The 69,655-nt window shown below is 41.2% G+C and overlaps 2 protein-coding genes and 1 long non-coding RNA gene across 7 annotated transcripts; 2 read left to right on the forward strand and 1 right to left on the reverse strand.

The window, feature by feature from the left end:
• Window positions 1-10,083: 10,083 nt before the first annotated feature.
• Window positions 10,084-14,998, forward strand: LOC148127017 (uncharacterized). Its single transcript, XR_015741823.1, has 3 exons — window positions 10,084-10,271; window positions 14,400-14,443; window positions 14,774-14,998. It is a non-coding gene; the product is annotated as an uncharacterized LOC148127017 (long non-coding RNA).
• Window positions 14,999-18,196: 3,198 nt separating this feature from the next.
• Window positions 18,197-31,101, reverse strand: CANT1 (calcium activated nucleotidase 1). 4 transcript variants are annotated; one of them, XM_026701811.2, is made up of 4 exons: window positions 30,296-31,101; window positions 26,074-26,731; window positions 23,887-24,090; window positions 18,197-23,274 (listed from the first exon to the last, which is right to left on the reverse strand). In XM_026701811.2, the coding sequence occupies exons 2-4, from the start codon at window positions 26,708-26,710 to the stop codon at window positions 22,904-22,906; spliced, it is 1,212 nt and encodes a 403-aa protein (XP_026557596.2). In that variant the 5' UTR covers window positions 26,711-26,731; window positions 30,296-31,101; the 3' UTR covers window positions 18,197-22,903. The 4 variants fall into 4 exon arrangements, with proteins under 4 accessions (XP_026557596.2, XP_026557595.1, XP_026557598.1 ...); XM_026701810.2 differs by lacking the exon at window positions 30,296-31,101 and adding an exon at window positions 29,207-29,336; XM_026701813.2 differs by lacking the exon at window positions 30,296-31,101 and adding an exon at window positions 29,021-29,333.
• An 8,766-nt stretch (window positions 31,102-39,867) lies between these two features.
• C1QTNF1 (C1q and TNF related 1) lies at window positions 39,868-56,158 on the forward strand. Of its 2 annotated transcripts, XM_026701809.2 has the most exons (4): window positions 39,868-40,068; window positions 44,481-44,622; window positions 49,663-49,790; window positions 54,752-56,158. In XM_026701809.2, the coding sequence occupies exons 2-4, from the start codon at window positions 44,492-44,494 to the stop codon at window positions 55,300-55,302; spliced, it is 810 nt and encodes a 269-aa protein (XP_026557594.2). In that variant the 5' UTR covers window positions 39,868-40,068; window positions 44,481-44,491; the 3' UTR covers window positions 55,303-56,158. The 2 variants fall into 2 exon arrangements, with proteins under 2 accessions (XP_026557594.2, XP_087781064.1); XM_087924938.1 differs by lacking the exons at window positions 39,868-40,068; window positions 44,481-44,622 and adding an exon at window positions 49,348-49,571.
• The last annotated feature ends 13,497 nt before the right edge of the window (window positions 56,159-69,655 follow it).

Below are 69,655 nucleotides of genomic sequence, written 5' to 3' on the forward strand. Positions count from 1 at the left end.
TGTTCTCTGTCCCCACCAACACTTGGATGGTCTCCATTAACCCACCTCTCCACTGTAGCTCTCTGACATTTATATGTTCTAAGAATAACTTTGAGGTCTATGTGGAACACAGAGGCATTAAATAGCTTATTGCACCCAAGAGGTTAGCTTTACAATTCCCCTCTTTTTTTAAAAAAAAAAGTAAAGCATATTTACAATATCAACTTGTGTAAGGCACTTGGCAGGCCCCAAGAAAGGATGTTGAAGCACCTTGGTGTTCAAAGGACATCTAAGCTATCTGTAATAGATACCTTATGTTGAAAACATAAGCTTCTAATCTGTTCCGATCTCCCACTCTCAATGAAAATGAAGGAATTGCCTGCCTAGAGTCTGGTTAGATTTATCACATTAAATTATGATTTCACATTCCTTCTAATCAACCTAGTGGTCCCTTCTCTCATGAATGAATTTACTTTTCGAAGAGAACATTCTCTAAAGTATATCAATTTTCCTCTTACTGCTTTTCCATTTCCTCTTGAAGCAAAAAATGTTGGGGGCTCTCCAATAAATGCCTTTGCATATAATATACTATAATCTACTAAATATAAAGAATTAAATAATTATCCCTTGTGTTTTCATATTTGTTGAGGTCTTTCTAGATACTGTGTTTAATCTACCAAGGCTTCAGAACCCTTATTGGTCTAGAAAAGGGCTGATTACACTGCAGTGGACTCACTATTGGTGGACATCGAATTAGAAACTATACCTCCTCATTGGAAATATCACTCTTCTACTGCTGTGGAGTGTATGGCAATTGTCCTTACATTCTCATATTTGCATTGGCTAAAATTCCCTTTAGCCACCAATGAGAGAGTGCCAAAAGGAGATTGGGCAGCTTTGTACCCTATCTTAATCTTTACTTCTCAGTGTTGCCCTTTTGCTGTTAGGAAGCAGCAGAGGGGGAAATGGAAGACAACCAGAGCACCATGGTCTCCTGGCTTCTGGATAGCCAAATTAGGACGTGGTGTGAAGCAAGAGTTCCTATCAAGCAACTATCATCGCTGCATGGATTAACTTCTGGGGTTCATCAGCTTACACTTTCAAGAAGGTTAGAAGTGCACCTTGTGGGGTCATAGAAGGGTGGCGTTGATCTGAAGTGGGCAGTATCCTCACACATGAGTGTCTGATTCTCCTACCCTGGAGAAGACAACAATTGTAGGTCACTTGCAGCGATGCTGATGGCAAGTAGTTTAAGACTGTCACTTGCTTATGCTATCAAATCTGGATTGCAAAACTCTGGATCAGGGGTGTCAAACTCATGTCGTCACAGCGATGTCATGTGATATATCAGGATTTTTTTCCCTTCACTAAACCAGGCGGGGCCCGGGCCAGTGCATGATACATCCGGCCCACAGGCTGGGAGTTTGACAGCCCTTATCTAGATCCTACATGGCTGCTGTGTTTGTAGTTATTTAGCAGGCATCTAGTGTTTTGCAAACCAGCATTGGAAGCCTGTCATCATATTATTGAAATATCAAAACAATTAGAATACCCTGCAAAGTTTAAATTGTTTTCCTACCCCCCACCCCATGTACAATATGCAGCGTGCTCAGCTGCTGCAATTCTTACTCAGAACAGATGCAGCAGCAGCATTTAGAAGTCATAGATGAGGAGGTCTTCTGAAGAGGCAAGCCTCTTGCCTTTCCCATAGCATCTATTCATAAGAAAATGTAACCATCCATCCGTACAGCCTAAGCACAGCGAAATGTAGCAATACAGCAAGAATTTCTGACTATGTATTTCCATAAACCCACACAATGGCACAGTCCAGTAAGATTCCAGTTTAGACAAATATTTTGAATCTTTTAAATAAATATGTCAGAGAATGGAAAAGGGAAAGTATTTTTTCCATGGATCAAAGCTAGATCTTTCATGCTAATTTTCATCTTCCCCCTTGGGGAACTGCAAAACATCCAGATTTCAGGGAGTTTTTTAGGCATAGAGCAAGTTTTAACACTATAAGAATATAATATAATGAAGTTTTAAAAAGTGGCAAGTTCCAAAATTTGAAATAGTTGGACAGTTAGGGATTTCATGTCATGGGAAGCTTATGCAGGGAATCTTTCCATGGTCTGGAACTCATAAATGTATTAAAAAACATAAACAGAAACTCGTGTTGCTTCCCAATAGATCATTTGCAATTTATTTTCTGATTCAGAAGTAGAGATGGGCACTGAAAAATAAATGAAAAATCAATGCCTCTGCACTGCAGAATTAATCTGAGATCATTGTAACCCACCAACCATTTTTCATAACCGTGTCAAGCTTTCAAACCAATATCAATGTGTAATAAAAGAGGGTAAAAGAAGTAAAATGGCAAGCAAAACTATTACATTTTAGTTAAACTAATATCTCCAAAACTATCTACACAAACAGGAGATTATTGTGATAGTTAAAATGGGGGGGGGGGGGACACACACACCTCCTAATCCAAAACATACAAGAGTTGTTTGAGTTAGTGTGAACTTTTAGACTTGGTGCCATGCAGTGATATCTCATAAGATGTTTTTCTCTTTTCGGTTTCATTTTTATTTATTAAATTTATTTTACCTTAGGAAATGACACTGCATAGCATCAACCTAAAGTTCACACTGGGTAATATTTAGACTGCTCTTGTACCTTTTATGTGCTGTCCCAGCCAGTCTATGGGAATTGGATAGTTACTTAGGAATTATGAGCTGTCCCCTTAAGGGAATGCATCATGGTAAATGTCGTTAAAGGTATCCTCATAACTCACATTTATGACGAAGTTCTTCTTTAACAACCAATCCTTTGTATATCTGCCTTGTAGTAAAAGATGGTTATCTCCTAACCCATCTCATAGCGATAGAAAGAAGCTGCCATGAGTTCGTGAGTTCAGGCAAGAATGAAGAAACTCCCCCAACCCCTCGAGGGTCAATTTAGTGGCCAATCAGAAATACAGATGTGGCCACGTGACATGAACTACATTTCCCATGATACTTTAACTACATTTACTGTTATGTCCTGAGGACTCAAGGAGTTCTCACTCAGGTCCACTCACTTTGTGTGGGCGTTATTCCCCCATTCCCATTGGTCAGTTCTCCCCAGCAGCCAGCTATAAAAGCAGGCTGCGGGGTCCAACTGGCTGCTGATTGCTGCGAGCCAGTTCCAGGCTTGGCAAGCACGGTCAGCCCTTTATTTGTAAAATAAAGTACTGTTGCACTCATGCTCTGGTTCAGCCTCTCATTGCTCAAACTTAACACTGGCGACGAGGGTGGGATGGCTACCAGAAGCACCTTGCAACCGCTGAGTCACTAGCCACCGATCTACAGCCCAGAGAGAGCGATCGGCTGGCAACAAGGGAAACGCTGATCCGCAGCCAGAGAGAGCGGTCAGCTAGCAAAACGAGCGATCAAAAAGAGCAAACGCAGATCCGCAGCCAGAGAAAGCGGTCTGAGTCAAATAGTTAGAAGCGTCTGTAGCCGCTTGTTAGCCTCGCTACGGGGAAAGTGAAGCGCTGCGAGCCGCAGCCGCTCTGCATTTGGCGCGAAATTCAAACGGGTGTCATTTGAATTTCGAGCCAGTAGGAATCACAGCACAGCGCTGTAGAGAGTCACTAACGCCCACTTTTTTGGCGCGAATCAAGACACCTCCATCGGCTAGCAGCCAACGTGGTAACCCAGAGAGAGAGAAAGAGAGGGTAGCAAAAACCTCTCCAGAGCTGATATCACTAGTAACTCACGAGCGTTCGTAGTCCCAGAGAGATTTCTCCCGCAGGTAGCCCAGCCGTTCCAGCACCATGAGTTCCAATCCAGTATTCCCGGCGTTTAAACCAGACGAAGAGAAGTGGGAATCGTATAAGAACCGTTTCAATCATGACATCGATGCGGTCGGCCTGTCGGATGCGGGAGAGCATCGGAAAAATCCTATTTCCTAATCTACTGCGGAGCCACCGTTTACGATACCGCTGCAGCACTCGTGGCGCCGAGAGAATTAAAAACGTTCCGTGGTCCGAGTTGCTTGAGATCCTCACAAACCACTACGCTCCCAGGCCTTCACAAATCGCCAGGAGGTTCATGTTCCGAATGAGGAAGCAATCAAGTAAGGAGACCATCAACCAATATATGGCCGCCTCAGAACAGCAGCCCTGCACTGCGGGTTTGGAACATACCTGGAGGACATGCTCCTCGATCAATTGGTTTGTGGGGTCAAGGATCTCAACCTACAGAGGCGACTGCTAGCTAAAAAGACCTCAACCTCGCGCAAGCGGTAGAGGAGGCCCTAGCAGCCGAGCTAGCAACGAACTCAGCCACCGAAATTCAGGGCCCAAGCACCAAGCTAGCAGCGTTCCCAGTCCATTCCGAAGAGGTGGAAGCGGAGGAAGGCCACAACGATGAGAACGATGTCCATCGCCTCACCAATGACAGACGGTCGCAGGTAGGGGCCAAACAAGAATACACCGGTCCACCCAAGCACATCACCCTGTGCCTAGCCTGTGGGGATCACATCAAAGGGCCACCTGCAAGTTTAAAGGAGCCGCTTGCAACAACTGCCATAAGAGGGGGCACATTGCGAGAGTCTGCCAAGCCCCCAAAGCGCTGCACAAAGACCCCGTCCTCGCACTCGGGACCACAGAGGCAAGTATTAAACTGTCGCACGCACCGCCTTGCCAGGCGACTTGCCACTCTGTCAGTAAAATTTCTCTCTCCGTTTCCCTAGAAGGTAAACCGTGCCACATGGAGGTTGACACAGGGTCAGCGCTCTCAATAATCTCGTGGAACACCCTCAAGAGACTCCACCCCAGCCTATCTACTACCCGGCTTCAGAGATGCCAGTTCGGTCTGAAGGACTACCAGGGGAAGGCCATTCCCGTGATCGGCAGAGGCAAGTTCTTTGTCAGTTTTAGAGCTTTTAAAGGCCACCTACCTCTAGTGGTAGTTAACGGCAATCTACCCACCTTATTGGGGCTCGATTGGTTTCCCCACCTCGGCCTAGGGTTAACAGGAGTCCATGCTGTCTCAACCTCAGACACTGACTCCTTATTCGCTGACTACGCAGATGTGTTCAGCGAGGAGCTGGGGTGTTATAATGGAACCCCCATCTCGCTCACCGTTGACCCCCAGGCAGTCCCAATCAGATTAAAACCACGTAGAGTTCCATTTGCTATTCGACCAAAACTAGATGCTGAATTGGATAAACTACTAAAACAAGGGGTCATTGAGCCAACAGATTTCGCCAAGTGGGAGACGCCCATTGTCACACCCCTCAAAAAGATGGTAGCCTGAGAATTTGCTCGGACTACAAGACAACAATCAATAAATATTTACAAGTTAGCGCCTACCCCGTGCCCGTCATTCAGCACTTATTGCACACATTCGAACCGGGCAGTATTTTTGCTAAATTGGACATGTCTCAAGCATATCAACAGTTCCCTGTTGATAACCAAACAGCGGAACTTCAGACCATCGCCACTCACAGGGTGCCTTCCGATGCAAGCGTCTCCAATTTGGCGTAAGTGTTGCCCCGGTATTTTTCAATCCCTCATGGAGCGGATTTTACAGGGCCTCCCTGGTGTAGTACCCTACTTCGACGACATCTTGGTCTCGGCCAGGGACAGACCCCAACTCTTCCAGAGAGTGCGAGCAGTGTTAGAGAGGTTCAGACAGCATGGCCTCAAGTTAAAAAAAGAAAAATGCGCCATTGCCACTAGACAGGTGGACTTTCTGGGTTATAAAATTGACGCCTCTGGCATTCACCCCTGGAGTCCAAGGTCAGGGCGATCCACGAAGCTCCCACACCGACCTCCAAAACGGAGCTACAAGCTTTCTTGGGACTCCTAAACTTTTATGCATCCTTTTGCCCCATAAAGCCTCAGTAGCCGAACCCCTACACAGATTATTAGACAAAAAGTCACCGTGGCACTGGGGGCACAAAGAAGACCAGGCGTTTAACGCCGTCAAATCACTACTTACGTCAGAGGCAGTGCTCATCCAATTCGACCCCAACCTTCCTTTAGTACTGGCAGCAGACGCATCCCCTTTTGGAATTGGGGCGGTCCTTAGTCACCGACTCGCCAATGGCGCCGAGGCCCCCATCGCCTTTTTCTCCAGGACGCTCTCGCCACGGAGCGAAATTACAGCCAAATAGACAAGGAAGCCCTAGCAGCTGTTGCAGCCGTGAAAAAGTTTCACGAATTCCTTTTTGGCCACTTCTTCGAACTGGTCACCGACCATAAGCCCCTCCTGGGCCTACTGGCCGGCGACAAACAGACACCTCAAGTCCTCTCCTCGGATGACAAGATGGACGCTTTTCCTAGCGCCTACTCATACAAACTTATCCACCGCCCGGGCAAAACTCTATCCCACGCTGACGCACTCAGTCGCTGCCCCTTACCCGCTCCGGCTGAAGACCCAGCTCCTGTCAATGCCATTTTTGAAATCACCCAGTTGGACCTGCCCATCACCGCCTTGACATCGCCGCCAAAACCAAGGCAGACCAAACGCCGCCCAGGTGCTCGACTGGGTGAGGAGGGGTGGCCGGGAGGCAACGTTGATAACAAATTCGCACCCTTTAAGACTCGCATGCAGGAGCTGTCCAGTTTGCAGGGTTGTCTACTGTGGGGCACTCGAGTGGTCATCCCGACCTCGCTGCTGCACCGAGTCCTGGAAGCGTTGCACCCAGGGACACCCTGGCATTGTGAGAATGAAGGCGTTGGCACGCAGCTACGTGTGGTGGCCGGGTCTCAGACGAGGACATTGTCAATTGGGTAAGTTCCTGCAGCATTTGCCAGGAATCCCGTCCTGCTCCCCCATCGCCACCCCTACCAGATGGGAGAGCGCCAGCGCCCTTGGTCTAGAATCCATATCGATCTGGCCGGCCCGTGCATGGAAAGATGTTCCTAGTGGTCGTGGACGCTTATTCCAAGTGGATAGACGTGGCGCAGCTATCCACGACCACCACACTAGCAATCACCAATGTGTTAACGCGCCTGTTCGTTACCCATGGACTACCCGACTCCTTGGTCTCCGATAATGGCCCACAGTTCGCATCAGTAGAATTCAGCCGTTTTGCAGCCAACCTAGGCATTCGCCACATTTTCACAGCCCCATTTCACCCTGCGAGTAATGGGTTGGCTGAAAGGGCCGTCAGGACCACCAAAGAGGCCCTCACTAGGTTTGGCAGAGATGACTGGCACCACAAACTCTCACGGTTCCTGATGAGCCAGCACTCAACCCCCTGTGCAGTCACCAATAAGTCCCCAGCGGAACTTCTGATGGGCCGGCGCCTGAGGACTGTATTAGATAGACTGCACCCACAATACTGCCCTGACTCTCCCCTCGCTTCCACTTCGGGGGTTAGACATTTTATGTTACAGGAGCCGATATTCGCAAGGAATTTCGCTGGGGACCCACTTTGGATTCCGGGCGAGGTCATCGCCGTCACCGGGCCGAGATCATATAGAGTCAGGCTGGAGGATGGTCGCGCCTGGAGGAGACACATAGACCAACTCAGAAGGCGCCTCAGCAACCTCGCAAACAAGAATCCAGAGTCTCCAGTCGAAGGGGAACCGTCCCATCCGCCACCCAGCCACACCGCACCCAGTGACCAGTTCTGTGCCAGCGGTCGCCCGGTCAGCCCAAACTCGGACAACAGCGCCCAGAGAGTTGATCAACCGGATCCAACCCACGAGAGTTTGACTCAGAAACCAACCCGGTGGTTTCCGAGGATGCCCAGTCCAGAGAGAGTGTTGGCGACACTATGCCAGCTCAACCGTCACAGACTGATACCGAACAGTCAGACAATGTTCCCGAGTTGCGCCGCTCCGGGCGCCAACACAAACCCCCCATCTACCTCAAGGACTATGCGTGTTCGCATCTGGGGGGAAGGGGTGTTATGTCCTGAGGACTCAAGGAGTTCTCACTCAGGTCCACTCACTTTGTGTGGGCGTTATTCCCCCATTCCCATTGGTCAGTTCTCCCCAGCAGCCAGCTATAAAAGCAGGCTGCGGGGTCCAACTGGCTGCTGATTGCTGCAAGCCAGTTCCAGGCTTGGCAAGCACGGTCAGCCCTTTATTTGTAAAATAAAGTACTGTTGCACTCATGCTCTGGTTCAGCCTCTCATTGCTCAAACTTAACATTTACCATGATGCATTCCCTTAAGGGGACAGCTCATAATTCCTAAGTAACTATCCAATTCCCATAGACTGGCTGGGACAGCACACTTTGCATCAAAAGCAGAACTTGGAAACTGTTTTACATTTTTAGCACATTCCACAGTACTGGGAAACAGTAGAATACCCCTAGTGAGCAATTCATATATGCAGATGGGAGGCAGCTTACTAGGGCATGGTTTGAGAGCATATGATGTATGAATAGGTCAACAGCTTTGATGATAAGTCTGAGAGATTCACCTGTTGAGCACAGGGCATTCCACACATCAGCTGAGAGAATAGCCCTATTCAGCGGACCTCAGGCCTTAAGTAAAAGACTAAGAAAGTCTCTACTCTAGCAACATGGAAACTAATTTAGATTCTAAAGTGAAGCCAATCCAATTGCAGAGATTTCTATAACTTTTTCAAATCTGCTTTCAGTCAATTTTGTTACAAGAAAAGCTGAATAATATTGCTTTTTGCTGAAATGAATGGTCAGGGTTGGGGATGTCTGGCTGTCTGAAGAATTCTGAGAGTTGAAGTCCAGAAGTCTTAAAATTGCCAAGTTTGGAGACCCCGGTCAAGAGCCCAAGGGTGGCTGAATAAATTCCTATGCATTTCACAATGGAAAAAATTTGAATATAAAATAAATAAGTATTTGTACATTTAAGCAGGCCTCTCAAATAAAGATGAATGGCGTTAAGTTCAAGTGAGACGTTTTGCTTTTGGTCACATGGATGAAACTTGGAAGAATCAGTCCACAAACTGGCTGCTACTAGTTCCCTTAGAGCAGTTTTTCAACTTTTGTCATAATGAGTTCTAATTAAAATGATACATGACGTTATTCAATGCTATATATGAGAGAAAAAATGCCACTGCCTAACAGGCTTAGAAGGAAATAGCTTCATAGTTACTCTGCATCTGTCTACATGCAATGAGCTAATTGCCAACAGATGCTTGGATTAAGGTCACACTGATTTTTAAAAAGTATCATTTTTAGTGTCTATGCTAATCAGAAGGAGATATACAATCATGCCTCCTTCCTATAAATATATCTATGTGGGTTTGTAGATAAAGATTACAGAACATATCCAATGATAAGGAGCTATGATGAAAACCTAATTTTATGTGGCATATATCAATAGTGTATATATGTGAATTAGAGAAGGAGAATGAGTATGGGACAGAGAATGGACTTTTATTCTAAACTATTTTTATTCATGAACAGAGGTACTGGGGAGTTGCAACATTGATCCTGACAAGCTTCGGAACAGAAGTAGAACATAAAAAAGTTGCTTTTATAGACCATTAATTAAGCATCTGTTCTATATAATCTTTCATGTAACAACTTGTAGATACCATCTCTTAATCTGGCAAGGGTTAGGTGAGTTTACAACTAGGGTGTGTGTGATATGTTCATGTAAACTGAACAAGAATCTTTCTGTTCTGTAGATTATATTGTAGCCTAGGTGATAAGAAGGCTTGCTTTAGCAAAATGTTAACCATTGTTTTGACCATTGCAAATATGCAGCCATTTCAGAAAATTTAATTTCAAGAAAATGGTGAAAGAACCCTGCAGCTTTTTGTAACATTAGGAATGAATAGTGACAATGTAATTTTTCAAACTGAAGTGTTTTTATCTCATACTTGAATCCCAGTCTAAGGTAAATAAAGATTCACCGCAGGCATAAACATCAAAGATGCAACTGAATGCAGCTTTTAAAGACAGTGTAGCACCTGAATATGAGGCATGATGTGAATAATCTGAAAATAAGTTTATTTTCTCCCATTGGCACGATGCATATTGCACAGTATCTACCGATTGCTATAAAGATTAAAAAATGGAAACAAATTATATTCACTTTGGATTGATTTCTTTCTTCTAAAATAGGGGTGTTGTTCTGGTTAACTGGCAGCAGGTGCAGATGGCTGAGGAGACCGAGGACTCTGATGAAGGGCCAGGACCATCAGGGAGTGGACTTCTGCCTTCAGAGATTTTGGGGGCTGGCAGCAGTGATGAGGAGGTTCCCGAGGAGCCTGTGCCAAGTGCACGGGCACGAAGGATTGCTCAGAGGAAAGAACAATTACAGCAGCACAGGCGACTCAGGAGTAAGGCTGCAAGGTAATGGCCCCTCCCTCAAGAGGATAAAAGCCAGGTTTGGAAAAGCATTCTTTGCAGACAGCAAAGAAGCTCTGAAATTCAACTGGTGGACATCTTAGTTTGTGTTTGGAGAATCTTGTAAATTAGTTCTTATCTCTGGGTTTTTGGCAGCCTTGACAAACAACTTGGCAAGGCTCTTTCTTGTCAGAGATAATTGTTGGAAAGCAGCCTTTTATTTGTACAGGAACAGAATTGTGATTAAACCTTGAAAGGTGGGGGCTGCTGCCTTTGTCTGTGTTTGCTCTCTGGAAACCCGGTTGGGTCAGAACAGGTGTCAAACTTGCTTCATCACAGTGTTATCACGTGATGTATCATGACTTTTTTTCCCTTCGATAAATTGGGTGTGGCCAGCGTATGACACATTCGGCCTGCGGGCTGCGAGTTTGACAGCCCTGTTCTAGAATATGTCGCTTCTTTTCAATACATAAGTTAGGGTCTACCAGATGTTTTGGAAGAATTTCAGATTGGAGGAAGGTAACTTAAATTATAAAAACATTACTTAAGGGAGTACAAGAAGATAATGACAAGTTTGAATTGTGATACAGACTTTTACCGATGGTATATGACTTTCAGTAGTCAAACTTCATTGTATCCTGTAATAAGATGCCCCTCTCTAGTGCTATCTTTTCATGCACTATATCCTCTAAACTAGGGTATACTGAAGAAAGGCAGGAATTCCACAAAAAGAGAATAAGATATTAGAGGCACAGGGTATCTTTAGCGTAAATTGCACTGTATGTGTTAAGGTTCATGGAAAAGTGGGAGAACCCCTGACCTATCTAAAATATTTTACCAGATTTCTGCATTGTTCCTCTCCAGAAATGGTTTCAAGGAGATTGGTAGCTGTAACATTTGAAAGAGGATATTTACTTACTACCATGATAGCAACTTTTTCTCGTTCAAAAAAACCAGTAAGGGTTGTTTACTCTGTGGTTAGCAGCAAGTCTAAGTGGCTTTTTAAAAGGTCACACAAGTTGAAGAACATATGTTCATAGTCTCTTATTAATCACTTAATGCTCCAATTAGAAACCAATGAAATTTATCTTTCATATTCATTCATTCATTCATTCTTTTCCCCATGCCATCACTCTGCTAAATATCTAATTGCCACAACACTGTCTATGCTCTGGGATGCCAAACCACATAGTAGGGCTGTATTACTATTAGCCTTCTCATTTTTCCTGTTACCTATTTCCTTATCTTCTTATGACTATAACTTTGTTGTTTGGATCTTATGATTTATGTTGATTGCTTTTATTAGTATCCTATTATGATGTATGTTGAATCAAATCAGTGACTGTGGGCAAAGAACAATCATAAAAACAATTAAAAGAGTCAAAACATCATACAAATAGCAGTCAGTAGGTATTATAATCTGTCAATATAGCCAGGAAAGGGGCCCTTCACACACTCAGGACTCCTGGCCTGGGTACATAGCCAGATTTTTAAGGCTTCCAGAAGGCTAGCAGGATCAAGGTCAGCCTAATTTCAGGAGAGAGGATGTTCCAGAGGGCATATGCCCTATGGCAGACCTCCTGGTGCCTGCCAGCTGACGTTCCTTGGTTGACAGGACCCAGAGCATGCTCATTCTGCCAGACTGGATTGTAAGGATAGAAACAACAGGAAGAAGACAGCCCCTCAAATATTCCTGTCCCAAGCCATGAAGGGCTTTAATGATAAGAACTAGCACCTTGAACTGCACCCAAAAACACACCGGCAACCAATGCAGCTCCAGAACAGTGGTGGTGCATGTGCCAATTACTGCAACTATTTACATCCTCATTCTGTACCATCTGAAGCTTCTGAAGTTCTATATTAGATAGAAACTTAGTCAAACAAATGAGTCAAAAACATACTTGTTTATTGATTTATTGAGGAAAATGATCCAAAACTACATTATGTGTGTTTGGGGAAAGTATGTGAACTTTTGCTTTCAATAATCGGCCAAAACTGCCAAATCACTAAGTTTCCAATAACTGTTGTTCATTCCTATGCATCAGCTTTGAGGAATTTTAACCCATTCCTCTTTGCAAAATAGCTTCAACTCAGGGATGTTGGTAGAGTTCCTTGCATGTTCTGCCCACTTCAGGTCCTTCCACCACATTTCTATAGGATTAAAGTCAGGACTTTGACTTGATCATTCCAAAACATTAACTTTCTTCTGTTTTACCCATTCTTTGGTCATTCGATGTGTGTGTTTTGGGTCATTGTTTTGATGTATGACCTACTTTCTCTTGTGATTCAATTAATGGACAGATACCCTGACATTTCCTGTAGAATTTGCTGGTACAATTCAGAATTAATATAATCGATGATGAAAGCCATTCTGGTTCAGGGGCAACAAAGCAGGCCTCAACCATAGAACAATCAACACTTTGGTTCACAGATGGGATAGGGTTTTTATGCCGCAATGCAGGGTTTATCTTTCGCCAAACATAACATTTTTCATTCAAGCCAAAAAGTTCTATTTTGGTCTCATCCGTCCACATTCTTCCGAAGCCTTGTGGCTTATCCATGTGGTCTTTTGCAAACTGTGGATGGGCTACATTTTTGGGAGAGTTGTTTCTTGTAAGCTCGTTGTGCACACCATTGTTATTCAGTGGTGGTCTCATGAATATAGATGTTTGCCAATGCAAGAGAAGCCTATAATTCCTTATACCTTACCCAGGGTTCTTAGAGACTTCTTGAAGGTCTTGTTCTTAGTGGGAACTTGGTTTGTCAACCACTCCTGGGGAGGATAATAATGGGGTTGCATTGCCTCCATTTGTACACAGTCTTCATGGCAGTGGACTGATGAAGTCCAAACTCTTTGGAAGCCATTTTGTAACCTATTCCAGCCTGATGAACATCAACGGCTTTTGTTTGGGCTATGACATACTGCCAGATATCTGTGTTGTGGACACTAGACTTTGATAGTGAATGTACACACAAATGTGCAGCTTTAGATCATTTTCCTCAATAAATAAATAAGACTAATATTTTAAAACTTGTTTAATTGGGTTTTATCTAATTTTAGGATGTGTGGAGAAAAGACCACATTTTAAGTAATATTCATGCACAAATTCTGAAAATTTGAATGGGTTCACAAACTGTTAAGCACCATCTGTATATATTGCTATACTGGAAATCAGAACTCCTTGAATTCATTTAATTAGCGTTTATTACTTATGGTTACTTCAGACCAAAATAATCTTTGGTGTATTTCATAATAACATGCCCAGGACAGTGTGTGTGTATTATATATGTGAAATACATAATAATCAACTTAGATATATTGCAGAGAATGTTTCAGATAGGAACAGATGGAAAAAAGAAAACGAAGTTGTTTTAATATTTTTTGAATTCCATACCAGATCTCAGAGCCTTAGCTTTTTCATTTGGCCAAGTGAATAGCTAATCTTAAAGTAAGCACTTTAATTCATATATTGGTTACTTCTCAAAGATGCTTTTCTAAAAGGCAACTGGACTTTGTTTTCCCCTGAAGATGTTTTGCTTCTCATCCAAGAAGCTTCTTTAGTTTGGGACAACCACAACCTGGATGACTGAGAATCTCCATAGACATTTTGTTTACTTTTCAGTTGTCCTGTGAAAAGTGTTGCAGGGTCTGCCTGATACAGAAAAAACACCATGCTCTGAGGTTGCAATTAAAAATGAAGTTGATTGGAACTTCCTAGATGTTAGCAAGTCCTAGCCAGCTTTGGCTGACACTGAAAAAGCTAAGCAGAATTGGCCCTGGTTAGAATACAAGTGGAAGAGTGCCACAAAATATCAGGACTATAAGGCTAGAAAGTTTTACCTCCTAGAACAGGGGTGTCAAACTCATGGCCCGCAGGCTAGATGTATCACATGCTGGCTCTGCCCCCGCCCAGTTAAGCAAAGGGGAAAAAAGTCCCGATACGTCACGTGATGACGCTGTGATGATGCGAGTTTGACACCCTGTCCTAGGAATCAATGACAAATCAGCTCATGTTATGCCCATGAATTACCCAAACATAACATTTTATCAACAGGATTAAAACTTGACTCAAAGACTTTCATTTAATCCTTTACCCTTTCATCTTTGTTTTATCTTTATTTCTATAATTTCAGGACAAACTAGCTGAAGTGAAATGGGAGAAATCCCTCCAATTGAGGTAAAATTATAAGCAATAATTTGCAAACGGTTTTTCTTATATTACAATATGCATTATTTTTAAGATTGGCTAATTGTTTTAATCTCCTCAATATTCTATGAGATATTGCTGTTTGAGCACTAATTTTAATCTTACTGGCAGTAAATATCTTATTCCATCCAATTGTAATATGATCACCTAAAGCCAAAATACAGGATTACTGTAACTGTTTAGCTTTATGCGCATTTGGACAAGCTGAAAGAAAATTCTACTCTCTTGTTCTCTTTTTCTTATTTCTAATAACATTGACTTTTAAATCATAAGATGGATTATTTGTTTTCATCTCAACAGGAGAGATGGTAGTGGATTTTTGTCAAAAGAAACATTTTGAAAATGGCAACAAGTCAGACAAATTGAAACTTACTTATTATAAAGAAATATTATTATCCTGAATAATCAGTTAGATTCAACAGTGTCAAGAACTTATTTTCTCATGGAAAAAATTAATCTTGCTCTATAAAAAAAGAAACGACTAAAGCAGGATTTTCTCAGCCTTGACAACTTTGGACCACATGACTGGGGGAATTCTGGGAGTTGAAGTTGAAACTGCGTGGAGAAAATTCTGGAGTAAAGTTCTATTGGCTGGGGAATTCTAGGAGTTGAAGTCCACATGTTTTAAAATTGCCAAGGCACAGGACTAAAGCATACATATCTATTTCCTTACTGAATGCAGACTACAAACATTTATGTCATTACTAAGAAAATAAATAAATGGACTTTACTGAATTAATACATTATACAGATTTGTAACAACTGGATTTGTTACAAAAACATACATACAGATACAGATAATCAGTTGGAAGGGACCTTGTAGATCATCTAGTCCAACCCCCTGCCCAAGCGGGAGGCCCTACACCATTTCTGACAAATGGCAGTCCAATCTCTTCTTGAAAGTCTCAAGTGATGGCTCTCCCACAACTTCTGAGGGAAAGCTGTTCCATTGGTCGATTGTTCTCACTGTCAGAAAGTTTCTCCTTATTTCCAGGTTAAATCTCTCCTTGTTCAGTTTCCATCCATTATTCCTTGTCAGGCCAACAGGCGCTTTAGAAACTAGCTTGACCCCTTCCTCCCTGTGGCAGCCCCTCAAATATTGGAAGACCGCTATCATGTCTCCCCTAGTCCTTCTCTTTACTAGACTAGCCAAGCCCAGTTCCTGCAACCGTTCATTGTATGTTTTAGCCTCCAGTCCCCTAATCATCCTGGTTGGTCTTCTCTGTACTTTTTCTAGAGCCTCAACATCTTTTTTATAATGTGGTGAACATAATTGGATGCAGTACTCTAGGTATGGTCTTACTAAGGCTTTATAGAGTGGTATTAGTACTTCCCTTGATCCTGATTGTGTCCCTCTGTTAATACAACTTAGGATTGCATTAGCTTTTTTGATGGCTGCTGCACACTGCTGCACTCCGCTCATCCCGCCAGGGCCGCACCAGAGCCGTGCCAGGAAAGCAAGCTGTGGGTGCGCGCCCGCCTGCCAAACAAAAGAACCAGGCCGACCTGAGCTTGGCTTCCTTCCCAAGTCCCTCCAGAGCGGCGCAGGCCGTCGCCTTGCCTCCCTCTCCACGGATGGGTGGGCGCTATCATTGCCTCGGGCGGCCTATCCCGGTGGCCCCTTTGGGTTTGGGCTGGAGGGACTTGGGAAGGAAGCCAAGCTTGGGTCAGCCCGGCTCTTTCGCTTGGCAGGCGGGCGCGCACCCGCGGCTCGCTTTCCCAGCTCTGCCCAGCCCACACAGCTCCGGTGCGGCCCTGGTGGGATGAGCGGAGGGCCCGGTGGGGAGGCACTCACTGCCTTGGTGAGAGCTCTGCCGCCAGGCAGGAGGGCCCACCTGTCAGCTGTGCTGAGCACCCCAGGCGAAGCTCTTCGCGCTCTGCCCGGCGCCAGGCAGGGATGGCGGCTGGGCACTTCTCCCGAGGTGGGCAGATCCTGCGCTGCGGCTCTGGGAGATTCACCTCCCCATGTGGTGTTGGTCTGCCCTCTCGGGCAGGGGAGGCTTTGTTGTAGTAGGGTGTTGTTTTTAAAAGAATTCGCTTTACCTTCGAAGGCAAAGGGAAGGCGGCAACGGGAGTGCCTGAAACCAAGTGTCTCCGCAGGGCTCCGGTTGCAGGGAGGAGCCCTGGCTGGCCACACGTGGCTGCACCAAACGCCACGGCGTTGCTCTAACGCCGCGGCAGCAAGGGAGAAGGGAAAACAATGGTGGCGGAAGGTCTCCCGATATGAAGTGCCCCACCAACGCAGGCAGCACCATATCCGGGCATGCAACAAAAGCACTTCCTAACTGCAAGCCCCCCCCCCCCGCCATTCCCCCCATTTCGCATGTTTAATATGGGCCTTAATTTGGGTGGAGGGGCTTAATTTGATTTTATGCCAATAAAACATGGTGGGGCTTCCTATTGGTGGAGGCCGTATTGTTGGAGAAACACAGTAGTAAATGGTTTTTATCACAATCATGTACTATAGTGAAATTTGCCTGCTTATCTTTGTTGGCATTAGGCTCTGGAATTAAATTAGCAACCCACAAATATAAACTGAAAATATATACTGATGATGATGTACTTACAATAATTCAACTGAAATAGCCACAAATACTGTATTTAGACTCGATAATAGAGTACACATGAACAGCAGTATATTTGGTCTAAACATTAGATCAATAGGGAGAAAACTCAGTTGTCATGAAATATAACTGAGGAAGGAATTTTGGTCACAAAATTATTTTTTCATCACTGTTGAAACTGTAAATGAGCAATAAATAGGTCAATCGTTAAATGAGGACTACCTATATGTAGGCATGATTTGACAAAAATAGTATCTTTTAAAAAATGATTACTCGGTCATCTGAAAAAATATAACAACTAATAAGTTAAGATGGAGAAAGTAAAACTGTCTTTGGTTAGGAAGAATTACAGCCATTACAATGAATATTCTACCAATGATTAATTTTTTTGTTCTAAATGATTCTCATAAATACTGAAAATAAAGTAATACATTATTGTCAGAGGCAAGTTACACAATTTGTATAGTTCCATAAATTACCAAAGATTAACTTTACAATGCTACAGGATTTGAAAGAACAAGGTAACCTGGCAGCTGCAATCTTTTAAACTACATTATCAAACTGGTTGTTTAACCTGGATTACTGTTTGGATCATATCACCTGTACTGAGGGAGCAAGACTCTCAAATGGTCTACACAAATATTTTTGGAATATACATAGAAACAGAAATAAACATCTGTAAGACATTATGCAATAATTAGCAACTTATTTAAAAAATTTGAATAAATTCAGGAAAAAAATAAAATTATCATCTCTCACCTTGTTATTAAATATTTATTTTTATAAAAAGCAAAGCATTGCTCAGTGGAAAGGTATCAAATGAGATAAACTGCAAGATCTTATTTTTTATAAGGCAAACATAACATCTTTTTGAGAATGGCCGGAACTACTTTACTAGTTTTAGAATTTTAAATAAGCAATAGTTTAAAAATTATTTCCAAAAACAATGTGGAACACTTGATTGAATATGAAAACCTAACATAGGTTTTCAGAGATTTGTTAGACCTTACAAACTATCGATGAAACATGAGTCAGAACAATGAACAAATTAAAGACTGTATGGTTAAATGGATTCAGAATTTATATACAACAATAAATTTGCAATAATACAAATGTTAATAGTGGAATGACATTAACACCAAATATTAAAGAAAACTGGTGGGTTTTACATGAGTTTATTATTCCAGTATTAGTCGCTAAAACAGACAATTCATTTTCTAAAAGTTGGAAATGTAACAATCAAATTTGTTTATTTTTCCATATTTTCCATATTGCAATTTAGTAAAGTCTAACAATTTTAAGAAAATTACAACAGAATGACAAAATTAAAAGCTAATTTTTCTCTTAAATTTGTTATTTTTAAAAAAGTAAATAATTACTTATAGTTATAATTACTAATAGTTATATTCCCATGAAGTATTCTTAATTATTTTTCCATATAAATAACTATTACAAGAATACCTTATGACTCTTTACGCAAAATATGTACACTGTCTTCTGCGGAAGAATGCTAATTAAATTGTGGGAGTCTGCTTCAGTATCCAAAGTAACATCCTATCTTAAAAGTAAATTTGACACTGAATTAAATTCAAATTGGAAATCATTTTTAAACTGTAATTCTATATAGAGGCTTATATTACAGTATATCCAGATTTAGTTTTCTCTTAACATAAAGTCTTAATATTTTAATCTTCAAATAGATCTTCAACTGCTCAAGCTGACGTTATTACAATTCCTAATTTATTTTATGATCTATATTCTGCTGATTGCCATTGATATTTATACATTATTTGGATCTTAATAATGATCTGGAGTTTTAAAAATAATATATTCAATTACTTAAAACTAATTCGACACTGAAAAATATAACCTAGTCATATAAAGTTTATAAATGCCCTTTATTCACGTTGGGTTCTTTTTTTCTTCCTTTTTCAGCAATGTGCTCTGTGTGTGTGTGTGTGTGTATTAAAATATAATATAAATAAAATAAAATAAAAACTAGCTACATGCCTCAGAGTTACCAAGACCAGGAGTGATGCTAGAGTTCACTATATTTTCTGTCTTATCATTATCATGCCATGCCATATATGGGTAAATTACTCAGATTCTGAGACAGGTGCATTTCTTTACAAGCTAATCTCAAGGGTAAGAAATTAGGATAAGATACTTCTTTCTTCCATAAAGGTAGAAAAGTACTACATAACCTATAACCAGAAACTATACCAAGATAAATGGGAAGCAAGGCCGAAAGAAAGGCAGGATTGGGAAGGTTCAGACTGCTTCTGCTATCTGTCAATAGGTATCCCATCTTCAACCATGCTGTCTGAACCTAGGATATTGCAAAATACTGAAAACAGGAACCAACACATCCTGTTCATATACCTAAATGGTTAGCCAATCCCCCGGTAAAACAAGAGAGAGGTGGAGATCAAAGGCATTAAAGAAAGGCCCACCTCAGCACACACAATGATACAAGTAGTCCTCAACTTAAGACCACATTTGAGCCCAAAATTTCTGTTGCTAAGTGAATCATTTAAGTGAGTTTTGCCCCATTTTATGACCTTTCTTGCCACAGTTGTTAAGTGAACCACTGCAGCTGATAAGTTAGTAACCCAGTTAAATGCACCCGGCTTCCCCATTGGCTTTGCTTGTCAGAAGGTTGCAAAAGGTGATCACAGGACCCCGGACACTGCAACCATCATAAATATGAGCCAGCTGCCAAGCGTCCGAATTTTGATCACATGAGAGATGGGGATGCTGCAATGCAACATATGTCAATTTTTTTCGGTGCTGTTGTAACTAAATGAACTGTTGAAAGTCAAGTACTACCTGTAAAAGGCAGGACCAAAGTACATATATAATCCTATTCACAATAATCTGCATTGTAATCTTTCCCCTTGCAATAAATCTGATTAACAAAATTTTAAAAAAACCTTTTCTCTTAGGATACTTGGTTATTCTCTACTTCTATCTTTTTTTTAAAAAAAATCGTCTTTTAAAAATAAAACTTCCATAGAGAATGCAATGCTGTATCGGGGGATATAAGGTTATTTACAGAGAGAGGAAAATGCTGCTACAGTAGAGGGAGTAACTTTTCCCAGACTTTTCCCCTCTATTATCAATGATTTCCAAGCCAACACTACCATTAGTCATGCCATATAAAGCTCATGGGAGATGGTTTAATAAATCTAGAGGGCAACAGAGTAAAGAGATCATAAGAGGAAGGAACCTGGTAAATTCATACAAAGAGGGTACAGCCATGTGAAAAATCGGATTACTGAATTTGGAACTTCCTTAAATAACCCTGAACTTAAATTTAAAAATTTTGAGCAAAATCGCATAGAATATAATTTTGGACATACAAGGATGGGATTAAATCAATGGCTCAGGAGCTTAATCAGAAGTCTATCTTGTAGATTAGCTGTCTTGACTGCGTTTGGGCTGGCTAATTCAGCAGAAGTCAAACATCCATGGGGCAAAGAGGCAGCCAGCCTCAAAGCAAAAAAAAGAAAGAAAAAAATTACCACGACATCCAAATTAGACTTTAATTTGCTAATTTGCACAGAGGTGAGGATGTTTAACAATTAAACAGTATTTCTGCCAGTTTTAAATTAACTAATATGTAGGGTCCTTTGTGAAGTGCTTGAAAAAGAATGAAATCTTTTCTCCTTCTCTTAGAAATCAGAAATATATTTTGTGTTTTTCCAAAATTCTGCCATTTTGCTCACAAGAAAGTTTCTACTAAAATTCAAATCATTATTTTTGCTTCTTGTTATCAACCGCTTAATAACAAAGACATGCCACACAAAGAACTAGTGATGCTAATGAGCTCATATTTGAATATTATACCTGGGCATCCAAGAAAAAAAAAATCCTTAAATTGTTACTAAGTAATCATTTTAACCAATTTGACTCTTATTAGCAGATTACAAAAAACAATTCAACTTTATAGGCAATACTCTCAATACAAAATGGGAGGCAGTTATCAAAATCTGACTTTGTGTGTCCAAATTCATGTATTATTTATGAATGTTTTGGACTCTTACATTTATAGATCTAAGTCTTAAATATACCTAACAACAAATGCCAACACACACAAACACTGATTGGACTTGACACATTTGATGTAAATGCTAGCCACGCCCCCAGAGTGTTCTGATCCTTTCAAGGGAAGCAGATAAAGCTTTTTATGTTATGGCTATGTCACAAATAAGTACAGTAGCACCATCTAGTGATCAGCCTTTCTGAATTTCACACACTATTCAAAAGGAATCATTATTTCTATTACACCCAAGTAAAGTATGCTTCACTTTATGGTTTATGCTCTAAGATACAAACCAAAAGTATTGGGTGGAAGAGTTTGGGAAACATCTACATAAATCTCCAACTAGAATTGCATCTGATTTTATATGATGGTCTGTGAAAGAGAAACTGCCATTCAACGGTAAGGGCGCATATTTTGCATGCAAATTAGTTTAGCGTCAGTCTCTAAAGGGAATTACCAATTAGAATAGGGAATATTGAGCACGATGAGCACAATGGTTTGGTATAAAGCACATTTCTTTATATTCACACACACATTTATGGCACAGCCTTCAAATGTATACATTTTGGCATATCCAAAAAATCATTACATTTCTTTGGAGTTTCTGTAGCTCGTCTTCCTACACAGGTGTTCCTTAATATTTGTGTTTCTTAAACATATATTTTTATCTTATCTGCTTAAAAGCTGGGACATTATGACTGTCAACACATATTTTTTTTTTCATTTCAGGTAATTAAAAAATATAGGTAAGTATAGATAAAACATAGGTTAGTTCAGGTAACTTTCAAATATAAACGCTGTTGATAATTTATCTGAAAAATAAGACAGAACGCTAGGATTGAAATAAGACTTCCAGAAAATGACCAACAATGAGGAAGGCATTGGAAACAAAGTAAGCTCACTTGCCCATTTTATTACACATAAAGGAGGAACGATGAATACTTAAAATTCTGCTGCTAGAATAACTTTAGAACCCGATTCCAGCTACAATATTTTCATAAGATCTTGTTTCCTAACACTGAAAACAGTGCATTTTTTAAAAACTGAAGGATCATGGAAAACTATGTCATGTGTGTATGTATATATATATGCTGATGCCATAACTTGGAACTTTTTGGAACAAAAGTCTCATCTTCTCTCTCTGTATTTCTCAATATTAAGATTACCAAAAAGAAACTCTTTGCCTTTAGACACAATGGCAGAACCGAAGATGAGCCTTTTGTTCCCAAAAGTTCTAAATCGTGGCATCAGCGCCTTTCCTGCTGTTATCACAAATTTCCCTGATTAGAGGCCAAAGTCTCATCTGCAATTTCCTATCAAAAAGAGGTATCTGTGCAGACAAGGTTAAAATGACTGTTGCAGGGATAGCCAGAGTCAAAGGGAAGCCTTCCAAATGTTTGACTAATATCTTTGCTGAATAACTGGGTTTGAAGACTTTCTCTTCTCAGCAAAGGCACATGTGAATAGATAGGGGGCAGGAGGGGAGGATGGAAGAATAAGGCAATTCATCAGGTTTGCTCTGCCAAATTAATAGCCTGATTGAACAAAGGAGAGTGGGCTAAGTCCTAGGATGCTATATAGAACAGAGAAAAAAAAGCTGTACAGGCTTTGTACCACTAGGGGTCAGCACAGAAAAAAGCTACAAGTGCCAAGTAGTTTTTACAGAGGCGAAAACTATGCCAAGAGAAGCATTTCAACATCCCATAATGTCTCTGCAGCAAAAGCAGAGTAATAAATGGGAATAGAACTTACGCCACCTCTCAGCAGTTCATCTGACCTCCTTAAAAGTATGACTTCTTTCAATTCGATAAAATCTTTTAATTAGATAAACTCAATACCCTCATATTTGATGGAACCAATGCGAGTTTCGGGTAACAGGCAACGTCCATCCAGCATGAAGGCAGTGATATAGGTGGCCACATGTCCAGCATCCTCCTCAGATTTCAACGCCACAATGATCTGATCATCGGTGTCAGGGACAAACTTGAAGGAGGAGAAGCCGTGGGTGGGAATGATGTCACCAATATGGCTCACAGAGATATCAGTGAAGTCTGGTGTGGAACTAAGAAGCAAGTTGGTGCCCCGATGCTCATCCTCCTGCTCATTGTAGCGTCCATGGCTGGCACGGCGAGGCAAGAAGAACCAATGCTGCAGTCTCTCACTCCAAGAGGCAGACTCGTGGATCAAGTAACCTGGGAAGCATATAGAACCAAGATCGATATCCTCAAGTATAACAAGACAGACTTACAGAAAAGCAGAATGGGAAGAATGGGATCTTAGATGGAGCCCATTCTAGTACGAATCTGTATTGTTGCCAGGGTTGGGGTGTGGGGGAATTATTATTCCTTTTCTTTTTATTTCTTTTACATGGTGTTTTTATATCCTTGTAAGCCACCTTGAGTCGCTATGCGTGAGCAGGCGGCAATATAAATTTTCTAAAGAAATAAGTCTTCTAGTGCAACTCTCTGTTCAAGCAGGAAAACAACACAACACCAGCTGACAAAGTTCTAAGGAAGAAGAACCATAATATTACAAGATTAAACAATGATGGTAGAAACTTTATAGGCCTTGATCTGGGTAAATCATAGCCAGCATAAGAACAGATATTATACTCGCCTTCTCTTAAGGACACTCATACTTTTCATCCTTAAAAATCCAAATCCTCTTTGACTTTTTAATTCCAACAATTAAGTGTGTATAAGCCTCCATTTCACAAGAAAGGAAGTATCAGAAGTAGAGTTATGCAAGTATTCAGCTGTTGGCGGGTTTATTATACTGTTAACAGAAGCTAGTGCATTGCTCACCTGGAGATTTGATCCCAGCTGCAGTCCGGAGTGCATTGTAATTGGCCACCCAGTTCTCGTGAGCCACGTCACCTTTGTATCCAATGACTTTCACCCATTCTGGATTTTGATTGAGCACCTCTCCTGTAGTTGTGGTCCATTCCTTGCCCAGGCCCCCCACATAGAGGTGCTCATCCTTCACTGCCAACCATTCTGCCTTAAATCCTGAACAGAATGTGAGACAAGTAAGTAAGGCAACACTTATCCGATCGGGGCTACCCCTCCAGAAAGGTCCCTTAAGACAGGCGCCAATTTCCCCAGTAGGTTGAAAAGGGTCTGTCTGATCTTTAAGAGAAAAATTAAAACTTCTCAGGATTTTGTTCAAAGCAGGAGTAAAATACAGATTGACCAAATGTCTACGGAGATTCTCAAACGTCCCAGTCACGATTGTCCCAAAGGTACTTTTTCCAAAAGGCAACTGGGCTTTGTTTTTTGTTTTGTTTCAAAAATATTTTGCTTCTGAATCTTTCCATTTCCCCATCAGTCGTTTAAAACTGAAGAAGCTTCTTGGATGAGAAGTGAAACATTTTCAAACAAAAAACCCCAAGAAGGTCCAGTTGCCTTTTGGAAAAAGCACCTTTGAGACAATTTGACCAAATTACCTTAAGAATTATTTTCTTCAACATAAACTTGCCTCCCCTACCACCAGCCTGTCTCTTATTTGTCGGATGCTTCCAGACAGTCTCTGATATTAATAACTCTTTGTTCTTCCAATGCAAGTTACAAGTGTAGCTAACTATCTGCTGCTGTTTCTGAATCTTTATATCAGACGTTTCAGGGGCCCACAGGATCAAATAAATTGTTTTAAAATTTCTCAATTCTAATTTGTAACACAGTATAAATAGCAATAGATATAAACTACCTAAATCAAAACTCTTTGGTGTCCTCAATTATTTTTAAGAATTTATAGTAAACTTCAACTTACAACCGGTCACTTACAACCGGTCACTTAGCAACCATTCAAAGTTATGACAGACCTACTTGGTGGGGTACTTACAACCCAGATTTGAAATTCTGATAGTTGCCCCCCCCCGCCCCCCCTGTAGTCATATGGCTGCACTTTGGGCCATTTTATGGCCATTTGTAGCATTCTGCAGTCACATGACCAGGTTTTACAATGGTTTTCCTGAAAATGGACATTTACTTCTGGTTTTCAGCAAATCCAGCCCATAGCAAACCATGAGTTCAGTTAACAACTATGGCATTCGCTTAATGACTCCTGTAAAAAAGGTCATAAACTTGAGTTGGTCACGTGACCAATCCAATTTACAACCATTATGATTTACAACCATAATAGGCAGACTCTGTTACAGTTATAACTCAGGGACTAACTATAAAAGGGTCCTAAGACCAAAATGTTTGAGAACTGCTGATTTACATTATTATATTCTGCAGATAAAACATGTCTTTTTGTCATGATTTTTATATGGGTTATGATCTTGACATAGGTAATAATTTATAAAACATATCTACAGCAACTCAATAATTCTTTCAATGTTTTACAACAGACATCAAAATATTGGAAAACTGTCCCATCTTTTTCTTTTTGCAGTTTTAATAGTATTTTTATAAACTGCCCTGAATCATTAAAGATGGGAGAAACAAGACATGCTAAATAATTTAATATAACATGCTATAACACTCTTCCATTGAGATGTGCATGCATGTATATAAAATGGAAACGGAAGTTCCCACTGACCATTATTTTAACAAACTTGATAATGGAAAAAGCATTACAGCTGCATGAACAGTGCTATAACATTCTTTAATATAAACATTTCAATATTATTTTAATGTATTAAAAGCACAACCAAAACTTCCAAGTCAAAAGCACTTCAAATGTTATATTCTTATTTTTTTTCCCTTGCTTTTATAGTATATTTCATTTTTAAAAATTTTGAAGATTGGGGGGTGGGTTGATTTTAGGCCAAAAGGCAGACTAATTTTAAAATAAATGTTTCTTTTACCTCTAAAGAAGTTTCACCTCTACTAGACAAGGTGACAGAATGTTTGTTAGTAAATTCGATAAAAGAAGGCATGGTACTTAGAGAATTCTTAAAGGTTTTTGGTGGCATTAAGAAACTGAGGAACTACATGAAGGTTAGGGAACCTTCCAATATAAAACCTAGAACTTAAACCTGAGCTCACCTTTGTCAATTGTGCCATCTCCATCAGATAATATCACCCAAGGTACTACCCTGGTGTCATCAATCTGGTAGACCACACCTGTTCGATCATCCACGGCATAGAGTTTACCATTAAAGACTACCAGTTCAGAAAGCTCCATGCCACGTCCTTTTTCCGCTAGGTGAGATTCCAATATATGGTCCTTCGTATCCCACTCAACAGAGACATGGTCCCCACTGGCTGACAATGTGAGATAACCCTTCTTCAAGTAGCTGAACCAGGTGTGCTCACTGGGACCCTTGGAGTTTGTGTCAAGGTCAGCAATGAGTCCAATACGGTACCGCACACCTTCTGGGATCCGCTGGGGTGGTGACAGTGGGTAAGTGTCATTATATCTCTCACTGGGTAGAACATTAAGCCTCCAGGTATGAGCATTGGGAGGAACTGCCCTGTTCACAGGGGATGAACGCTGGAAACAAAGGAGAAGCAACACTACGACAAGGGCCAGAGTGGTCACCACAATGGCCTTCCAACGCAGGCGGAAACGGGGGTCAGCTGCCTTGGTCATGGACGCCAGCACTGGAAGACTGCCCACACTAATCCTCAAAGGATTCAGAGTATCATCCCATTGCAGGCGTGGACGAGCTGAGATGGGCATCAGCCTGAGGTTCCTGGGAACCTTAGAAAGAAAACATGAAAGGATAGGGATAATGAACACACCAATTGAGTACTGTGGTAATTGTCCATGTCTATGGGAGAAGGACAAGGAAAAAAACAAGGAAGATAGAAACAGCTGCAACAGTATAACAGAAATATCAGACAACTAACTGAGAAATTCTGCAGTGGAACAGGAAACAAGACTAAATAGGCTATGATCCTTCCAAGAAATACATGACTTGGATACCTGATGGAGCTGGAGGAAATTGCATATGAGAAACTGACACATAGAAAGCAGAACTGCCAAATGATTAAGGCATTTTTTGTGGTTAATGGATTTCTCTTTAATCATGAATTGGTTAACACAGTGTAGATTTAAAACCTTATTAAATGTGTTTTGTTAAAATAAAATAGCTTACAATCTATTAATTTGCCTTTCTTCCAAGGTGGTCAGGATAGCATTAGTACCATCTTCCATATTATTAGCAAAAAACACCCCCATGAGGTAGGTCAGGATAAACGATATGACTTGACCAAGGCCATTCATTAAGTTTTATCCAAGTTAAGTCCAAATCCTTTGCCACAGAGGCTGTTCACACACAAAATTATCCTACGCTGCTTGAAGATAATGATATCTTTAAAGCTAAACATAAGACCAAAACACAAAGAGCGGTATACTTACAAAGTGATCCCAACTCACAGAATTTGTTCTCAACAATTAAAATAAACTCATAATAATCAGTTAAACCTTTGCCGCTAAACTAATTAAAAGTGAAATTTCAACCCCAAACAAAATGGTGCTAGAAGGTGGCAAATGGGAATATAAAAGGTAGTGGGCTGAAGTTATGTAACACACATCCCTTCACCTCCAGCAATTTTTTCAATGCAATTTTCTTCTCCTTATCAATGAGTAAGTTCCTGAAAGAGCAGTGGCCAGCAGTCACCACCAAAGTTTCTACATGTTTCTTTCAGAAAACTTTAATACTTCTCCTACCACTAGGAAATATCCCCATTTCTTTTCATTATACTGAGTAGAAATTAATACCCCCTGACAGACCTGTTTGATCGCTCCAGAATCATATCTTGTTGGAACTTCAGGGAAGAAACTTTATTAACAGAATGCAACAGGTGGCAAAGCTGAACTCCTCAGAAGGATTGAGGAAATACAATCAGGAAATGTCAACAGGTCAAGAAGATTGCTGACTGGTCCAACCAGTTCCACTGACAGGCCCAAAAGGCATTTTTTTTTCTTTTCTGCTCAAATACCACAAACTCCACCCTCTCAGAACTTATGTAACAGTTCTCCCAATGTTACTGTACATTACTACCGGTAGATTTATCATACATCCGGGTCTAGATAAAACAGCACTGCAATGAAATAGTAAGGGGGAAGGGTGCTTTTTTTTTTTATGGTAAACATCCAAGTTGCACATGGAGACTGAAAATCAGATGTTAAATTTCCATCAATTGCATACCCAATGTACCCAAAGGAATCTCTTTGCTGGAAGTTATATGAAGAGCTGAAAACATTTTTCCATTGACAGCTCTCAGTTGGTGCAATGACAGTGCTGCATTGAAAGTCTTCCTGAAAGAGACATTCTTGGAAATAAAAATGTTTGATGAGGGATAAATTACTGGGGCATGATTTGCAAAGGCATGATTGGCATCTTTGTGCCTAGGCAAGTATCCTCCTATCAAGAGAAGTAATTGCTTCAGCATTTTACAAAATGCCTAGAGAAACTTCATAGCATTCCAGAGTTTTGAATATAAATTTCACCGGGACCCAGAGTAAAGCAAATGAATTAATGGAAGCAGGTCTGGCAGAAATGAAAATCATGTATAGACAGCTGTGCAAAGGCCCAAGATTGCCATTGCTGTTCTGTGCTTTCCTGCTCCAATTATGCATTATCTTTCTCTTCACTATCAACATGTTCCTGGTTGCAGCAGCATGCTCAGGTATTTCATTCTAGGGATGAAAAACTAGAGCAAACCGAAGCTTATTTTGAAAGGACTGCTGCTGTCTTCAACTCCTTACTTGGGGCAAGGGCACCAATGGAAAGCAAGTCAGGAAAGGGGCACAAAATGGACAAGAGTGATCAGTATCTGCATCACCAGGCCCCAATGGCTGTGACCTAAATCACAGAGGTCTGCTGCCATCCTATTTGTTTCTCCCCCCTCTCTGAAAGCTGACACAAGGCTTGCAGTTAAGACAATAAAATCACCCCACATACAGTGAAAGTAATACCATACATAGGCTGGCCCAACCTCTGAGGATGGAAAGAGTAATATGATTAACTGAAAAATGCCTTACCTAAACCCAGATAAAATGAATAGTTTGGACGCGGGGGAGGGGGGCAAACTGAAGCCAATCACATAAGAAAAAGAAAAAGGTGGGAAATGCATTTTCCTCTCAATCAGTTCTTCCTGACAATTTAGTTATCTGGCAAAAGCAGCAAAAAACAAAACCCACTTCATCTCCCCTTTTCTAACCACTCACCGACCAGGCTCCTCCCCACACCGGGAACAACCGGAGGAGGGAAGATCTTTCTGCAGCAAGCCCTCCCTCCAAAATGACTGCAGATCCCAACATGCACCACACCCAAGAGTTTACTACGGATCCCGACACCCCCTAGTCTATCAAGCGAATACGTATATATTCACTTCCTGTACACAGAAAGACTACATTTCCCACAATTCATTAGACCAGAAATAAACGAGACTCAAAGCAGTGAAATAGTACAATATGCCGTAATTTTTGCTTCAGTAATAATGTATTACACACCCAGATAGGTGTCATTTAAACACAGAAAAGGGGTACCTGAATCACAAACAAAATATGAAAGAATGAATACAAATTCAACCAAACGTATTTGGCTCCTCTTTGTTATGTGTGGCTGCTATGCCCATTCCTTCTGAAAAAAATTTATGTGAACATGGTGGATAGCTAGGTAAGCAGGGAATAAGCAACTGATCAGTCTTGAACAATTAACTAGCTTTGCTAACCACCATCATGAGGCCGATTTCTGTCAAATTACTTAGTCCATCTGTGCCAGGCACCTGGATCACGGCTACAGCTATGTCAAATGCTGCAGGGGCAGCAAACATAATGCTTCCTTGCAAAGGAATGCAGCCAGAATATAGTAATTGCTTGTTCCAGGATTTTCTCCCGTTTGCTTAGAAAAACACCAAAACGCTGCTGAAAATATCCTTTGAACGGTTTTCATTCAGAAGAAAAGCAGCAAAATATATTTCTGGAAAGATTTGATTATAATCATGCGTAAGGTATCTGTCCTTTAAAGACCTGCTCAAAATGGCAAGGCTTTCATCCACATCTCCAGTGAGCTGAATTACAGTAGTGAGATTCGCCCCTACGTTAAAATCTGGAAGACTTTAGCGTCTCCAGCACTTACACCAAATGAGGGCGATTATTGCATAAATATTTTCAGCTATATGTGAACCTCAAGAGATTTCTTTCATAACTTGGACATTTTTCATCCAATTCCCAATACCCATATGCATACACCCCCACACATCCCCTCCCGCAAATCTTTGCAGTTCTTCACTTTCTGCGCGTTGCTGGACTTACAGAGGGGCCTGGTAGCAGAGAACGGCACTAGAGCTTTTGCTGCAGATGGCACAGAAATCCTGGCGTTTGCAAAAAAAAAACCCAAAACCCCAGATATACTTTATTTCGCTTCCGCAGCTTGAGTAGCGCGCAAAGGGAGCCCCGCGAGGGTCTTTTGAGCGAAAGGCTCTGAGCGAACTCAACGAGCTTTCGAGCCGCGGACATTCCCCTACATCCTAGCAGTTGGCGAGGATCATCTGCCCGTCGACAAGCCTGCCCTAAGGTTCAAGAACGCCGGGACCGGGTTGAGAACTCCCGGAGCTTTTAACGCCAGTTCCAAACCAGGCGTTCGGAGCCATTCCCCGGGGCGGCTTTAGATGGATGAGGTTATAAATCTTTGAGTCTCTGAACTGAACAAACGCCGATCGGTGGCTCCCCTCGTACACACTCGCCTCACAAGCGAAAAGGCTTCTGAGGCTGGGGGGGTGGGGAGGGGGCGGGTGGGCTCACCACCATTTTTAAACAGCCCTCTCGCCCGCCATCTTAAGCTACCCAAAATACCACACGCTTCTAGGGCGGGTAGAGCATTTCGGGTAATTTAAGATGGTGAGTTCTCGTTGTCCCTCCGACGCATCCTGGCTGGTTGTCGTCTTCTACAGATTTCGTTGAAGTACTAGATGGAAGAAAGCGCTTCTCGGCGCTTTCAGCAGTTGCAGGTCTAGGCTGTTGGAAAGCGAAATTAGAATGCGTATCTCCCTCGGCGCCACGTGTCTTTAATTTCTCATGGATTTTACCGAAAAGAAAATCATATACCACTTTCAAAAGTGTCCCTCTGGCGGAAAGAAAAATGGTGTTAGTAATGGGTCAAGAAAGCCCACCATGCACTATAAAGCTGTAATTAACTCCTGATATCAAAACCGTTCTGAGAAATTAGAAATAGTGTAGGGTCTCCTGCTTTGGGGGTGGGGTGGGGGTTGGACTAGATGACCTACAAGTTCCCTTCCAACTCTCTTATTCTGTTAAATTGGGTCAACCTAAAATAGCCCACCAGGAGTAGTAATTTGTGTCAAAACAACACACACATATTCCTGAGGGGGAGCAGACATTGAAAATGTGTCTCCTGTCCACATGGCTGGTTGTTACTAAGGGCCACATCTGTTAATAGGTAGTCCCAAATGTGCTTTTTCAGGAGGCAACTGGACTTTCTTGGGTTTTTTTCTTTTGAAGATGTTTTGCTTCTCATCCAAGAAGCTGCTTTAGTTCAGAGCTGAAGAAGCTCTTTGAACGAGAAGCAAAATGTCTTCAAAAGAAAAACCAAGAAAGTCCAGTTACCTCCTGAAAAAGTAGCTTTGGGACAACCATGACCTGGATGACTGAAAATCTCTACAAACTTAATACGGTAGTGTTCTTCACTTATTCTTAGATTGGCAAAAAAACAAATTATCCAGTACTCCCCTGACATTTCTTGATTCCCATTGCTATTCCTAGTTGCATCTGTTCCCAGCCAGTGTCTCAGCCCCCTAACTAATTTTATATATTTCAAGAACAAGAATATCCTTGGATGATGTCAGAAGCTATAGTACTGTTTTAGTAGCTAAGTATGGTTTAAGCTTGTCTCATGCAATGAAATGAAAGTGTTGTGGAGATGCGGCAGAAAAATCTTGCGAGGTTGTTTTTTGGTAGATGCAGGTGGGGAAAAGCCTTAAGGGTTCCAAGTGGCAATGAGCCTGAATGTATATTTTTGCTAATATTACCAGGATTTCCTGGAAGGTGAACCTTACAGTATTAAATTTTTAGTATCTACTCTGAACAGATTGTTTTTGTGGTGTTTGTTATGCCTTGTATATGTAAGGTTATCTGATGAAATGTGTAGAACTCATTTCAAAAGAACAATTCCATACAAAAAAACCTCAGTCTAGGTAATTATCAGTGACAGATCTACCTATCAACAAAACTTAATGAATCCACTTTATTTGGATTCAAGTTTCAAGATCAAAGGTGATGAATCCATTTTGTTTGGATTCAATATTATTTGCAGACAGCATTAAACTGGCAGGAATAACCAACACCCCAGATGATAGGCTCAAGATCCAGATGGATCTTAACAGACTTGAGCATTGGGCCCTATACAGCAAAATTAAATTCAGCGTAGAGAAAATTCAGCGTAAGAAAAACCAAATATATAGGTAGACAGTAGGTGAAACCTTGCTCAAAAGCAGTAACTATGAGAGGGATCTTGAAGTCCTAGTGGACAGTCACTTAAATATAAGCCAGCAGTGTGTGGCAGCAGCCAAAAAAAGCCAATGCAATCCTAAATTACATTAACCGGATACGATCAAGTGAGGTACGAATACCACTCTATAAAGCCTTAGTAAGACCACACCTAGAATACTGGATCCACTTTTGGTCACCACATTATTAAAAAAAGGATATTGAGAGTCTGGAAAAAGTGCAAAGAGGAGCAACAAAGATGATTAGGAGCCTGGAGACTAAAACACATGAGTGGTTGCAAGAATTGGTTATGACTAGTCTAGTGAAAAGAAGGACTAGGGGTTTTGCATGAGACCATGTTCCAATATGTGATAGGCTGCCACAAAGAAGTGGGGATCAAGCTATTTTCCAAAGCACCAGAAGGCAAGACAAGAAACAACGGATGGAAACTGATCAAAGAGAGAAGCAACCTGGAATTAAGGAGAATCTTTCTAACTGCGAGAACAATTAACCAGTGGAACAGCTTGCCTTCAGGGGTGGTGGGTGCTCCATCACTGGAGGCTTTTAAGAAGAGACTACATAACCGTTTGTCTGAAATGGTATAGGTTTTGCTTGAGCAGGGGATTGGACTAGAAGACCTCCCAGGTCCCTTCCAACTGTTATTCTGTTAACTACTAAAAAGGCTTTTTTTTACTCAAAATTTCTTTTGGCTTAATTGTTTTTCATTTAATCTTTGCATATATGAATGGTTTTTTTAATTTAATAATGAGATTTGCCTACTGCCTAAAACCAAAAGGACTCTAAAGGCAGTATGCAGAGTTTACTTATAAAATGCAGTAAAGTCAGTATAATTAAAGCAGTAATCTAATTAAATCACATTTTAAATTAACACTAAAAATAAAAAGCTAAAATGTATTGAATTTGGCACTGCTGCATATAATTAATTCCCTAAAGCCTGCCACAACAGCCATATGTTCACCTGCTTCTGGAAGGCTAAAGGGCCATCCTTTACCTCAGGGCAAGCTATTGTAAGCTGCTATAACAAATGCCTGCAACTGTGCCCCCCCTCCCCCCAATTGATGGGGACTTTTAGCAGTTGTTCTCTAACTTTTCAAGTATAGAGCAAAAACTATAAGGAAATTGTGGTTTCTAAGTTACCAAGACCCTGAGCCATATAGGGCTTTATAGGTACTGATCTAATTTCTTACAAAGCAATTTGAACTACCTTTACAAACCTCTTGGTAACCAGGCATCTTCTGCACGAGGGATGTAATATGGCCATATTATGACTGACCACTGCCCCCTGTTCTGGACTATCTGAAGTTTCCAGGTGTTGGGCAGCCTCATGTGGAGTGTGTTACAGCAATCTAGAGTTGATAAGGTATCCTATTATAGATAAGGCCACAACTGGTATACCATACAAAACTGCAAAAGGCATTCTGGGTGCAATTGCCTTCTCTTCTATGAGCAAGAGTGAGTGCTGGAAGACTTTCAGATTGTGAGTCTGCTTTTTTTGTGGAGAAGCACAATCCCATTAAGAATTAAGCATAGTGTAGTTTTGGAATCAGACTCTGAGTCAACAGCCATTCCATTTTGTTCAGATTGAGACTGTTTTTCCCCATCCCCACCCTGAAAGTCTCCTAACACTTGCGATTTCTACTATATTTCACAATGGGCCTAGGATAGAAATGCATGTTTGGATGTCATCTACATATTGATGGTACCTCAAACCAGCCAATGACCTCTCCCGGTGGTTTCACATATACCAGAATAACAAAAATGACTGAATCCTGAGGTCCATAACAAGTTATCTGTGGATTAAACTTCCTTCCTCCAATAATCATTTGAATTCATTTGTTCAGGTAGAAGTGAAATGCTGTTCTAACTCTTGTAGTCCAGAAGGATACCTGTGATTGATAGTATTGAGGGCCACTGAGTGATCTAGGAGGAACACGATGGTTAAACCACTCACATCCAAAACCTTTTACTGGTCACCCATGAAAGTTACCGATACAGTTTCCATATGATAGCCAGGCCTGAACCCAGGTTGCCAAGTGACCAGATTATATTTATCCTTCAGAGCTTTCTGCACATACAGCTTCATCACTTATTGATTAACCTTCCCCCCAAAAGACAGACTTAGGATAGTGGTTGTCCCATTTTATTGGATACAACCACTTGAGGAGGTCTTTTTAATGGCATGTCATTGTCCCTCAAAAAGGCATTGATTAAAGCCTGATAATATAATTTTCTTCTGGTCACCTTTATTAGCCTAGTGGGGCAGGAGTCCAATCCACAAATGACAGAGCCATAGTGACAGAGGACTCTTACGTGGGATCTACAGCTCAAAAACCTCCCAGATAAGCCCAGCAGGCATCAACTTGACCATCTTAATAGACTATGTCCATTTGGTTTCCAATTTAGCATGAATATGATTTATTTATGAAAAACTGAAGCCAAGATATTCCAAAAGCAACTAGGACAATGTCCCAAATAAAATACATTTTTACCTTGTACTGTTTTTCCCCATTGACCTGTTACTTCTGAGACACTCAGAAAAGGTAAAGACTCAAACATGTCTCCTGATATCTTCATGAACACACCCATAGAGCTTTCTTGGCAATGGTACAAAAGCAGTTTGCTGTTTGTTTCTTCAGGGCGTTTTTTTAACCTTCCACCCCAAGCCTGGGATTTCCAGGCAGTCTTCCATTCTACTACTCACTAGGCCCAGCCCTCCTTTTTGAAGATCAGTCAACTTTGACTAAGTTCTGCCACCTGCTGTGAGATTGTAGAATGACTCGTGTTTTTGTATCCTCAGGTGAGCATTACCTTTATGAATATTAAAAAACAATGAATAGTGTAAACTTTTAAGCTCCCCAGAACTTCATCATGCCAAGCATTAAGAAGGATACAGTCATTGTGTAGAGTGATGGTCCACGACAGAGGTGGCATTCAGCAGGTTCTGACCAGTTCTAGAGAACCGGTAGCGGAAATTTTGAGTAGTTCGGAGAACTGGCAAATACCACCTCTGACTGGAGATTTTACATCTTCCTTCCCCTGCCACACCCACCAAGCCACACCCACAGAACCGGTAGTAAAAAAAAAATGAATCCCACCACTGGTCCACGGTTGTCAAACTAGTTGCCCATGGGCTAGATACGTCATACCCACACCATCTCCATGTAGGGGAAAAGTGTCATGAAATGTCACCCGATGCAGTGAGTTTGACACCCGTGGTTTAGACTGTTATGGTTATTTTGTACTTGTGGAAAAGAAATAGTAGTCGTTTAGGTTTTGTCCTGTCTGCTTCAAGAGGTACAGAGAGTTTGGCATGAGTAAGATTTTCACAAAGACGATTATACCTGTGATGGATTATTTTAGTTTGAGACTACTATCAGTCTTTTAAGTTGTCTCATTTTACACTTCTGCCAGTAAAAACACATACACCCTTGCAGCATATTGTTCTAGCATGTTTGTAAGGGATATCATGATAAGTACTTGGATTATACTGCAACGTGAATAATTAAGCCATCATTTTGCAGTCTTTGTATGGTTGAATCCCCTGGGGCTAGTGTCAAAGAGAGATAAGACTGAGTTTCTCCAGTTCTATCCACGTTGAATCAAAGCATTGACTTGTAACTTTCTACATATGGTGCACCTGCTTGTATGGAAAATAATTGGAGGGTGAACATTAGAGAGTAGGCAGACAGCAGTTATTAGCACACTTCCTGAAAATACACTTTGGTAGGTAGACTGGAGTAAAACTCAGAGTTTAAGATAAAAGAATCAGTGATGTGATTCAATGTAAAGTTATATAAATAACTATTCTTCAAAGAGCAGCTGTCAAGCATTCTGTTTGTTCCAGTGGAGAGATTCCATTTTTCTCCTTCTTTTTGTTTTGTTTATTTCAAATTTTAGCACATCCCTTCTCCAGTATATTCCCAACAGGATGGATTTTGGAATTTGAGGCTGGAATTGTGCTACAGTCTGTACTGCAGCTGGGGGTCAACTGCCAATCTCTGCAATATCTGGCCCTTCTACTATTTCTCCTAATGTTGTTGTCTGCCTGTCTCCTAGCCTCCTCTAAGCAAGTAGATAGCGAGAGGATTAGTAGTATTTCCACATGCAATACTTTCCCTCTGAGTTATACAGATTTCAGTCAAGAGAGGCAAACAAATAGCCAATGACAAGCTAAAAAGTGGGTACTGAGGGAGCTCAACAGAAGCATTTTTAATACCATCTTTGTTATCTTTATAAATAATTCAAGGCAGTGAACATACCTAATATTCCTTCCTCCTCCTATTTTTCCCATAACAGCCCTGGAAGATGAAGTGGACTGAGAGTGAGTGACTGGCCTAAAGGGTTTTGTCAAACTTGTAGGTGCCACTGAGGAAAAAAAAGCCAAAAGAATTAACAGTATAACGATTTGCTACCCTAGTTAAAACAAGATAAATGCAGATGAGCAACTTGCCAATTGGCAAGTGTGGCAGACCCTTTGAAAAATCTCCAACCTTTGCTGCTCATTAGACATTGTGGCAACATTCCTCCTGCCCCTCAGGTCACCAAATTCATTAATACAGATGAGTAATCTAAATGAGGAAAATCTTACAGCTTTATGAATTGGTTGTCTACATTTGGAATTCCTTAAGTCCAGTAGACAAGACTATAGATGAAAAACTCTGAAAAAAATTCTTATAGCCAGTGCTGTCTTTTATGTATTCAAGGAACTGGTACTAAGTGCATACCACTTCTGATCTTGGAAGTCCTTTTAGCCATCATTAGTACTACTTAATGGCTCTGCTTAACATGAATTTGTAATAACAGCCACATCTGATGATAGTGAATCTATAACCTAACTGGAGTGTATGCTGTATACAAAAACATATTTGATCTGAATGTCTGCCCAATGAGTTTCATCAAATGAAGTAAAGTTTCTAATGTCACAAGAGAGAAAGAAAATGTGTTCAAAGTACAAAGGTCCGTATTCTGGTAAAAAAAAAAAACTAAAATAAATGCTTAAGATAAACCGATTAAGGAAGTGGAGTAGATAATATCAGTTCAAAAACCACAAGTTCCTGGCATTGGAAAAGAAGTTTTTCTCCAGATTGTGGTGTTGCAGTTAATTAGCTTTGAACTGACTTAATTAGGTTTGTATTTAGCAAATATAATTTTGGTAAGATTCCTCCTCCTGCTGCATATGTATTTATTATTTTCCATGGACAGTGGTGAGGCTGGTAAAATAATGGTAATATAGAGGAGAGTAGTGATATAAGCGGTTCTGCCTTTTCTATTGTCCATTATGTCAGTCTTTTCCTAACAGTGAGGGAATTGGTCTGTTACTCAAAATAGAAATGTGGATTTCTATTGATAACATTAGTTCTGCGCATTAATGAACGGTGCAGTGCATTTCTTGGCTGGTAAAGGAACAATGAAAAAAAATAGGTAGGTCAATGGGACTTTAGCAAGTCTTCCTTGCTTAGATCATCAGAGGTTCCTTAACAAACAGAAAATGAATTTCTGTTCTGTAAAAAGTGATTGATATAATAACAAATAGTGAGATGTGAAAAATAATCATGGGGCACATTTTTTACAGCAGTATTTTTGAACAATTTTTTCTCTCAGGACTTGCTCCCACTTTTAAAAATCATGGAACTTTTGATATATTTATCAATATTTACCTTACTGAAACTTAAAATTAATGCATTCACTGCTACAGTTACGTGATTGGATTTTAATATTCTATTATGTTTCAACTTCGGTTGGCAAATAATTTGATTTTGTAGACCCATGAGAGGGTCTTGGAGGTTCCCCAGAGCTCCTAGGACCACGCCTTTAAGAAACACTGTCTTAGAAGAAGCCTGATAGTAGATAAGGTGACAAGGGAAAATTCCTGATACCAGCTAAAACCATCACTACCTGAATAGGCAATGCTGGACTAAGTAGCTCAGAGGTAGTATAAAGCATTTTTTTAATGCTCCTATTTTGGGGGGTGGGTGGAGGTTGAAGGAAATAACCAGGCTTAGAGAAGCTATGCCTAAAAGTATCTTTATTCAGCAGGAGCTGAGCCCTTGGATATGAGAACAAGGTGAGGAAATGAGGACTGGGTGAGGAAGATGCTGGCTTAATGTACTCCTAGCTTCGTTTCCTCTTTCTTGTATATTTGTGCCCAAGACCAAAAGGAAGCAATTGGGAGGTTGTTTGCTTCCTTTCCTTCTCTCAGACTGGGTTAGTGGAGGCTGCCTGCTTGCAGAGGACTCCTTGCTTTTTTATGTTTTCCCTGGCAGATCCAAGGACAGCAAACATGAGCCTCCCACCAGATTCTGGCATTCTGTTTTTCTATATTATCCTAATTTTGGTTCCCGGTACATTTTCTGACTTACGTCTCATATTCCCTCTGCAGACTTCATGTCTACAGTAAAGACTCCCAGAGTTCCCTGCATATGATTTATAAAATAAAGTGTTCCTTCAGGCTTACAATATGAAAGTCATGACACCAAAAGAAAAAAAGGCTGGGGAGGGAAAACAAAACAACCAAGCCCAGGCCAACAGTTCATAAAACCATCCAGGAGTCTCAATTATGACCAGCTGGAATGAGAACAAGTCAAGGAGCTGGCTGATATCTCAGCAGAACTGATGTGATGCCTCTCTATTTCCTACCATGTCTCTGAACTTTCATGGCTCTTTATCCTTTTGAACAAAGTCTTTCAACTAAATTACCTATAAATATTAGTTTTAGGATAATTTATATGGTCCCTGAGACTAAGAAAGCATAGGCTGTCTAAAGTTAATTAGTCAGAAGAAGAAAAACTCACACAGGGACAAAATAAAAACTAAGTTTCCAACCGCATCATGATGTACAAATTTATTATTCAGCGGATTTTTATCGGTCACTGACTTGCCATTTATATTCAGTATGTAAAGAAGCAAATTTGGGACCAACAGAAGAGAAAGGAGAAATAGTTGTGAGCTGGCAGCTTGAAGCACACAGAGATCATGCTAGGGATCTACTTGGTAGAAATGCATATTGCTTATCTCCACTTACATGCTGCTGCTTGTAGCAAATAAGCCAGACACATTTAAAAAAAAACAGGGAAAAGTAATGATTATGTAGTAATATAGAGAGACAGCACTAAAGGAATCAGAGTAGCTGATTCCTTGGCTTCAGAAATGCCTTTTCCCCACTCTTGTAAACAGTGACACTATCTTTCCTTTCTTTCCATGTTTCACTTCTTGGCTCTGGATCCCTAACATCTGGAGATACTTTCTGGCAGAGGAAACCTGTCTTTTTTCTCTCAACTGTGGGTGCTGGGCATACATATGGTTAATGGCAGCTGTGCTCACAACTGAGGGAGGAGGGCTGGCGGCGTGCAGTGTCTGCCCCTTTCTTTCCCTTTCTCTCTCTCTCTCTCTGTTTTCCAGAAAGCGTCTTTTCTGCTTGGCGCCTGAGATCTGAAGACTATAGGCAGAACTGCTGGGCTCGCCTTCTCACAGGGAGGGGAAGTATTTACGTGGAGGGGGATGCTGTAGACGTCCAAAGACAAACACAAGCAGTGGCTGTGGCAGCCTATCATCCTGTCCCCAAGGTAGGTGGCAGCAAGTTGGACAGTGCCAAGGGTAGGTACTTAGAGCTGTTTGAAACCATGCAAGCAAAGGGACAGGCGTTGATCTGAACAGGGGGGAGATGAGTGACCAAGTCTTTCTGGAGTCTTGTTTGAGGGTTCTTCTTCCAGAATGCACTGCGGAGCTTGGGCAGTAATGCTTTAAATGTTCCAGAGGGTAGGAATGGCCCGGGATCTTCCTGGAGCGCCTGGGTTCTATTACAGTTACAGATGGGTTGCTTTTCTCTCTTTCCATTGTACTAAATACTTCGTTGGTCAGAGATCTCTATCTAAGGTAGATGCACAGAGTTAGTCAAGGTTCCTATTTACAGCAGACAAGCCTCGTCCTCTAGTTTTATACAAATTCTGCTTTTGAGGAATTGTCAACTGAGAACCAGCTGGGGCAGTAGTCATGGATGCATCATTGCCCTGGCGTGGGGAAGGGATACAGTCATTGTCCCTTTGAGTTTGATGCCTATCAACACAGTTCCTGAAACTTAGCTCCTTCACCCCAATGTCCTTTCTGTGTTTGCCAAAGTGAGTTTCTAAGGCTGAGAAGATTTTTCTTGCAGGCTATGATGACTTTATATTGCCAGGCACTACTGGCTGCCCTTGGGAGATGGCAGGTTGCCAGAGTGAACCGGAAAAAACAAACGCAGCCTGAGAACACATCTTTGTATGCACTTCTGGACTCCTCTCCATGCCAGTCAACGTTGGTCTGGCCTGTTCTGTGCTGTCCTGTCCCGTCCTGTCTCTCTCTCTCTCTCTCTGCATGTATACAGATCTTTTTAATGGACAGCAGCTATTTGACAAGCATCTATTTATGGGAATCGTTTTCTCTTTTTCCAGGATCAATCAGATGTTACATTTTCTGCAATACTGCTTGCATATGTTTTGGGGGAAATTTTGAGGGCAGAAGGGGTTATAGAAATAGTATATGTATTCACATTTCTTGTTTTCACCATTCCAAGGCTTTGGGACAAGTGGCTTTGGGAAAGTGCCATGAAAGTTAAATATAATCCCATTAATTATGAAAGATAGTAAAACAAGTGCTCTTTTTCAGTATAACCATTGTCATTTAACATTTGCCACGCGAAAAGGTTTCTATAGCACATCTCATAATGCTGGAGTTCGGTCCAAAGAAAGAGAAATTTGGAGAAGCTACTAAGTAACAGGTCCCTACTCTGTGTAGGATGCTACCGTATATGGAAATTTGTAAGTCTATATGCAGATGTTTTTCAGTTTGCGCCAATTAATATGTGCTGGTCCAGCCTCCCTGTTGAAACCAATGTGAACTAACTTCCTGGGAACCTACTCTTTGCTTCTTTGAAGTTCACAGTAAAATACACTAGGAAGCATTGTACTGATAGTTGTATGTTCCTTAATCAATACGAGAATATTTACACATTCATATACTTGATGAATGAAGTATGACTGAGCTTGCATGGGTGTTGCCTTAATGTACCCTGTAAAAGTGTGACTTCTATTTGCAGTGGACTATAGTTGTGTTTTTTTGACAACATGCCATCTCATTCTTTTCCATAAGAGATACCACTATTTCCATGAGAATCTTGTAGATCCAGATCTTGAGCCAGCTATGTGGTATAAAAAAGATGCTGAGACTCTAGAAAGAGTGTAAAGAAAAGCAACAAAGATGATCAGGGGATTGGAGGCTAAAACATATAAAGAATGGTTGCAGGAATTGGATATGTCTAGTTTAATAAAAATAAGGACTAGGAGTGACATGACGCCAGTGTTCCAATATCTAAGGGGATGTCACAAGGAAGGGAGGGGTGTGTCAACCTATTCTCCAAAGCACTTGAAGGCAGGACAAGAAGTATGAAACTTACCAAGGAGAAATCCAACCTAGAACTAAGGAGGAATGTCTTGTCAGTGATCAGTGGAATTGCCTCCAGAAGTTGTGGCTGCTCTATCACTGGAGATTTTTTAAAGAAGAGATTGGACAACCATTTGTCTGAAATGGTATAGGGTGTCCTAGCTGAACAGTGAGTTGGACTAGAAGACCTCCAAGTTCCCTTCCAACTCTGTTATTCTGTATTTCTTGGGGCCTTTGAAAAAACCACAGATTTTAGGAAATATGATCAATTTTGGGGGGAACTATTTTCTCTTGGTTTATTACAGACTAAGGGTGGGTGAGCTTTCACATTTGTAACTGCTATGTACATCACTGTGTATTTTGCCTTGAAAGACTTGGATGAAAGGCAATTAAGAAGGAGTGAAGTTTATTATTGCATTGAAATGTCTCAGATGAAGTTTTTCCATCAGATTTTTAGAGCAGAATAATGTGTGGGAGAAACGTACCCATCTCAATCTTCTCTGGAGTCTTTTTTTCTCATTTTGTAGGAAAATTATTTAGGAAGCATGAAAAGAATGGATGATGGGGAAGTGATTGAACCATCCCTCTCTCCCATCCCAGTCATATTTTAACCACAATGACCCTCAGTTTATTTTTCCTACTGCCCTTCTCAGCAACTTTATCCATGAAAGGAAGGTTGGAGACTCAATTATTGTTATGTAGTATTACTTGATCGTTTCTTGAAAAGAAGCTCTATCACCAGTTCTTTCAAGCAGCTAGTAATATTTCTTTTCGAAAATTTTGCTTTCACCACCACACTGACCCAGCCTCCTGCCACCAGTTTAGAAGCGTTCCCAACTAGGAAAAATAGGGATCCAGATTAAAAGGCAAAGTTGATACCATAGAGAATCTTGTCTGCTTTCTCTATACCAGTAGATTTAAACTTATTCTAGAGAACCTCACAGGACATAGTCTTACTTCGGGAGGAGTTGCCCAGCTGACACTTAAGCCCTCAGACTGGTTTTGTCCAGCAGAAATCTTTAAAAAATTCCTCACAGTGTTTTTGCAGATGTTTATTTGATTTATTTATTTGATTTGTCAATTGCTTACAAGGTAATAGATATAAGTATAAACATAAATAAGAATACAGGAAATAGATACGAATAAATGGGGACAATAGGACAGGGACGGGAGGCACAATGGTAGACTTATGCACGCCCCTTACAGACCTCTTAGGAATGGGGTGAGGTCAGTAGTGGTTAGTTTGAGGTTAAAGGAGTGGGGGTTAGAGGATGTAACAACAGAGTCAGGCAGTGCATTGCAGGCATTGACCACTCTTGCTGAAGTCATACTTTCTGCAATCAAGCTAGAAGCGGTTTACATTGAGTTTGTATCTGTTGTGTGCTCTTGTATTGTTGTGGTTGAAGCTGAAGTAGTCATTGACTGGTAGGACATTGTAGCAGATAATTTTGTGTGCTACGCTTAAGTCTAACTGTAGGCGGTGTAGTTCAAGGTTGTTCAAGGTTGTCCAAGCCCAAAATTTCAAGCCTGGTGATAAAGGGTATTCTGTTGCGAACAGAGGAGTGTAGTACTCTTCTCGTGAAATACTTCTGGACTTGCTCGATTGTATTAATGTCTGATATGCAGTGAAGATTCCAGACTGATGAGCTGAATTCAAGTATTGGTCTGGCAAAAGTTTTGCATGCTCTAGTTAGCAATTCGATATTTCTGGAGGAGAAGCTTTGTAAGATTAGATTTACAACCCTTAATGCTTTTTTGGCAATGCTGTTATAGTGAGCTCTGGGGCTTAGGTCATTCTTCTAATAACCTTTCTCTAAAAGAGTCCATATTATTTTGAAAGTGGATGCTGGATGATAAGACAAGCAGAGAAATAAATATGCCTTGATGCTTTTACTATGGCACTACGGCACTTGAATGTGGGTTGCTATCCATGTATGTTTAGATTCACTCAGTCTTCTGCCAGTAATTCTGTAGGCTTCCTCTAAACCAGTTCATCTCCCAGAACTCTTCAGTAAATTAAGGAATTCCTCCTTAGGCACAATCTTGTCCAAGGCTTTTACCTGCCTCATACTAGCAGGCGACTAAAGCCTCAGCAGGACTGCCAACCAGAATCTCAGGAAACTCCCTAACTAGCTTTTGGAAACTGAATGCTTCTGTTAGACACCTAAAGTGATCATATAGGTCCTCCTTCTTCTTTACCTGGGACTTTCTCACGATAGCCATGAATTACTAGACTATCTCTGGCTTTGCCTTTGAAGAAGGCAGATTAAAAACCCCCAGCATCACAAGCCCAGGGAATTCCACCACCAGCCCTTGTGATGATCATAAAATTTGGGATAGTACAATAACAAGAGTGTCATCTTATCTTTTGAGTGCCCCAATACAAACAAAGCCTCGCAACTGGTATTTCTAGTGCTTTTCATTGAATATTGCAGTGTTAGGGAGGCTCTATTTCCTATGCATCGGCAGAGAATTGGTAGAAATGAATGGGGAGCAAGCAGGTTAATTTCCTGCCTCTTGAGCATCTCCAGCAGTTTTATCAGCCTGCTTTCTCCAACAGGACACAACGCCATGAAGGGACCATTGGTACACAGTACGTTTTGGCTTATGTGCCTACTATTTCAGGCTTCTGGAACCGAGAGAGAGGCGGAAGAGAAGCCCGGAATGCCCACACGGCCACCACTCTGGGATCAGACATCTAGGTGAGTCATTACAGTAAAACCAATATGCCATAAATAACACACACACACACACGCACACACACACGCACACATGCACCTGTTTCTCTTGAGTAGTGGAAGCTGATCTCAAGGGACTGTGTTTAAACAGACCACATATCTGGGCAGCTGTTCAGAACTGTGAAACTTTTAACCAGAACTGCTGACAGTTGAAGAAAACACTTCATGGTTGTACTTCAATGCCCAATTAACTTCATTAATGTGCATCTTCAGTGTGCAGTTTATGCACAATTAACTCACTCTGTCCCACTTTAAATTAAGCCAGAGGCTGCTGGGTACAAATGGCTCTGGAGGAGGTGCAAATGACTGCAAAAAAACCCTTAATGGTTGAATCATAGGCACACAATTAAGGATCCTGTTTAATCAGAGTGAGCATTCTCTAGGCATCTCTGTACTGGAAACGGCCATGTATATTTTATGCTAGCACCCACCCATAATAAACTCCTTCACTGCCCAGCCTCCATCCAGTCTTCATCTTACCTGATCAGAAAGGAAAAATGATCTCCTGCTGAATTTCTTTGGCTTCCTGTTCACACCTCTGAACAGAGAGGAATAGAAATAATTAGACAACCCATGACCCACTAGGTCACCCTTTCAGATCTATTCCCTTTACCTAAACAAACAGGAATGATGGTGGGTGGGAAAAAAGCAGTGGTAGTGAGAGCAGCTTCCAAAGCCCTACCTGCTTCCCCATTGACTTTGCCTGTGGCAGCCACAGCATTGGAGATCACTCTTCCTTGGCTGATCTGTGGAACTGCCTGCCACTTTGCTGGAGGAGAGGAGGAACAAAGGGAAACTACTTACGCTCTCCATCCCAGTGTGTCTCCAAGGGCTCGCTCCTTCCAGGGAGGAAGAGGGCACTTCCAATGCCGCCCAATCGGCCCTGCCTCTCTAGCAGGCACCCCAGTCACTTCCTAGCCTTCCCTCACCAGCCACCACTGTTAAGAGATTTCAAATTGTAGTCTTTGTTCCAAACCAGCCAATTGCCACACACCTGATCGGTCTTGCTGTCAGTCAATTGGGTGCAGGGGCTATGGGGAGGCAGGAAAGGGGCTGAAATACACCCTTTCTGTCTTCCCTTGGGAAAACTAAAGTTTCTAGGAAGTGTAGTTGGAAGGCATAGTGGTGCTGAAACGGCCACAACTTTGCTAAATTTCAATCCCACAGGAGTAATGGTTCCTGAATTTTGGATGCCTTTGAAGTATGTTGAATGAAAAAATGTTGCCCTCTGATGCACCATTTCAACCAACCAACAGGCATATAAATTTTAGTAGTATATAGATGAACACTAGATTTATTTAGGCATTTTAACTCTTCTTCCTGTAATCTTCTGTGGTCTATTATATCCATTGTGGTCTGTTCTTCCCCTTGTTCCCAAAGGTCACCCATCCAAGAATTTGTGATCTTGGGGAATAAGGGAAGAGATGCTACCTGAGAAACAATCAATCAAAAGAAGCAAGAGCATTGATTATGTTACCTAGTTAGGATAATGAAACGTCTGCAAGAAAACAAGCAAACTCAGAGAACACCAAGGATCCCTCAGAAGCAGGAGCCCCCAGCAGCTTAAGAGTCAGAGAAAGAAATTTAGCAACTGATTAGGCAGTCTAAAATAGTTGCAGGAAGTTGACCTTCAAACTTCCAATATTCTATTAATATAGATATATAATAAAGTAAGAATTAACTCATCAATATTTGAGTGGCAACTCTGCCAATAAGATCGTTACACATCATGCTGTAGTACCCAGGAGATTGAAAATAGTGGTCCCTGAGCCCTCAGTATCTTTCATATTGGAACCCCTTCCCTACTTTTTCTGTCTTTCTGGCTACCATCATCTGCTGGCAAAGGGTTGGAATGATGCTTTGTAATAATGGAGTTCAGATTCTAGATCATGCCAAACTGCCCCCACCCCCACCCCAAGTTATAGTGCTAATTACAGGAACTGGGAGGAGATCCTATCTAGTTCTTTGAAAAAAAAATTTGCCTGGTGTCTTGGCAAATTGATCTCCTATTCCTGCTTTCGGCCAAAGGTTGTTCCCCTGAAGGAGCACAAGCCAGCAATCACCTGCTAAAAGTTATGAGAAAAAAAGGTACGGCATCTTTTAAATTGAAGTAGCTGAAGGGCATGATTTTTTTTCTCCAACAAATGTATAATTAGATGGGTAGCATCAGCCTTCATGGTTGCAGAGTAAATTCAGATTTCGTAGTCCCCTACAGTCATTGGGTGCAGCTTTCTCTTCCACAGTGGCTGGCAATTTTTCTTCATGCCCAAGGATTTAGATTGCTCTTGGTCTTTTCAGTCTGGCCAATCAATGATTTGTTTCTACTCCCATCTCCATAAAATGTCTATTCTATTTCATTTTTAATGAATCTGGGTAGGAACTGAGAGCTAGAAAATCTTTGTTTGATTGTTATAATATATACAGTATAATGTGTCTATTCTATCACAATGCACATCTTCATAAGATCTCCTGGGATGAGGAGGGAACCCAGCCATACTAATGGTCTGACTATTCTCCCTTCCCCATTCCCAAATCACCCCTGTCAAGAGTTTCACCAGTTCTCACCAAATCTCTGCTTTGCAAGCCCGTGCAATGTGAAGGAGTGTAGAGGTGAAGGTTTTGGACTATGGGAAGACCCACATTCAAGTCTGTCTCGCTGGATAACTCTGGAACTACTGACTCTTTTTCTACTTCACAGGATTGTTGGGGGAAATTAAAGAATACCTTAGAAGAAAGGTCAGATATTCATCTAACAAATAATGTTTCAGCTATCCTCCTCAGCTAGTTCATACAATATGTAGATGTATTCAGAGCCTTTCTTCACTTGTTGTTTTCCACAACAACTGAAAAGCCTGGCAAAGCCCATTGTAGACATTGGTTCATGTCACTGACCGTGTCTTATCCCAGGCCATTGATTTCTAATGCCACATCCTGGTTTTCACCCTGCAGCAAAATGTATAGAACAGAGAATTGGCGAAATGGATAGTCATGGTAGCAACCTGTTGTATTTCTATAGGAAGGGCTAAGTTTCCCTAAAGGTCATTAGTGAAAAAAAGGTAGGTAGGTGAATTTCTGTGGTGAAGTTACTATAGATCAGTGGTTCTTAACCTGGGCGATATCAACCCCCAGGGGGCGATTTTGTTTTTCAGGGGGGCGATGGAACGAAAAGGGGCGACAAGGGGATAAAGGAAGGGAAGGGGGCGACATGGGGGCGATGGAGCAAGAAGTTTTGGGGACACTTTTGAGACTTTTTTTGTACAGTGAACAGCTGTATATCTGTCGTACAAAAACATCAGATCACTCGCTATCAGTGGATTGAACTGTGTTTTAAAATGTTCCGTAAAATTTTTCTTTGTGTCTTTTTAACCCTTTTTCGGAGTTTTTGTCTTGAAATTCTTAGTTCCTGCATTGCGGTTTGTTCTTATGCCCTTTTTATATGTCTTTTTGCGTCTTAAAATTCATTTGTAATTAAATCATTAAATGTTACTGTTTTTTTTCAGGCATTTCATTTTCTTGCAATTGAATTTTGTTTGCAGTGATCATTGCATTTAAGTGTCTTGAATAAATAAGATAATAATGAAATACTTGTATCACGAAGTTTGGGAGTAAAGTGATGAGTGGCATCAGAATTTTCCACACAGTTGAGATATGGGGAAAAGACTGGAAATAAATTATTTGCATCAATATGTCCTGATGACAATTTTAAAGAAAACAAAAAACGTGTTTGCATAAATTGAAGAATTATTTCCCTGTGTTGTGATTGACAGGTTATGTTGGGGGAGGCGGTTGGGGTGATGATAACTTCCTCAGTGGCTCAAGGGGGCGATTCTTTCAAAAAGGTTAAGAACCACTGCTATAGATCACAGATTTATTGGAAGGAGGAGATATGTTGATGTCTTTAATTTACAATCCTCCTTTGTTTTTCTTTTTGTCCACTTGTTCAGTTTTTCTCATCCTTAATAGATTGTGTTGTTTCTTTTATAAAAAAAATGAAGAGGAAAATGATGGGAAGGGTTTTTTGTTTTTGTTTCTCATGCTTAAATATATATCCAGCTAGTTTTTATTATTGCTAAATGTATTAAAATACAGCTACAACAAGGCCCATTGTGGCAATCTTTATTATCATTTTATTCTGTCTTTATTTTGTACAACTCAAGATAGCCAGCATAATGTTCCTGCCTTCTATTTTCCCATCAATAACCCTGTTTGGTGAGTTGGGCTGAGAGAGAGAACAACTGACCGGAAGTCACCCATCCAGTTTCCATGCCTAAGTGAGGACTTGATCTCCCATCTCCTGGTTTCTATCCAGTACTTTAACCATTGCACCAAAATGGTTCTCTTGTTCAGTTAAAATGACATGCAGCCTTGTTTCTGTTAGGCAATCCTATAGCATCCTCATACATATTATTTTGGAAGTAGCTGAAGAGTTTGTCTACAGGATACACATATTTATTTTTTTCAGTCATAATAAAGTAAGTGCTTGGGACTGGAATCATAGTAACTATAATGGAAAAAGAATAAAATGTGATTTTGAACCTCACTGTAAACTGATCAAGTCAATTGAAAACTGGTCTTGTCTCGAATTGGAGTAATAAAAAAAAACTATCCCAGTTTTCAAATGACAGTTCAAAAGCTGTAGTCACACAATCCTGCATCAAAAACCGGTTTACTACCGGTTCTGTGGGCGTGGCTTGGTAGGTGTGGCAGGGGAAGGATACTATAAAATCTCCAGTATTTGCCAGTTCTCCAAACTACTCAAAATTTCCTCAACCAGTTCTCCAGAGCTGGTCAGAACCTGCTGAATACCACCTCTAGTTTGCTTCCCATAAACTGTTCATGCAGGAATCTCAATAATTTCTGTCAACTACATTTAACTTTTCATATTTTTTGAAACAGTGCTGTCGGGGAATAAGGTGGGCTTATAGAAGTAAAACTCAGGGGCCAAGTCTCCTTTCCCAGTTCTTGCCCTTTGACCACTCAGTCTGTGCTGTTTTTGCCTCCCAGAACTGAATATGGCTATCAGAGACACAGCAAGCAGCCAGGAAGGTCAGAGTGTGTTCGCTGCTGTGATCCTCCTGCAACACATCCCATGTACTACCCAGTGCCTCAGATCAACATGACCATCCTGAAAGGTAAGAGGCTGCTTTGCATTCAAAATGTGCGATTTAGGGAAAGAGATTCAGCCATCCATTTATCCATGAGCAATATGCATCACAAAAATACCTCTGTGGACAGCATGAAAGTTATCATGGATATTAGAGCATCATGCACATTTATGCATGATCTGTAGGACTGGAGATGTTCTGCTTGTCCTCCTAAGATTCCTCATCTGAGTCTTTTTCTTTTTTGGTTTTGTCAGCCTGGAAAAAAACTGCTATTAGTCATTCCAAGGCTTAAAATTGGCAATGTCCTCTGACTAACCTTTCTCCAATGCCAAGGCCACGTCCACACAATTGTTTTGCTGTACTCCTGTCCCTGAGCCAGCAGGAAATCAGGCTGTGCTAAATCTTGCTGCCCCTATACATGCCCTTATGGGACCGCTGTCCATAAAGCTTTAATGGGCAACTCCTAAGGACTGTGATAGGCTGTTTTCCTGGTTGACAGCCAAGCTTGCCCAACATCATCCATCATATGAAAACCTTTCTTCAATGGATATGCACAACACTCTGATTACCCCATACATTCCTCCCTATTTCTTTCCTGTGATGTTATTTACTGGATTTTTAAAATTACTTGAAAGTACAGGTTAACCAGTTGACTGACATATCAACCACTAGATGGCATCAAAGGGTTTTTCTCTCTTGGTTGCCCCTAGTGGTCATTCAGGGTTGAACAATGAAAATGCAGCCGTTGGATAAATGCTGTTGAAGGATTGGAGTTTGAGAAGGGGATTGATGTGAACGCTATAAATTACTCTAAGAAAATTATATGAGGAAAAGAAATTAGGAGCAAGTGCTTAAGCAATTCCCTACCATCCAAACTACCGAAGTACAAAAAATGAGTCCTTTCAATAATATCCCAAAGGTGCTTTTTAAAGAGGCAACTGGACTGTCTCTTGAAAAAGCACCTTTGGGACAGCCATGACCTGGATGACTGAGAATCTTCATAGACACTTTCAATAATACTTTGAGTAATCTCTCTTAAGCCAGTGATTAGTTACTCACTAGATCATGAGTGTCAAACTTGCCATGTCACATTGTCGTCATGTGATGTTTTGCAACATTTTCCCCATTTGCAGAGCTGGGGTGGACGTGGCCTGTGCGTGACGCATCCAGCCCATGGGCTGCCAGTTTGACACCCCTGCGACGTCACTAGAGCAACCAATCCACTGGTGGCTAAAAAAAAGAGGTTATAATAATTGGGGTTCTGGTCTCCCATGTAGCCGAAAGAGGATTGAGGGATAGAAGAAATCATCATGGACAGGAGGCCAGCAGAACCAATTGGGGTTTCCAGTTTGTCAATACAGGAGACCTAATTTCAGGCTGCCTCCCCCATGTGCATCAGTATTCCCTTTATTTTCCCACACACAGCAACTGGAGACAGAATAAGAGAAAAACACAGAACAAAGCACGGAAAAGCATATTTGAGTTGCCTTCTGTGGACAGTGAGATATAGGAGGGGTATGTGGCCATGTCCTCTGGAAGTAGTTACTAGGCTCTCCTCACCCTGGTATACGGCAGTTTTTTAGATTTGTCCCAAGGTTGTACAGTGAGTTGGTTGGGGCAGCCTGAGGGAACATCATTTACATGTCCTACGATGTCCCCAGCATAACATTGCCCTGGAGCTTTATGAGAAGTTAAAACACCAGCTGAGAAAAATGAGAACATAAATATAGCTGTATTGGATCTAACGAAGGCATATTGAGCTGGGACTTTGTTCCTATCCAATACTTTTGGTTCCTGCACAAATGAGGTTTTCCCATGTCTGTTCTCCATGAGCTGGTTTTCCAGGGTTGAGAAACTGCTCTGATCAGGGAGGTGATAGAGCTATCATGACTGGTAGGCATGGACGAGCTGCATCCCCATTAATTCGCTGAATCCCCTTTAAGGTATTTAACTCAGCAGCAGCATTATAGTCTGAGGTAATGAATACAGCTGTTTGATCAACTTTGGAACAGAGGACAGAAGAGGACATAAAATGCCTCATGTTAAAATCAGTTCTATACTTGTAATTCCTCCACATCAGGAGGCAAAATAGCGAGGATTTCTCCATCCATTTTCACCTGGTTTTCAGAATCTGTTCCATCCATAGGGTGGCCTCCCTGCACTTTATCTTAGATTATCACATCAATTCTGCCTATGGAAGCAGATGGGGAGGGAGCAGAGTGCACAGCCAGAGGGCAAATAAGCTAACAATATTGCAGTTGCCTCATCTCTTCATTCATGAGGGGATTTCAAAGTGCATAAATTTCAGAGAGCTCTGGGATATGCCCTAACATTTCTAAGTTCCATCACTTCATAATGGAAGCAATCACAACTTATTAGTTGGCATCGGCAGGTCAGGTCATGCTTTGAAATCCCTGCCCATCTGACCCGAACCATTTAGCTGCCAGTTTGGAACGGAAATGGGATAGGCTTCCAGAAGCCATGGAGAATTTGCATCTGGAGTCCTGTCCCTCCCATGTTTTAACCACAGTATGGAGAGGCTGTCTTTGGACAAAACTTTGGGTTCTGCAGAAGCTAGAGAGTTAGGTTAGGGGGATGTTGTATGGGTTAAGTAAATTCCTTGGCTGGAAGGATCTGTTATGATAATTTTATCCATTCAACAGAGGCCAAACCAACAATTTAGTCTTGAGTCAGACTTAGGACACCAGAGGTTGCGTTAGGACATGGCCTGATCTAAAGGGTGGAGAGATTGTATCATCAGAAAAGGCCCCGGGACTGCTGAATCTGAGATTTCAAAGGAAAATTAAATCCCAGAAACCAACATTGGGTTGGACAACAGTGGCAATAGGCAGAAACCTTTGCTCATGCACTCCTTCATAGCCCCACCAATCTTTCATTCACATCCCACCCGACACAGTTTTTCTTCTGTCAGTATACCAGTAACCTATTTTTGTATTTCCTCTACTTAACTTTCAATTTATATCCTGCTACTCCTTCAGGGTCTCAGTCCACAATTAAAAAAAATAAAACAAGCCTATGAAATTAGGCTAAGCAAGACTGAAAGTTAGCTATTTCATTTAAGTTAGCTATTTCATTGGGTTAAGCCTGGGTTAATAACTACATCCATACCTTTATCCAAAAAATCTGTACCACCCATCCCCTTACACTGCAAGTAAGCTTGGTAAACTCTTTAAACTGAATTAATGGAAGTTTTTCCAATCGGACTCTCTCATTCTCTCCCACAGGGATTCACACATTGTTTATAACATTCATATATGCATAATACAATTCCACCCCCTTGGCAACCGCAATTACTCTTTCCTGCTGACTGCAGATTCATTTGGGAAAAGCATTCAGTTGAAACCAAATATAAGTGCTCCTAGCAGGACTGGGGAGCAGTGGAGAGAGGCCAACCAAATCATATGGGGAGACTCTGCAGGCTGCATCTGGCCTATGAGCCGGAGGTTCTCCACTTGAGTTACTCTTATGAGTATACTGTATATTTACTGTAGAGTTTTCCCCTTTTTCTTCCAATCCATGTCTTTTGATCATCCTAAATTCAAAACTGAAAACTTTCACATTTTTTGAACATGTATTTTCGGATTACATGTTCAGATCACATGTGTACCTTACACTTTTTATCTAATGGATAAAACAGAAACCATTGCTCCATATTTAATATTTAACGGATTTAGCATAAAATTCAGTAGTAAACCTATTTAATATCCAAAAAAAATCCTTATCGTTCTGAAGGCATTGCAGTGCAGACATACTTTCATCCATGCAGGAAAAAGTATTTTACCACATATGTATCTGTCTGGAATCTAGGCCAGGAAGGACATCACATTATGTAGTGGTTTTTCCCTGCCACAGGAATGGAGATGGTATATACTGTAGTTTTATTAAATGGTAAACCAGCAAGGAATAGCAGTGGACTGACTGGCGCCATTTCTGTTCAGGGTTTTCTGCCACAAGTGGGATGCATGGATTCTTTTATTTATCTCCTTGTTGTATTCAAATGTATAAATAGATGTTTAGCCAACAAATCAGCCATTTTTTACACCACAGTAATAGAAATAAGATATAAATAGCAGAGAGGAAGTCTTATAAAGTGCCAAGGGGAAAAAATAAGATTCAGGTCAATATTTATTGTCCAAAGCGTTTTGGACACTTTCCCTATTAAGGGCATTTTCTGCTTTCTGGGTTTGAAACCAGAAAGCATTACACTTTTATGAGATCTTTTTCTCTTATTTTGGTGATCCCATAAAACCTTGTGGTTGTCTCTCTTCAATTGTTCCTAAAAGATGCCTTCACCAGTTGCTACCCTCTAGATCAGGGGTCTCAAACTCAAATTACTTGGAGGCCGCTGGAGGCAGAGTCTGGGTGAGGCTGGGCCGCATAAGGGATTCCACAAAAAATGTTGTTAAAAAAATATCCTCAAATGTCATCAACAGTTAATGATTTTTCCAATACATGAACTGTCCTGAACACATGAATGGAACATTGAATGAAGATCATGAACAGTTCCTCAGAACATGGCTTCTCCAGCTTACTCCTTGCTGCCAGAGACTTGACAACGCTTCCTCTCACATATCTGAGCCACATTTGGCTTGAGAGAGGAAGCACTTGAGACCCTCAGTATGGCTTGAAGATGTTCATCAGTAAGTCTGGACCTGTACTTGGACTTGTTAAAGTTCAGGGTGGAGAAGAAGCCAGGACAAGGAATGGCGGGCAGGACTTCCTTCGGAGGTCCATTCCCCCTGCGGGCCGCACTAATATTATACTTTCATATCACGGTGGGGGCCACAGGATATCGTCCTGCGGGCCGCAATTGGCCCGTGGGCCGTGAGTTTGAGACCCCTGCTCTAGATGGATTGGACATTAGTATCCTTAATCCTCAGTTAGCCAGAGTAAAACTCCCAAACATCCTGGGGGAGGAGGGCCAGCTGAAGGAAACTGCGATCTGTCATGACATCTTTGTTTCTCAGGTGAGAAAGGGGACCGTGGTGATCGTGGCTTCCAAGGGAAGTTGGGAAAAGCCGGCGCAGCAGGCAAGAAGGGTGAGATGGGCTTCAAGGGGCAAAAGGGCAACATGGGATCACCCGGAGAGAGCTACAAGACCAACTACGCTGCCTTTTCGGTGGGTCGGCGGAAACCCTTGCATAGCAATGACTATTACCAGATACTCGTCTTTGACACTGAGTTTGTGAACCTCTACGGACACTTCAATATGTTTATGGGCAAGTTCTACTGCTACGTCCCAGGCATATATTTCTTCAGTCTCAATGTGCATACGTGGAACCAGAAGGAGACCTACCTTCACATCATGCACAACACAAAAGAAGCAGCCATCTTATATGCACAGGCTAGTGATCGGAGCATCATGCAGAGCCAAAGCCTCATGATAGAGCTGCAGGACCAGGATGAAATCTGGATTCGGCTCTTTAAGGGTGAACGTGACAATGCTGTGTTCAGTGACGAATATGACACCTACGTCACCTTTAGCGGATATCTGGTGAAGCCCAGCTCAGAGCCTTGAATCAGATAGCAGATGGACAGCTTGTTCCTATCAGCTTTGGCTTGTCCCCTTTTTTGCTGATTTCTAGCACTGCTCGCTGCTGGGGGTGGGGGGGGCACTCACTTGCACTGGAAGCACCCACAGAACTCGGACCTTGATGAGATAGTCTAAACTAGGATCTCTCTTTCGATAAACATGGCTTTTCTTCTACATCAGCCTTACCTGGTTCTCTCCTAATGTGATGGGCTAGAACTTCTAAAATACTGGTATTGTCCAGCTACATTTTTCAGTCCAGTTAGGTTTGAGACTTTGGAAAGACGCAATCCAACATATCTTGAGGATCCCAAACTGGAGATTGAATCTTACTACTTTATCTTGAATTTCATTGATCAAAGCACTCGTCTCTTCCCAGATTATAATTTAATGGTTGCCCTGGTATGTCTGCCATACTTGGAGGTCTTTCTGTGGTACTAGGATACACATCCATTATCTCCCTCTGACTTCTGGTCTTTCTAATAACCAGCATTGAACTTCATCTTTCCTGGTGGAATCTCCACCCTCACAGCTATGAAATTGTACTACCTCTCATTCATGTCCATATTGACCTTAATCTCCAGTATTAATTTCCAAACCTTCTCCAGCAGACTCTGCTGTGCTCCGAGAGACAGTGTTAGATAGCCCTACCGTTTGTGTTTTGAGCATTCAGATGATCCCCTCTATGTATATGATTTAACACTTTTTCGCCATGGACTTCTGTCCTTTTTCATTTAACCTTTTAGGTCTTTGACTTCTCTGCAATGCACTTAAGCCTTCTTCTGTCCCCTAGCTGGACATTGTGTTAATGCCACCTAATAATAAAAAGCTTGTTATTATTCAGTATAACATTAGTTGAAAAAGCTACATTTTTCTTTCTTTTGGAAGGCCTTGTTAGCTGACTTTTTCTTTCAGAAGCTGCTCTTTATCTGCATCCAATGGGGACGCATTAAAAAGCATCTCACTAAAAAGCACTAGTTCGACAAACCACTACCTCCGCCTCCTGTTGCAATCATATTCCCTCTAATACAGTTCTTGGGCACTGCCCACCATGGTCATTTTGACTTGGTTTTCAGGGAAGAATTAAGATGGAATTCCTGGCTTTAGTCAGAGGCATCTGACTGTGTAACACTTTTTAAAACTGCTTGTTGGGTGTTACAACAGGCTCTTGCTATAAATGGGTTTAGTACTCTTAAGAGAGTATGTTAGTCCCCTGCTGCACAGAAGGTCAATTTAATTATAGGTTTCCTGCTGTGCCGAGTCAATGCAGACCCCATGCATGGCGTAAAGAGGCAGGAATCTTCAGCAGTTTCCCACTTTCCATGTAATGATCAATGATCATGACAGTAGTGATGGCAATAATGATGGTGGCATTGAATCTTTCCTCGCTTTTGGCGCTGGGGAGGCCTGGGAAGTGGAAGCAAATTCCTGTTTTTCTTTTTATTTGGGAGTCCTGGCATAGGACTTTAAGGTGGTCATGGATGGATCGGATCCACTTTCAACCCGCAGGCTGAGAAATACGATTGTCTGCTCGTACGCCTGGGAAGGCAGCAAGAACTCCACATTCTTAAGTCCCTAGGCCAAGGATTGAGGCAGGTGAGCCAGGGCCACAATGAGTGTGAACGATTCAGAGTTGTTGAGAAGAGGGAGGTGCTGCTAGGGGGTGGCTGGGTATTTACATTTTTAACGGTCACTTTTTTGCCTCCTCCTTTGCCCATTCTGATTTGCAGAGGGTGCTTGTTGGCATAGAAGCACTACAGCCCCCATTCCACGTGGAAGCTGCTTTACACCAAGTACATACATACCCATGTCAGAGTGTTTCTCTTTTCATACGGATTTTTTTAATGCTTTAACTGCCTTTCAACTTCGCCATCTTTTTTGTGCCGTTCTCACACTCACCGTCTTTTCAGGCAGTTCTGCTTCCCATCTTCTGCTGCTTGCATTTTGTTTTTTTTCTGACAGTGCCACAGTTTTCCACAGATGTTACCCATTCCAAAATATTACCCTCTCTTTTTCTTTCTCCATTCTTTTGAAGTCTATTCATTCCCCCATCTGGAGTCTCTCTGAGTGTGATGTTATAGAGACAAATTATAGGATGTTTCTGCTGGCTGAAGGATTGGAACAGCACAGTATATTTTGAGATAGAACAGGCTCGGCTTATGCCTTCATGCAGTCTCCAAATACACCATGCAACTCAGGTCTTTGGAGCACCCATTTTGGAAGACAGTTTTTAGAAATTGAGAGTGGGAAGACCTGGGAAACCATGAGGAATACTAATGAGCAGAACTATAATGGCTGAGATGATGTGGGACAGGGGTCTTCAACTTGTGGCTCTGGAGCCACATGTGGCTCTTTTGGCCCTCTGCTGTGGCCCCCTGTCAGCTGATCCCACCACCAACTGGCCCCTCCCCTCCCCATCACTCCTCACCTGACCTGAGAAGGTAAGGGTGATGGCGGGAGATGGAGATTTGCAGGAGGTGACTGAGTGTTAGTGAGTGACATCGAGTTGACCACGCCCACTCAGTCACACCAGTTGTTAAATTATTGGCTCCGGGTGTTTTCTGTGGGGAACAGGTCCAAAAGTGTTTAAGGTTGCAGACCTCTGATGTAGGACAAAGAGAAGCTGAAATGACTGGTTTGAGTCCCACTTCAAAGTTAGATACCATGTTCCAGTTTGCTGAGTCCTTTGTTCACTGTTGTTGCTGAAATAGCTTACTTCTTCTAATGGACATCAAGTTTTCTATCAAGAAAATACAGTTTTGTGACCATTTGGTGAAAGGCCTTTAGTCATTCTTAATCTGTGCCACTGATCATCAGTACAGGTAATCCTCAACTTACAACAGTTCATTTAGTGACTGTTCAAAGTTACAACGGCACTGAAAAAATGTGATTTTTCACATGACCAATGCAGCATTCCCGTGGTCGCGTGATCAAAATTCAGATTCTTGGCAACCGGTTCCTGTTTATGACCATTGCAATGTCCTGTGGTCATTTGTCCTGCTTTTGCAACCTTCTGACAAGCAATGTCAATGGGGAGCCAGATTCCCCTAACAACCACGTTACTAACTTAACCATTTCAGTGATTCACTTAACAATGGTGGCAAAAAAAGGTAATAAAATGGGGTAAAACTCACCTAACAAATGTTTCTTTTAGTAACATAAATTTTGGGCTAAATTGTGGTCGTAAGTCGAGGACTGCCTATACTGGTCCTAGTGACTTTTCAGCTTCTAGAGGAGAGAAATCAGCTTTACAACACACATAAATGTAACAGCTGCAGTGGGCATGCATTCTATGGGCACTAAAACTATTATCTTTGTTATTTCTTTTGATGGATGCTCTCCTATTTCCTTGTTCTATAAACAGTATATGAAAATCTCCCAAATCTCCAGGTGAGTGCAGGTTGCACAGGCTCCAGGTAACACATTATATTGTTTAATGGGTGAAACAATTGCTTGCTATTAGTTGGCCACCAGCAGCTTCAGAAAATGTCTGAAGTCATCTGCTTCTACAGGTTATTTTACCTACATGGTTGGACTGAAACAATGAGTTGTGATTGCTCTCATGGCCCCATGTTAAAAACAATTATTGTAAATCATAGGTTCCATAGGTGTGTATCTGCATACCATATCATGACCAGGTATACAAAGGTTTTGTATTTCTATTAGCTGACAGCATGTGGGAAATATGAAACAAAAAACGCATCAAAACGCATCAATTATCCAATCACCTCTTATTAAAGCAACTCCTTAGCAGGTCATTATGGCCTCCTCCATGTAGGCAAATATTTTGCTTGCTTTCCTGAACCTGAAATCATGGTTGTGGAATGGCCTGGTGGGTGTTTGCCTATTTACCAAATGGCTGTCATTGTTGTCATCATCATTCACACAGCACTAGAAGACAAGCTGTTGAAGTTCTTTCACTACACTTCAGCTTCTCATCGTACTTTCTCTTATCTCAGTTTTCCTTTATCATTTTTTTTTCTTGACAGCTACATACTTCTACCTCCAACGTTTATTTCCCAAGAATACATGTGAGGCTTATGTGGACTCAGTGGCATTCCTGTGGTACAAATGATGGTGGAGGCCGGTACTCAGCATTTCAGCTGCCCTGTCCCCCTTTTTTCCTTACGATCTAAAAATAAATTAAAATCAGGTGGGTTAGGGATCTCTTGGGCTTCTTCAGTCTTCCAAGTTATATTTTACAGCTTGCCAATAAAAACACGAATGCTTTCTTTTGCCTTCCCTAAATCTCTGCCACCTAGCAGATGTGTTGAGCTTAAGGATCCTTAGTCCCAATCTGTTGGTCCAATGTAAATGAAAGGCACCAGATTTGGAGAAACTGTTGTAAAATCATCACACATTTTCAAAAACAAGTAGCTAATTATTTCAAGTATATGTTTAGAGGAAGATGATAGCTATTAGTAAAGCACAAAACTCTGGTGGATTAGTAAGGGCTTGAACTGAAGGGGCTGCAAAGGATGTTGTTTTCCCCGAAGGTCTGTATAAACATTGGATCAAAGCAAGGTCTTGGGAGATACATGGAGTTCTGATAATTTGTTTTCCCATAATATTTGGATGTGTTTCATCTCCTTATAATGCTCCTCTTTCAACTTTCTCCACCCAGTAATGAAGGATCCGCTAGGACTGTTTGAAAAAACAAATAAGCTTCCCTCTGGGAGCATTGTTTGCATTTCAAGAAATCCAGCCAACTCAGAACTAGGCTGTCTTTTGGAAAACAGTTAAATCTGTAGAGGGGGAAAGATAGAAGTTTTCTAATAGGGGAGCCAAACAGGGTCATTTATCTGAAACACTCCAAATCCCATGGTCAATTTCCTATAAGAAACTATAAGGCACAGAGGGCTGGTTTGTTATAAGCAAGCAAGTATATTCTTATGCATAACCTTCTAACTCTCAAGATATATGTATAAACTTTGTTCCATATTGGATTTTCATATTTCAGCTTACCTCACACCCAGAAATGGTTGCAATATGTTTACAGATATGATAATTCTGCAGTACACAAACATGCAGTCATAACAATTCATCTTTTAGAGGCTCATGTCTCATTGTGGGAAGACATCTAATATAAGCAAAAATTTAGTAGAAGTGGGAATTTAGTAGTAAGTTAGAATGGAACACCAGACAAAATTAAGGTTAAGAAGTATACATACTGATATACTATTAGCATTGTTTCAGCTACTTTCTATGTTTAATTTGCTAACAACAAGAGATTAAAGTTAATTTTCTAAGCTAATTGTGTAAGATTTGATTCAACAACTAAGATCTTCAATTTCCCAAAAATGGGAGCAAAAAAACAAAATAAAATAATAAAAAATGTAATATGCAAATGATAAACAGATAAGGGACATGTAAAGTAAAATTATTTCTTTTGATTCTTTTTAACTGTCCAATTTAAAAGAGCAATTCTTGTTCAGGCAAATACATTAATAAGATCAAACAAAAATTTGCATTTGAAATTTTGTATTTAAAAACTTTAAATATAAATGTAACTAATGTTGTACTGTACTTTCTTGTACAATGAACTCTGCTTTATAAAAGATACGTTTAAAAGTCTGTGTGAATTTCTCTAAGCAAATTGTTATCAGAAAACTGTTTTTTGAACAGAACTCTTAAACTATATACTGTAATTGTAATTTGAAACAGTGTGCTGCATTTCCTGTTTGCTTGCGCTTATCTGGGTCTGTGTAGGTCAATACTCAGTAGGCTACTCTTTGACGTGTTTCAGTACAGTATGTAGGATAGTTTTAAGAGGGAATAAAAAGTCTGATCCTATGGCAACTGTACAAGTTAGGTTCTTTTGTAGGCTGGGAAAGCAAGCTATGAATTTGCCTAAAGCAAATTTTGCAGGTACTGCTATATACTTGATACTTCTCCCACAGAACTGCCAGCTTCATCCCTCTTATAATAATCATGGTTATTTTTGAAGTGAAGATAATATGGCCTCTTAGTTTCTGTAGATGGGGAATTGTCAAAGATGAGAGTGGGAAAAGCTGTTCTCACTAGTGGAAAGTCTCCATGTTCTCCAGCTTCAAAGAGGCATTTTGAAATAATCATTTACAACATTCCTCTGGAGAAGAAGCTGAGCCTAAGAGAGATAGTTGTGCGTGCACGTATCTCAGGAACATTAACAAAGATCTCTGAACCCCAAGGCAGTATGGAGGTCTCCAGCAGGGAGAAAGTTGAGCCCCCTGAGGCAACGGAGGGCAAATATAGAAAGGAAGGGGGAGGAAAGAGAAGTTCTGGCACAGCTATTTCTTTCCTTCCTCCACATTACTGCTATGTTATAGATTCATCTGTGGCCTTATCTGCAAGACCAAATTTGTTAGTGTTCCTCTTACAGGACCTGTTAGAATGTCTGAAAGTTAAAAAAGAGAGGATGGGTGAGAGAGGACTTTTCCCTCAAAGAAAAAATGGATAGTTCACAGATTTTGCAGGGCTTAATTGTTGCATAAAGAAAAAATTGGTGTGATTTAGACTATACACAATTGAGCTTCTGAACTGAGGCAATATTGTGGGAGCAGCGAAGTCCAAACCTGCTATTGAATCAGTGCCAAGTCTTCCCATGGAAATGGCTAGATGGAAAATCCAAATGCTATCAAAAATAAAATTCATAATGCATTAATAGACAAAACTATATGTGGGCAGTCAGAAATATCTCCTGTTAGATTCAGCTGAAGTTAAATTAAGATACATGGTATGACATTACAGTTTGTGTAGCTGAAATTAGCCAGCTTTCAATAGCACTGATCATTTTCATGCACATGGCAATCCCAGTCACCCTTGAGAATCTATAGTCTTTTAATTGCTTGCTAGTTTGATTGTTCCTTTCCCTGTAAAATTTCAATTCTGGAGGGTCAGCCCAAAATGCAAAAATTCTGTCCTTTTTTCACTAATAGGATAAGGAGGTAAACAAGAACAACCTTGATGCTTAAAACTGAATTTATAACTTTCAGCTGCAACTCTTATCTGTTGTTACTATCTTTCCACTTCAACATTTGTCTGAGCATCTTACTGGAGCTAAACACAACTATAAACCTGAGGTTCCATTTCCTTTTTCTTAAAGCATATTTGTTACTATGGCAGTCACGAGGAAAATAACAACAATACAAGCACACCACTACCTCTGTGGAGCCAGTTGCAAGCTTTCAAATTTATTAACACTTTTCAGCACGTTGTTGTTGGTGACGGAAAAATAAACAAGAGAGGAAAACATTTCTGGTTGATGTTAGAGGTTATTTCCAGTTCAACTATATTTTCAAGAGCTAGATTTCCAAGCTGAATTCATTACACATTTTGTACTGTGTAGAAGAAGAGATTGGACAGCCATTTGTTTGAAGTGGTATAGGGTTTCTTGCTTGACCAGGGATTAAACTAGAAAACCTCCAAGATCCCTTCCAATTCACTTATTCTATTCTAGTGCCTTAGTATAAATTGCAATAAGGTATGCTGTTCTTGTAACACTCAGGGTCCCTGGAAATTATTCTCAAAATTAACAGTGAAGACCTCCACGTAACTCAGGTGCTCTCTATCAGGGTTAGGATGTCTGTCATCCTGATCATTATATCAAGAGAAATAAAGATAAGGAGCCATTTTTCTGTCCCTATTGCTTCCCCTGTTCCTTCTATAACAGTGGTGATTGCTTATGTGCCGTAAGTTCAGTGTTGCCTCTTAATGAACACATAGGGTTTTTTCCCATGATGATTTGCCTCTAACCTGGCCTTTCCAGTCTTCGAAAGGTGAACTTATATAATTGTAAAACTGAGTCCATCCACCTTACTTGCTGGTTGTCCTCCTCTACTCTTTCCTTCCGCGTTTCCCAGAATCAGAGTTTTTCCCATGTTTTTGCAAAATGTGTCTGAAATAGGATAATTAGAGTCTGGCCATTTGTGCCTTGAGTGAGAACTGTAGATTGAGTAATAGCAGTGCCAATTCTCATTTCAAGAAGGTGCTAAGTGAAGTTTATTTTGCAGCTCTTTCAGCTTGGCATCAGAGAAACAAGTTTTTTTCTTTGATGGGTGCTAATTTTTCTTTCAGCCAAGGCAATCTCAGAAGGACGCTTGGCTATACTGCAAATTGCTCCTGGCTTCCTGTTTATCACGTTGCAAATAATTTTTCTTTGCCAAGATTGCCAAATATTGCTTAGGGCTTTTATCCAGATGTCTTGCCACACTTGGCCCTCTTGTAGTCCAGCAAAGAGAAATTATTTCCCTGAAAGAAGATTCTGCTTCCCAGGCTCCAATCCACACATTTGTAAGCAGAAGGGTTTGTATCCTGTTGGGGTGCTAATGATTTAGAGGTATTTTTTTCTCTTTCATTTCTACTTGCTGAACATACAGAAAGGGGAGAATAAAAAGAAGCATTGGTCAAGGATGGCATTAAGAAAAAGAGTTAACCAAGTGCTTGGGTCTTGTTAGACTTGGATAATGACGAGAGCCTTTCTACAGTACTTCAGAATTTCCAAGCATTTAAGAACCTGAGATGTAGGTCACCATTATTCACATTTTAATGAAGGGAGCAGCAGCTGAAAGAGCATGTCTGATTCAAAGCCACAAATAGTCTGGGGGACAGATGAGATTGTACTTGTGTGTCCTCTTGACACCAGCTCATTTGTAAGTACAAAAGAGCAGTTCACAATACAGCTGTGGAACATTACGCAAAATCATCAGCCAAGCCTTCCCAGGACATCTTGTCATGAATGAAACGGGGCATGTAAAATACAGACTAGAGTTTTATACCCTTAAAAAGTGGAACCGCTTGATAGATTTGTTTTATCTGCGGCAATGGAAGAGTAATTGCTGTGTTAAACGAGGAGGCCTGAAACATTATTGGAAGTTTGAAATCTGAGGGTAATCCAAACTTTGGGTCTATTCAATCCTTTATTCCATTGGGATTGAACTGAACGGAAAAAAAATATACCAGGTTTCCCCCAAAATACAACCTAACCCAAAAGTAAGTCCTAGCTGGATTTTTACACATGCACTCAATGTAAGCCCTACCCCCCAAAATAAGCCCTAATTAAGAGCCCACCCACTCCAGGGTACACAGGTAAAAATTAAGCTAGGGTGGGAATGGGGGGGTTGGAGCTGCCCTACTAATTACCTTTGGACAGTTGCAACCAGACCTTACACACCCCAATACCTGCAGCTGGCAAGGCTTTCCTGAAGCCAGATTGATCTGGAGCTCTGTTATCAGCTGCAGAGGCCTTTAGGAAAGCCTTGCTGGCCTTGTTGGCTGCAGAAGTTCCTGAAGGTCTCTGAAAGTGAAAAGGAGGTGGGGGTGGCACATGCAAGTGAGGTGAGTCAGTGGATGACAACCCACCCACCCCCCACACCAAAAATAAGACCTGGTTCCTTTTTTTGTTGGTAAAAATGTAAGACAAGCTCTTATTTTCAAGGAAACATGGGTATAGTTTATAATGAGAGAAGTGGGCAGGAGCTTTTTTACTAAAAATATGGTCCTAAGAATATGTAGAATGTGTTGTCAACAAACTGGCCTTCTTTTCTTTGGGTCCTCCTCCAGGTGTGTGGTATTACAATTCCAGATTGTGGCCTGGCATTTCTGTAGACTTCCAAGTTTGGAAGGCAAATATAAACAGTGTGGCAAAAATAATTTGGAAGCGATTAAGGTTCTACTCCCCTATAAACTAGTCTCCAAGTCCAGCATTAACTTGGTTATAGTGATTACTGTGCATGCAGAGAACCCCAACACTCATAGGAGTGTTTTGCTTTTGCACAACTGCTTTCTTCATTCTGAGACAGCCTCCAAAGCCCTAATGGGGAAAACCTGCAATTTGCATGCCAACTTCAACCCATGGAATCCATGGAGCTCTGCAATGGGCGAAGGAAGTACATTATATTTTTGTTCCTAAAGCAGGTTGAGTTAAAGCAAGGAAAAAGAGCGTTCAGTTCTCTCTGCCTCCCCCATTATTCACTTAAATAAAGGATAAAGAAGCCTCACTCCTTGGGGCTCATGAAGTGAGCAAGTGCAATGGCAGTCGTCAAAGCGCCTCCCTCCCACCTTGTGGTAAGTGATAGAAGTAGAGAGGGGAAAAGAAAGAGATGACAGGAGAGGGGACAAAGGTATAATAAGGGTAGGAGGCCCTCCACCTTTTAAGGCTCATTGCAATCTACCGCAGAAGAGATTGAGGGGTGGGAACTATATCAGTGCAGTGATGACCTTCAGAAGCAATTATTCACAAAGCTTCTTTTCTCTAGCAGCTGGGAAGGGCCCTGGCAGCCCTGAAGGAGCTCTGTTCCTCAATCATAGAAGGCTCTATTTTAGCTACTGCATTTCTGTCTCGATTCTGACACTGCCAGGAGACCGTTTGCACACAGGATCTGCCAGAGTTGGAGGGCCACATTGCAATGATTAGGCAAGCGAGTCTCGACTCCGCATTCATTAACACCAGCTGCATCTAGTTTCACTCATCATTTGATAGTTTGTGTATTTAAGCCTTATTTATTATCTATGGCTACTATTGGCTCTGTGCAAACTCGGTCTTTGTGTGCCTTACACCAATTGACACTGTTAAGTCTGGGCGGTGGGTCCCAAGGGGAGGCAAGACTCGAAATAGTGACAACAGCTCTTTATTAGGAAACCAGATACTGAGACAAGACTCCCAGCCGAGGCAGCTCCTTTTATAGAGCTGGCTGTGGCTAGGCAGCCTATGACATGCATTTGAGCTTGCCGCGCTTGGTTTTACCCAATCACGGCAGCCGAATAAGAACCAATCAGAACGCTTAGTTTTGTCCAATCACGGCCCGGCTTTTCCAGACCAATAGGAATGCAGGCCTACAAGCCTGCTAGTATGGAACAGATACCTCTGGAAGTGAGTTGCTTTTGTATTAGGAGCTAATATATCATGTTGGGATTTGCTCTAAACCAGGGGTGTCAAACTGGATTTCTTCAAGGGCCGGATCAGCATTGTCGTTCTCCATGGGCCGGCTGGCGGGAGGGGGAGGGGAGTGATGGGACGGGCACCTCCTGCAGCACCCTGCCAGCTAAAACAGGGTGCGGGGGGGGCGTGTCTGTGCCCAGCTCCCCACACCATTTCGGCTGGCAGAGTGCTGCAGGAGGCCATCCAGGCCAAAAACGAGAGAGGGGCCTTCCCACACTGCATTTTGGCTGCCAGAGGTACCGTGGGCTGGTCTTTTGCTATTTCCAGGCCATCCCCATGGGCCAAATTTAAGCACACTGCAGGCCAGATCCGGCCTGTGGGCCTTGAGTTTGACACCCCTGCTCTAAACCTGATATTGTTCTGTAACTTCTTCCATTGGAAGTTCTTTTTGGAGGCTTGTTTGGAACAGCTGTATCTGTATATTTTTTAAATCTTACTTGTGACAGTATATAAAAAGGAATTTTCCATTTGCTGCTTTCCCTTTTTAAATAAAGCTTAGTTTTATTGATCTCTTGTGCAATTGGTCTAACTCCTGACATATGAGGAGGAGAATGAGGGACTGATTTATACTTTCCCTAGTTACAAGCATCAGTGCCACAAGCCACCAATTTATTTCTCTTTTATCTTTCTGTCTTTCTTTTTTCTACTAGCTATGAGAATCCTATTTCTCACACACAATCTGGCTAATGGGAAATACAATAAAGGTATCTTTCTGGAAGATAGGTGGCAGCAGCTGAAGTAACTACAGAATTGCACAACTTGGCAGGAGATGGAACCATGATTTGTAGTTCAGAAGACTTCTGGAAGAGGAAGGGTAAAATCTCGAACAGTTCACCTTACAAATTTAGCCTTCCTGCACTCTGATCCATCTACAGGGAGAGGGAAAATTTAGTTACTGGACAGGATAGGTACATGGCATGTGGAGGACACTTTCACTTAAAAGAATCTATAGCAATTGTAATGATGATCAGGAGACAAAAACTCCATGTTCAGGCAATAGTTTTATTAGCACAGCTGAGCAAAATAGTTGCAATTTGTGGTGCTTCCCAAAAAATTCTTGATGAGGCAAAGCAGTTTCAAAAACCTGAGGATAATTGTTTAAAAAATCCAGGCAAAGAACTAATATTGTGATAGGTGCTCAAACCAGGTGTCTACCAGATAATATTCCTAGAGGGAGTGACTGAGAGTCTCCTAGGATCCAAAATGGTTCTTATCAGAGATTGGAATGCCTCTTCCAAAACCTTTAGGGAAGAGCCAGCAAACAAATAATTATTCTTCATTTTGTTACTTAGAATAAATCGGTATTAAACTGGATTATAGAAAACAATCTAAAATTACTTCTGAAAAGAACAGGAAATGAAAAGAACAGGACTGTGAAGATTTCATTCAGATGTGCTCTGAGGTGGCCCATCCCATCCTGTTGTTGTTGTTGTTATTTTTAAGAGGCCTTCTTTCCCCCCAGTCTTCTCACTGAGGTCAAGATGGGGAACTTCCAAATCTACTTGAATGGATTTACATAGTGGCTTTCTGGGGTATTAGGTTGAAGAAGGTCAGGAGTCTCTTAAGGACCAATATTTTGGAGGATACGTAATGCTGTCTATAAATGGTATCTAACTGTGCTTTATGACAGGAGATGCAGTTATATTATCACAGAACATCAAAGGTATTCTCTGGAGAAGGTTAAATCAGAAAGAGAATAAACATGTTTGGATGAAAGAGTAATGCACATATCCAAATTTGGGAGTCTTTGTAGAATACGATGGCCTGGAAATTGCAAGGGGAAAGCCTGGAGATAAATCGCCTCAAGAAGAACAACTGTCCACCAAGTGGAAAAACAGTCCATAGATCAACAGAATAATAGTTGTCTTCAGAAGAGAGAAGGCTTGTGAAATGACAGTTCCCAGCTTCACATAAATCATCTAGAGGGAAGTGAAGTTTGAATATACACATCCACAGAGAAGCAATGCAATGATGATATGCAGATTAGAGAGATTGTCCCCAGAGTAAACTGAGAATGAAATCAACAATACCCAAAACTATTAGAATTCCAACTAAAATAACCTTGTTAGGAATGAAATAGTAGTGGAATGAAATAGTAGTGGATCACAGGATTTCTGAGCAACCATCCTCCTCACCCAACACATTACTTCTGCATACCAATGGCCATAGCAGCCCTTCCACTTCTCCAGCCAAGCACCCTTCAGATGTTGCCATGAAATCTGGGATTTTGTAACCCCAATAAGTCTAACACATACCGTACTTGCTGATTGCAGGAAGCATATTGGTAAATATGTGGGCGGTGGGCCTCTCTTTTTCCGTTATTTCATATTTGCTTTTCTGATGGTTTACTCTGATTGTTTCAAACTGTTTTATGTGATTGTTATGTATAGTATTCCTGATTGTTCACTTTAGTAGATATTTTACAACATAACCAGGGGTAGGTTTCTACTGGTTCTGTCCACCTCTGTAGAACCGGTAGCTCTGAAGAGCAGCAGAGATAGAACCGGTTCTATGTCTGCTGATGTTTTTGCCTACTCATCCACCTGGGCTCTTACCTGACCTTTATTTCCTGATTTTTCAACTTCAGCTGCTATGCAAGGCACAGCTGCAGTTTAAAAAGCAGGAAAAAAGGGCTTTTTAAAAGGTTGCTTCTCTGCACGCAGCATGCTGATGACGATTTACAGGCACGTGCCAGCAGCATGCAGGGAAGCACATCGTAAATCACCGAACCTCATAAATGACCGAACTGGTAGTTAACCCTGTCGGATCCCACTCCTGAACATAACTACAATTAGCCCTTAGCTTATGGCTGGTTATTTAGTGACCATTTGAAGTTAAGACAAACCTCCCCAGAGGGGTTGGACTAGAAGACCTCCAAGGTCCCTTCCAACTCTGTTATTCTATTCTAGATTCTAGATAGCTGCTGGCAACCCAGGTTCAAAGTTCTGATGGCCAGGTGATTGCATTTTGAGCACTTGGCAATTGGCTTGCATTTACGGCAGTTTGCAGCATCCTGAAGTCACATGTATATGATTTATGACATTTTTTTTACAGAAACCACAGTTACTTCCAGTTTCCAGCAAAAAAAAATGTCCACCGGTTACAATGGGCTCACTTAGTGACTGTGTTCATTTAACCACAAAAAGGATCATAAAATCAGGCACGGTCATCTGCTTAACGATCAGCATGACTTATGACAGTAATTTTGGGCTCAACTAGGGACATAAATTGAGGATAAGTCGATAAGTAGGGTTAAGAAAACCAAAACAAAAAAGAACATGTTTAGAAGCAATGTAAGATTAATTAAAAGTAAGATAAGATTAGTGCTGCATATGAAAGTATTTTGTTTCAATTTTAAGACTTTAGAACAATTTTACAACCCCATTTGTGGTCTCTGCCCCAGTTTTACACATTTTCCTGTAC

This window comes from Pseudonaja textilis, chromosome 2 (genome assembly GCF_049901715.1).
Source record: "Pseudonaja textilis isolate UNSWEBS1 chromosome 2, rPseTex1.2, whole genome shotgun sequence".
NCBI classification, from domain to species: Eukaryota; Metazoa; Chordata; class Lepidosauria; order Squamata; family Elapidae; genus Pseudonaja; species Pseudonaja textilis.

Bases quoted from the DNA above. Each gene is read 5' to 3' on its own strand.
- C1QTNF1 (XM_026701809.2), top strand. From the start codon at position 44,492: ATGAAGGGACCATTGGTACACAGTACGTTTTGGCTTATGTGCCTACTA. The intron at 44,623-49,662 runs GTGAGTCATTAC...TTTGCCTCCCAG, and splicing joins CTCTGGGATCAGACATCTAG to AACTGAATATGGCTATCAGA. The intron at 49,791-54,751 runs GTAAGAGGCTGC...TTTGTTTCTCAG, and splicing joins CAACATGACCATCCTGAAAG to GTGAGAAAGGGGACCGTGGT.
- CANT1 (XM_026701810.2), bottom strand. From the start codon at position 29,299: ATGTTGGGATCTGCAGTCATTTTGGAGGGAGGGCTTGCTGCAGAAAGA. The intron at 24,091-26,073 runs GTGAGCTCAGGT...CATTCTGTTCAG, and splicing joins AGATGGCACAATTGACAAAG to GATTTAAGGCAGAATGGTTG. The intron at 23,275-23,886 runs GTGAGCAATGCA...TATGCTTCCCAG, and splicing joins AGCTGGGATCAAATCTCCAG to GTTACTTGATCCACGAGTCT.